This window comes from Peromyscus leucopus, chromosome 1, assembly GCF_004664715.2.
Source record: "Peromyscus leucopus breed LL Stock chromosome 1, UCI_PerLeu_2.1, whole genome shotgun sequence".
In the NCBI taxonomy this organism is placed as follows: Eukaryota; Metazoa; Chordata; class Mammalia; order Rodentia; family Cricetidae; genus Peromyscus; species Peromyscus leucopus.
The window spans coordinates 183,417,137-183,489,225 of NC_051063.1; the positions used below are offsets into that span (position 1 = coordinate 183,417,137).

Consider the following 72,089-nt stretch of genomic DNA (forward strand, 5'->3'; position numbering starts at 1 on the left):
TTTCTTTTGAACAGGGAAAGGTAATTTATTTCCATTGTTTTTCTTCATTAATGTACGTTATGAAACGCTGCGCTGGCGCATCATCTCTCAAGCCTTGGGATCACAGCGCCACGTTCTCCTGCACACGGACAGTCTTGTAGCTTCTCCTTTAGAGGATCTAGACCCCTGGGGGGAGCGGGAAGTGTAACAGGAGTGGGGGTGCAGGATTCACTGTAGAGGAGGGGATGGAGGAACGGGTCTGGTTACCAGGCAACGCTCGCTCAGTATCCCGGAGTTGAATCACTGAGAAGGAGAGTGAGCCAGGAGGTGGGTGGGGGAGGGGGTTCGCCTCAGGCCCTCGCAGCTGCACGATTACGGATAGCGGTGTGCACGTCCCTTGGTTTAATCAACAGCCGCTCATTTGTATATTCACTTGGCTTAGGTTGACAATTTCATGCCTATTATTTGCATAAGTTAGGCCAGTAATTCGCAAGGCTTAGCTCATAGATCCCTGCGAGAAATCAAGACCTTTTCAGAAACCAACACATTCCAACACTTTTTTTTTCCTTCTCAGAACACTTTTTTCTTTTCTTTCTTCTTTTTTTTGGGGTGGGGGTCATTTCCTATTCAGCTTTCCACATGATGTCATAATGCATGTGTTTAATTTAGGAAGTAGATATGAGACAGAACAATGACATGGCTGGGAGGTGGGGCATGGGTGATTACAACCCAGCCTGTTGACCTCTGTTTGAGTCGAGGAACCCACATGGTGGAGGGAGAGAACTGACTTCTGGGAGTTGCCCTCCCACCTCCGTGGGCACGAATGACATGTGCAGCATTCCTCCCAAAATGAATAAATACTAAAAAGTAGATATGAGAATTCAACTGCCCTTAACTGCAGAAGGCATCAGTGGGATTTTCAAGATGAATAAACGCCACATTTATTATTAAGTATTGTTTTTGAGAAGTTAATTATCTGTTCAAAGCATATTGTGCTACTATATAATAGGCTTGTAATTTTTAAGTATGAAAGTTTCTCTGTTTCTGTTCATAATATGGAACGTAAACATAGATATAAATCAAATAAGGAATTGTTGAACATTCACAGTAATTTTGAGACAAATTAATGTGTTTGAGAATTTTTGCCCTAGGTGTAATTGGTAGAAGTAGTTTCCCTTTGTCAAAGAAAAGAAAATATTAACACTCATGTACTGAGTGTGTGTGTGTGTGTGTGTGCGCGCGCACGCGTAAGAGGAAGCCTCTGCACTGTGTGTGGAGGATTAATGACTTAAAACCTCAGGTGGGCTGGGAAGCTCTGGGTAGGAATCTTGACTTTACTGATGACACTTGTGGGCTGTCTTGTCCTGATCTGATTAAAAGAACAATTCTGCTTCTGGACATGTCTGTCCTCTTATATTTCCCCATTGCCTCCATCAATCCTGATCTAACAGTGTGGATCTCTTTCCGCCCTGTGGGGCCAAATCCAGGTCAGCAGTCTTGGTGGCAAGCTTTTTTAACCACTGAGCCATCTTGGTGGCCCAGAATGTAGCCATTTAAACATGTCTGGTAAATGATGTTAGCTGATTGAGAAGTTATGTGATCTTTAAAAATTTATTTTTATGTGCCTTGGTGTTTTGCCTACATGGATGTCTGTGAGCGAGGGTGTTGGGTTCCCTGGAGCTGGAGCTACAGACAGTTGTGAACCGCCATGTGGGTGCTGGGACTTGAACCCAGGTCCTCTGGAAGAGCATCCAGTGCTCTTAACCACTGAGTCATCCCTCCATCCTCATGTGATTGTTTTGATGGTTCTAAATGTTCACAGGAAATGTAATCTAGGTCTGACTTTTCTCTTCCCCCTTTTATTGAAAATAGATTTTTTTCTCATGTAATGTATCCTGACTACAGTTTTCCCTCCCTCTATTTTTACCAGTTCCTTCCCATCTCCCTTCCCTGGATCTGCCCACTTTCTGTCTCTAATTAAAAAGCCAACAGGCTTCTAAGGGATAATAATAAAATATAATAAAATAAAACAAAAACTAAGACATCAGAATTGGGCCAAAGAAACAGAAAGAAAAGGCCCCGAGAGAAGGCACAAGAAACAGAAATCCACTCATTTGCACATTCAGGAATCCTATAAAAAAACTAAAGTAGAATCCATAATATATTCACAAAGTACCTATGGGATAAAAAGAGAGAAGAAAAAATATAAATAAATTAATAAGATATTTTTTTTTTTGAGACAGGGTTTCTCTGTGTAGCTTTGCGCCTTTCCTGGAACTCACTCTGTAGACCAGGCTGGCCTCGAACTCACAGAGATCCGCCTGGCTCTGCCTCCTGAGTGCTGGGATTAAAGATGTGCACCACCACTGCCCTGCAAGATAAAACTTTTTAAAAAAGGAAAAGCCCTGAAATATTATGAAACAAGGAACCTCTAAAGAGGCCATTGAGTTCATTTTTCGTTGGCCTGAGGACAATATCTACACAACTGACTGAACATGGAGAAGTCGAGCTGACATGTACACAGAGCCTTCACCCCTGTGTTCAAATGTCTCTGGGACGGGAAGCGCTCTGCACACTGTAGGAGAAACGTAAACAAGTCAGACACAAACCCTTTGATCTCCAATGGGGTCCAGCCTGTAAAATATGCTAGGGCAATGGTGGCATAAAGCTTGTGGGGTTACCCAACCAACTGATTGGACTTAAAGGCCCACTCTGTGAGATGGAACCCTACCCAACACTGCTTGCGTGACCAAGAACCTGAGACTAGATGGCCCAGGGACCTAGGGCAAAACCAAATACGCTTATTAAAAAAAAAAAAAAAAAAAAAAAAAAGAAAAGATATCATTAAAGTGACTCCTAAGGGGTGGGGGCTGGAGAGATGGCTCAATGGTTAAGAGCACTCACTGACTGCTCTTTCAAAGGACCTGGGTTCAATTCCCAGCACCCACATGACAGCTCACAACCGTCTGTCTGTAATTCCAGTTCCAGGGGACCTGACACGCATAGTAAAGCATCAATGCACATAAAATAAAATAAATAAAAAAAAGTGATGGCATTATGGTATGCTCATAGATCAGTGCTTTGCTCAGCCAACATCAGAGAAGCTTCCTCCTGCAGTAGATGGGAACAATTATGGAGAGCCACAGCCAGACAACATACACAGAGAGAGACCCCTTGAAACACTCAGTCCTAAGTAGGATGTCTCTATCAAATCCCTCCCCTCAAGGCTCAGGGAACCTTGTGGAAGGGGAGGAGGAAGGAGTGTAAGAGCCAGAAGGGATGGAGGACACCAAGAAAACAAGATCCCCTAAATCAACGAGACTAATGCACCTATGAACTCCCGGAGACTGTGGCCGCATGCACGCCTAGCGCTGAAAGGAGAAGTGGACAGAAGCCCCATTCCTAACCCAGGGGCAATCTCCAATTGATAACCACTGCAAATGAAAATTTAGTTTCCCCCAGGGGAGTCTCGGTGGGGAAACAAACTACTCTTAATGGTAGGCTGAACGATGGTCTGAGTTTTATTAACTTTCCAGTCAGCCTGTGAGGCTAAACACAGTGAATGTTTCTGTGCATGGTGTGTTCCTGGTCCCGTTACTTTGTCTTACCGAGTGTCTTCCCTGGACCAGTAAGTTTAGAGATGTCAAAAGAAGGTTGAAGTAGATTCTTGCATTTGTACATGTCAGCACCCCAGTGGCTGTTATGTGGGTGCTGTAATCAAGACATAGGGCCCCTCCCAAGCTACTTTCTTCAGCCTAGGGCATGGGTAAGAACTTGAGGTTTTCTTTTCTTTTCACTTTAACAATAAGCAGGAAACGCATTGTTAATTTGATGCTGTGATTCAATGGGATCTGAAAAGACAGGAAGCCACATTCTTCGTGATTATCCTCAACCACCATGCCCACAGTGTACAAATAATTCTTTCCTCAATCTTGTCAGAGCCATGAGCCAGATCTCTTTATCCCCAGCTCTCCTAATTATAACAGCTAGTCTTTTCCCCCATCAGACCATGAACTCTTTGGGATTTGTCTGCTTATTCGAGATAATACCTGTCTTAGTTAGTGTTCTATTGCTGTGAAGAGACACCGTGACCAAGGCAACTCATAAAGAAGGCATAAACTGGGAGCTTGCTTACAGTTCCAGAGGGTTCAGACAGGCATGGTGCTGGAGCAGTAGGTGAGAGCTTTACATCTCAATCTACAGGTAGCAGGCAGAGGGGATGGATGGATGGAGGGAGAGAGAGAGAGAGAGAGAGAGAGAGAGAGAGAGAGAGAGAGAGAGAGAGAGAGACTGGGCTTGGTATTGGCTTTTGAAACCTCAAAGCTCACCTCCAATGACACACCTCCTTCAATAAGGCCACACCTCCTAATTCTTCCCAAACAGTTCTACTCCTTGGTGACTAAGCACATTCAAATGCATGAGCCTATGGCACTATTCTCATTCAAGCTACTACAATGCCTTATGTAGCCCAGGTTGGCCCCCAATTCACTATGTATCCAAGGATGACCTCCAGCTCCTTATCTTTCTTCTTGCACCTCCCCAGGGCTGAGATTCCCGCCTCACTCTCTGAGACATTTCTGTGTGTCACTATTACGAATATCCCTATCAGTCTTTTTGCTCTTTGTGGTGGTAGGGTTGGAACCCAGGGCCTTGAATGATCAGTGACCTTTCCAACACTGAGTTTCACCCCCAGCCCTGGCACCACTCACTTCCAAAGCAGGTCGATGTTACCCTGGACAACCCTTCATTTAATGATCAGGACAGCCGCTTCATAGCCCAACACAATCTATTGACAAGAATTACTGAGACTGTGGCTTTATTGACAAGTCAGGGAGTTGGCTGGTCCCCACTGATTTGTGCAAAGGTGACCTCAAGATGTACTCTAGGGGAGTGGTAAGGTGGCCCAGTAGGTACAGGTGCTTTTGGCAAGCCTGAGGATCTGAGTTGGATTCCTGAAACTCACATGGTTTAAAGAGAGAAGTGACTCCCCCAAGTTGTCCTCTGACTTCCACATGTGCACCTTGACACACACGTGTAACGTGCTCACACATACCATTATTCAATTTTCACATGTTAGTGACAGTGCTGGAGACAGAAAAAGGACCAAAATGTATATACGAATGCCATATTTTTTAAAAAAGGGTATGTTGAGCCAATGACTTTTTCAAACACTCTAGGGTTACTATTACATTGCATCACTGTTTCCCCAATGGTAGAAAGCAGTGTCTGCAAAAATGTTTGTTGACTGTTTGAAAAAAAAAATTTGTGTCATAGGGGCTGTGGAGAACTTTCTGATGATCTCCAAAAAGACATTGAAAGATGGAAGAGAAAGGAAGAAATGAAGAGAAATCTAATGATCTTTTGTTGTTAGTATATATAGGTGTTTGCCTGTATGTGTTGTACATGCATGCAGTGCCCAAGGAGACCAACAGAGGGCATCGGATCCCGGGACTGTGGTTATGTTGTGCACTGTCATGTAGGTGCTAAGAATTGAACACAGGCCTTCTGGAAGAGCAGTTAGAGCTCTTAACTGCTGAGCCATCTCTCCAGACTTAAGATACAATGTTGAAATGGAGCTGCCAGAGCTAGTAGTTAATGTGGAGGCAGATGTGAGCACAGCTGTGCGTGCCTGTGCTCTGGGGCCAGCGAGACCGATCGGTGGGCAAAGGTGCTTGCAAGCAAGACTAAAGGCCTGAGTTCAGTTCCCAGGACCAACATGGTGGAAGGAGAGACTGGACCCTCTCAAGCTGTCCTCTGACCTCTATGGCCATGGCATGCAACTGTACACCCCCACCCCTCCACAAATAAATAATTGTAAGATATAATTTTAAAAAGTTGAATGGTCAGCTGGGCAGTGGTGGCACATGCCTTTAATTGAGGCCAGCCTGGTCTACAGAGTGAGCTCCAGGACAGGGTCCACAGCTACACAGAGAAACCCTGTCTCGAACCCCCCCCCTCCCAAATGTTCGGGTCTCCAGCATGCACCTGTGGCTGTGAGGATGGAATGCTTGCTGATGCAGTACTTGATGCAGGGGAGAGAAAGGAGGAGTTGGTCTGGTTGCCTAGCAACACTTAAAAGCCCAGAGATGAAGATGAGTCACCAGGAATGGGACCGAGCAGAGGCCGTGGGGGAGGGGCAGCGCCCTCCCATCCATCCCCGTGTGGCTGCCTGGACTAGGGGAAGCCTGCAGGGTCTTCATTTTTATTTTCTAGTGCTCACCGTTCATCGTTTCACATCTGTGGTTTGCATAAATGAGGTCGTTAGTTCCCAAAGTGTACTTCAATGATCCCTGGCTTTGTGGGGATGGGATGGGGATCATTCAGGGACTTTTCAGGGGTCCACACATTCAAAATGAGTTTCCTGGGACGTTTATTAGGTATCCTAGCTTCTCTCCCTCCCGCCTTCTCTCCTCTTCTCCTTCCTTCCCTCTCTCCCTCCTTCTTTCCTTCACTCGTTCCTCCTTTTGATTGAAGGCAGACACACTACTGCTCAGGAATGTCCTGGGGGAAGTCACTAACAGGCTTTTGGACCGAGAAGGGCTTCTAAGATCAAGCCAGTCAGTATGCCACACAGATGGGGGAAGGGCTTTGCCAGATGATGGCTGCTGGAGGAGGAAGAATCAGTTTCCTTCAAGGGTGTGGCTGCTGGTAGGCTGCCTGTGTCCCACTCACATGTGGGCAGCACTAATTGGACTCAGTGTTTGTTTTTTTAAAAAAAGGGAGAGAGGCATAAAGTTGGGGAGCAGGCGCAGTGGGGGATGGCCTGGGATGAGTTGTCTGGGGCAGAGAGGATGAAGCCAAAGTACATTGTATACAAATGTGAAATTCTCCAAGAATAAATAAAAATATATTTTGAAATAATGTCTTACATTCATTTTCTAAATATGCCTTTTTTTTTTTTTCTGGGTGAATTGCATACCTGTAAGGTTTCTAGTATTTGATTCCAAGTTCCTATGATCATTTGTTATTCTTTCCCTGACTCTAAAGTCGCATGGGAAATGCAATGAATGTCCTTTTCTAACAGGCCAGGCAGAAACACAGATATTTTGAGAGACAACTGTCTTTGGGCTGTTTTTGCTCCTGTAAATGACCCAGCTCACCCCCAGGCACCCCCCCCCAAAAAAAAATCTCATTGTTTCATCAGCTTGAACTTCAGTGGTGTCCTTACTTTGGTCTATCCTTAGTTCCCTACCTGGGATGAATAGATGTCTGTTCATGCCTCCCCAGAAACAGCGACCCACAAGAGAGGGTTAGTTTTAATTGTCAACTCAATGCAAGGCGAGTCACCTAGGAAGAGAGTTTCAATGAGGCATTGTCTACATTGGGTTGGCCTGTGGGCATGCCTATAGCGGATTATCTTAAATGAAATCAGAGTTATGAAGGAAGATCCAGCTCACTGTGAGTGGCATCATTCCTAGGCAGGGTGTCCTGAATTATACAATAGTGGACACACTGAACTTCAGCAACAAGCAAGCCAGTGAGTATGTCATTCTGCTCTTGATCTTGGATGTCATGTGACCAGCTCTTTGAAGTTCCTGCCTTGACTTCCCCACCATGATGGGCTATGACTTGGAATTGTAAGCTAAAATAACCGCTCTGCCCCCAAGTTGCTGTTTGTCAGGTTATTTTATTGCCACAGCAGAAATGAAACTAAGACTCCAAGTAAGCACTCTACGACTGGGTTATGTTCCCAGTCCTGGTTACCCACCTTAAGTACACAACTCAGCGGCGTCAACTACATTCATATTGTTCTCCAGTGAATAATAACTTTTATCCCCAACACTGTTCATGTTACAAAACCGAGACTCAGCATCTACCGAAGTCTCACATTCTCTCTCCCTCCCCAGCCTCTGGCAACCTGCACCCTAGTTTCTCTCTCTCTCTCTCTCTCTCTCTCTCTCTCTCTCTCTCTCTCTCTCTCTCTGAATGAAAGCCAGATACACAGCTTGTGGAAGTGGAATCAGGCAGTCATCACTTACTGTTGTGAGTTCTTTTTCTCACTCAACCTGACATCCTCAGTGCTCATCCCTGCACAGCATAGGTCAAAATTTGCTTCTTTGTGCGCTAAATATTCAGTTGTCAGTGAGTGCCATGCGGTTTTCATTATTACTCATCTTTTGACGGACACAGGTTGCTCCACCTTTGTCTGGAATACCGCTGCTGTGACCACGAGCTCCACACATGGTTGCAAAGGCCTGCTTTCTATACTTTGGTTGCTCTGGTTTCGTTTCTGTTACTGTGATAAAAATATCCCAACCAAGAGGCAATATAAGGAAGGAAAGGGTTCATCTGGCTTGCGATTCCATGTTGCAGTTCATTTTCATGGGGGAAGTCAAGGTAGGCATTTACACCATCACACTGGCAGCTGAGAGCAGAAGAATAAACACAGATCCTTGTTTAAATGCTGGCTCACAGTTGGTTTTCTCTTCTCTCATACTGTTCATGACTGCTATGCCTAAGGAATGGTGCCACTCACGATGGGCTGGCTCTTTCCACATCAGTTAAAAATGAAGACAGACTCCCACAGACATGCCCCCAGGCCAACGTATCTGGGCAAGTCCTCGTTAATACTCTTCTCCCAGGTTGTTCTAGGTTGTAGTTGACAATTACGATGAACCAGCACAGTGTTGTAAATCCAGTGCAGAATTGCTGGATCATGAGGAAATTCTGTGATTTACTTATTTCAGATCCTGTCAAAATTAATGTTCTGCAATGTATAAAGTCACAGTCTACCCACAATGAAGAAAGGGTCCAGTTTCTCCAAGACATACCAGCATTGTTTTTTTCTGTCTGATGGACACTGTGATGGCTAATTTTTGTCAACTTGACATAAGCTAGAGCCATCTGGGAAGAGGGATCTTCAACAGAGAAAATGCCATCATATCCACCTATGGGTAAATGAGGGGGGCATTTTCTTGATTAATGATTGACATAAGAAGGCATCCCTCATTATGGATGGTGCCACCCCCACCACTGGGCAGGTGGTCCTGGGTTGTTGAAGAAAAAGCAGGCTGAACAAGCCATGAAAGGCAATCCTGTGAGCAGTGTTCCTCCATGGCCTTTGCTTCCAGGTGTCTGCTGTTTGAGTTCTTGCCCTGACTTCCCTCAGTGTGGACTGTGTGATTTGATTGTTTAAGCCAGATAAGTCCTTTTCTGCCCAAGTTGGTTTTGGTCATGGTCTTAATCACAGCAATAGAAAGCAAGCTGGGACAGACACTTGACCGTGTTAGGGTGGATGTGGTTTCTTCATTCCTTTTGTGTGTATGTGTGTGAGTGAGTGTGTGGGTGCTCGTGCCCGTGGGCACACAGAGGCCAGGGGCCATGTTGAGTATTCTACTCTATCGTTCTCCGTTTTATTCCTTTAAGACAGGGTCTCTCAGTGAGACTGGACCTAAGCTGGTGGCCAGCAATCCTCAACAATCCTCAGGTGCTTGTCCTTGTAAAGCTGTAGTGATACAGTTTTATGAACCCTCTCCTGACCCCTCACGCATGCTTGTCTAAGAAACCCCATTGAAACTCATGGGACTTTGGTGGCAATTCTTACTTTGGTCTCTTATTGGTTCCCTATCTGGGGTGAGAAGACATTTGCTCATGTCTCTCCAGGAAGAGTGTCATGCAACAAGGTTTCTTGTGGGTATTAACAGCCACTGTACTTCATGTTTGAAGTGGCCAGAGGGACTCCAACCCAGAGGGAATAGCGATGTTACCTCTTGACATGGAATTGCTGGTTCGTGTGGAAATTTTGCTCTCAATATTGTGAGAAACAGCCACGTTGTTTACCACAGCTGCTGTGTCTTTTGCATTACTTCCAGCAATGAGGGAGTGATGGATCTATAACTGTCCTTGGAACTTCAGACTAAAATGAGCAAGATGCTAGCATGTCATATGAGTCCTGCGACAACAGAAGCGGAGGAAGTACTGATGCGTGCTACAGTGAGGATTCCCCTTGAGAACACACGAAGGGGAAAGGTGCCACCACTCAGTCAACCGTGGAGCAGAAAGATGAGGGGCTGGGGGATGGCTCAGTTAGGAAGGTGGTTGCTTTGCAAGCATGAGGACCTGAATCTGAGCTCTGAGAATCCATGAGATGGCTCAGTGGTTAAATTGTTTGCCACACAAGTGTGAGGACCAGAGTTCAGACCCCAGAACCCATACAAATGTCATGTGGGCATGTTATTCCAGCCTTGGAAGGCAGAGACAGGGGATTCACCACAACAATCTGCCTACAGAGAATAGGCATATGGGTGAGCCCTGGCTTTGATTGACAGATTCTTCCTCAATGAACAAGGTGGGAAAACAACTGAGGGTGATTCCTTACATCAACCTTGGGCCTCTGTATGCACATGCATATATGTGCATTCCCACACATGTGTCCATATACATGCAAACAGGAACAAACACACACACACACACACACACACACACACGTATATATACTGAAATGGAAAAAAGAAACAAGAAGAGTGAAACATTCCCATGTTCCAGCTTGCCCCAAGTGTGGAATGGCATGCTGAGAGCATGGACTCATTCACAAATCAGGAAGGCAGGTGATGGTGACTCATAGGTTACAGCCATGGCCTTAAATCACACTCATGCAATGGACTGAGATCAAGCTTCTTAGTTTCCTAAACAAAGAGGGAGGCTGCCTACCACCCCACAGAAAGACTCCTTACATGTAATTCCACCACCCACAATCACTTAGTTTATAGTATGTGTTATGTACGGTGATGGATACATGGGACACTGAGCAGAGACAAAGAAAATGAGATCCCTCTATTCAAAATGGTCTACAGTCCCTTGGGTTTTCTGAAGGGACAAAGCTGAACACAGAAAGGTTTGAATTCTTGATTCTCCAAGGGTCTAGGACAGGACTCGTGTATAAAATGTGTTGATTACTGTAGAAGTGGGCTTTTGGGAGCCGTGAAACCATAAGATGGAGAAGAAAAAAGAAAGATTGGGCTGGGGCTGGAGAGATGATGCAACAATTAAAAGAAGAAATTGCTTTTGCAGAGAACCAGAGTTGGGTTCCCAACACCCGTGCAGCTCCAGGGCATCTGGCACTGTCTCTGGCTTTTGAAGACACCACACTCATGTGCACATAGTCTTCCACCCCTGCAACACATGTAAATAAAACTAAAATGTGAAAGAGAGAGCTATGAGGGGAGAGGGAAGATCAGGGTTGAGAAACAGGGAGAGTGGGATATTCAGACAGAATAGGACTCTAGAAAAGAGAGAAGGGAGGTGGTGGCGCACGCCTTTAATCCCAGCACTCGCGAGGCAGAGGCAGGCAGATCTGAGTTCAAGGTCAACCTGGTCTACAGAGCAAGTTCTGGGACAGCCAGAGCTACACAGAGAAACGGTGCCTCAAAAAACAGACAAACAAACAAGATTCTAGAAGAGAAACAGAAAAACAGAAAGTTGAACAGACAGAGTAAAAGAAACTCAGAGAGATGCAAAGACTGAGCAAGTCAGAGACGAAGAGAGAGGAAACCAAGGAAGGGACAGGACTATGGTGGCAGGGAGACCAGCAGACATTTGAAAGGAAGAACTACAGCAGATGTGGTGTGTGTGTGTGTGTGTGTGTGTGTGTGTGTGTGTGTGTGTGTGTGTGTGTGTGTGTGTATTAGGTGAGAGAAGCCAGAGACCCAGAAATAAGTGAGGAGAGAAATTAGAGCATTGTGGAGAGGGATAGGTTGAGGGATGCTCACAGATCCAAGAAGACAGAAGATAAAGGAAGTAGGAACATCAGGGCGCCTCTGACGACCAGAGTTCCCAGGACCCATACAGTGGAAGGAAAGAACTGACTCTTAAAAGCTGTCCTCTGACCCCTACCCCCTCAATAGATAAGGAAACAAACAACTAATGTGAAAACAAAGGAGAAGAAGCAGAAGAGCGGTGGAGAAAATGATGGGACACTGAGATTCACCTGGCTTTCCTCCCAGGGTGACTTCCAGCCTCACATCTGGAAAGGGTAGATAGGGGCCCATGGGGCTCTGGGGCCAAGATCAACCCACCAAAGCCTCATTACCAATGGCCAATAACGGGCCCTTGTGGGAGCCAAGTATGGTCCCAATGTCCTGAGCCAGGGAGAAATCAAAGTGGGGATTCTTGTAATTGCTCCCCCAGTCCCTCTGTGTCAGAGCTCTCCACGGATCTGGGTAGAGGGCTTAAACTCATCCTACACAGAACACAGCCTGGATAATTTGCTATTTCCCCTGCTGCTGAGCCCAGGAGCCTCATGCACACTGTGCACCCTTGGTGGTGGGAAGACTCTAGCTACTCCATGATGAGGATGTGGAGCCATGGAGTCGCTATGCGGTAAAGGAGGAAGTGAGGAGTTTCTGTGAGGTGAGTCTGTTGAGGTTTCAGATTCTTGAGGGAGACCCACAGGAAGTCAGTGAGATGTTCTGTGATTCAGAGAACCTGCTGTACAAAGTGATTTGTGTGTATAAAGGGCAGAAAGGTTTCTGGGAGTCCCATCTCTCTCCATCTCTCTTCCATTGCAGTCTTGACCCAATATTCACAGGACAGGCATGTACGAATGTCTCATGATTGACTTCCTTCCATGTACCTGTGGCTTCAGTGGGTTTGTGACTACTGGAAGACTCAGGTATTTGCGAATCTCAGGTCCAGCCATGGTCTCTCCTCTAAGTCCTGGGCTTATCTACTCAAGTGATTGGTAGATGATACTAGTGTAGAGATCACACAATGGCCTAAGAAATGGAATACTTAAGAGGTATTGCATACCTCTATTTCTTGCACTTGGCAGGCTGATGCAGTAGGAAAACAAGTTTGGGTCTATCCTGGGATACAGCAAGGCCATACATGAAGATTGTTGAAAAGATGAGAAAAGAGTGGTCTCCAAAAGTCAAAGAGGAGAAAAAGGAGTAAATTCTCTCTTCTTTAAAGTGAGTGTGAGTTTGTGGTCAAGGGCAAGGGGAATTTTGAGAGTTGCTTATACAACGGTGCATGTGGTACTTCCCTAGAACCAAGGTCCATATTCCCATTGAGAGTAGAATCCAGAAGTCTTCTAAGATGTCCCAGTCAATCAGAATGTGTCACCCTGTGATTGACATATATAATGGCCTTCCAGTTCCACTTAGCAGGGCTTTGGCTAGAGCCACATGCTCATCCTTTCTTTCACTCATCACACCCTGGCCATTGTCTACCTCAGCCCAGCTATGCTCATGCCCACCATGTGGCCTAGACTCTCACTTATTCTGAGGGTCTATGGGCTCCTGCCTCCAACACTGTCTCCGCAGTCTTGACAGACACCTCCCTAATGGCTCCATGTGTATTAACACACTCTCCAAACAAGCTTGAATGTGATGTTGTGATGTGCAGAGACTGTCTGCATCTTATAAATGAGGAAATAGAAGGTTTTTTTTTTTTTTTTTTTGGACAGGGGCAGAATCAGCACAGAGCAAAGTGATTGTAGAGATTTAGAGATTGCCCATCTCAGCCACTCCTTTCCCATCCTTTCAACAAACGGCCTTTGGATACTTCATTACAAGACTTTGAGGTCATCCTAGGATGAACCTGAGAAGGAGTTCTGGAGGGTGGGAGACTGGTGTGGTCTCCTTGAGACCAGGAGAGGACCAGGCCAGATTTTTCCCATGAGCACTTGGCTGTCCTAATATCCGTTTAATCTGGGCTGTGCAGCAGAGAGAGGTAGAGCTGAGCCAGAGGTTTGGTGCACAGCTGTCTCATAACATGGACTGACCCTGGCCACCAGTACTGAAGAGAGAGAATGAGGATTATGAAAAGGAGAGGAAATGGAGGATGGTGAGAGAGGAAGAGTTGAGGAGAGCAGGAAGAAGGGGGGGGGAGGAGTGAAGGAGCAGATGAGGGGAGACAGAAGAAGAGGCCTTTAGAGGCAGGGACACTGATGGGGACAGCGAGTCACAGACCTGTAAGGGAGCAGATGAGTGGGAGAGAGGGAGGAACAGGATAGGAAGAGAGAAGACAAAAGGCAGAGAGACAGGGAAACTTAGAAAGAAGAGAGGAAAGGGGGTGTGCCTGAAGGAAGGAAGGAGAGAAGGAAGGGAGGGGAGGGAGGGGGAATGGAAGATAGGAATGGGGTGGGCAGGGTTTGTGATAAGTAGAGTGGAAAGGAAACGTGAGGGACCGAAGTGACAGGAAAGATGATCTGCAGGCGCTGTGAGAAGCCAGGGGGACATGTCAGTGGAGGAGGGAAAGGCAACTCTGTGAGAGGGGAAAGGAGAGGAGAGGAGAGGAGAGACGGGCAGGCGCAGGCACAGAGAGAAGGGGGGAGGGGGGAGGAGGTGTACCTCTGACCTGCCTGTGTCCTGGAACCTTTGTATAACATCGTCTCTTTCCAGCAAAACAGAGCAGGGCCTCTGGAGACATAGTCTTGGATCCCAGGCGCAACCTTGGATCTTAACCATGATTGGTACAGAGTGGGAGGCGAGCTGGTGATTTCAGAAGCCGGGAAGAGGAAAGAGAAAAAGGGCAGCAAAAGGCAAGGCCAGACGTCCCGGTGTGTGAACCACCCTGGGGTTACGTTTGGGTGTGGGGTCCCTGGTCCGCAGAGCTGGCTCAGTCAGGGGGCACCCTCCACTATGTGAGATATTTGGGGCTGAAGGACTGAATGACAAATGGTGAGGAGTTGGAGTTAGGGTTAGAATTAGAGGGTTAGGCTTAGAGATGGGGTGGGCGGAGTCCCAGGTCTTGAATATTATTAAGGACCAGTCTTAATAATCTTCTTCCTAAGGGCCCAGAAGAGCAACTATGAACGGCAAGAATTATTTTTGGGAAAAGAATCTAAGTACACCGAGCTCTTCATCTGTCTACTTTACCCCTCTGGGATAACATTCTGTCTACACAGCTACTGTTGTCTCATGCTTAACTCCTTTCTTGTCTGCTTTCTCTCTATCTGCTGTCCCCTCTGAGTTCTATCTTAATTCTCTCATCTTAGTTCTGCCCCATCTTGGTTTTTCTCATCTCGTTCTTCCCCATCTGGCTCTTCCTCATCTTCCATCTCATTCTTCTAGTGCTCCAGTGAAATTCCTCTCCAGTCAAAATCCTCTCTCTGTCTCTGAGGTTTACAGTTTTATAAACCCATGCAATAGCAGTGCTCTAGCTAAAGCAAGGTCACAGGCTTGAATTCTTGCAGGGTCATGAAGGCAGACAAGAGATTTCCTCAGGCAGTGACCGTCAGGCTTTCTTTCACAACCCAAAAGGGGAGTGGTAAAGGAGGAGGTCAACTAAGAGCTAAAGTTGGTTAATATATCAGAAAAAGGGAATTTATGTGCTCAAACTACATTCCTAGGGATGGTTAGGGAAATGCTAGGAGTCTATAATGTTGGTATAAATCCCACTAAGGCTGTATAAGAAAAGAGGGTCTGAGCTTAATTTACCTTCAGGAGATCATTTGGCTTTGGATGCTTGATAGGTATTTCAGATAAAATACACTGTTAGGAGTTCTTGGAAGCATATATAGCATAAGGGAAATCACTGCAGGAATCGGCTGATACACACACACACACACACACACACACACACACACACAAAAGCTAAAATATTGCCAAGACTTCTTAAGCCATGGCTTGACCTTCAGAAAAGTCCTTGACTTTTCCAAGTAGTAGCTTTTGTGATAGTGGTTGAACTCCATTACCTTTTCCTGTGGCTTGCAGCACCCAGGCCTTATGAGGACTTAGACAAAACCAGCCTGAACGGACCTGGACATGAATTACAGTGCCAGATGGTGGTGTAGAACTATGGAGATCTGGAGAGAAAATGGAAGGGGATGGGTAGGAAAGCAGGGGGGGGGGATGACAGGGAGAGGAAGAGGAAGAGGGAGGGTGAAGAAGAGGAGGAGAGAGGATAAAGAAAGAGAAGTGGAGGACAGAGATTGGAGGGAGTGAGAGAGGGAGAGCGGGGGAAATGGAGGATGGAGTGAGGGAGGGAGAGAGAGAAAGGGATAAGGAGGAGAGAGAAGGAAGAGAGAGGTAGATGAAGAGGGAAGGGGTATGAGAGGAGGGAGGAGGGAGACAGGGGAGGGAGGGAAGAGGGGAGAAGGCTGGGGATGGAGAAAGGGGAAGAAATGAGGGACTGAGGGGGAGAGAGAGGAGAGGGAGATTCTTTTACAAAATGATATACAAAAATGTTTTAATTAATTACTTTATCGCCACGATCTTCAGTGTGTGTGTGTGTGTGTGTGTGTGTGTGTGTGTGTGTGTGTTTCAGGCTCAGGAAAAAAATTCAGATTCAAAAACTTCCTCCAATACAACATAGTTTGCGAGCGGCAGAGATAGAAAACAAGTTATTGTAAAAGGAAAGGGGGGGGTTAAACAAGACATAACTTAGATTTGGGGGTGCACAAAGGGAGAGTGAGGAAGAGGAGGGAGGAGCTGGGTTCCGTCCCCATCCCTGATGCTCCTAGCCCAGAGGGGCTGCAGTGATCCTGCCATTGTCTCTGTCTCCAGGATGGGCCCAGGAACCCTCAATGATTCAGGAACCCCGGAGTTCCTCCTGCTGGGACTATGGGCCCCACCTTCCCTGCGTCCCCTGCTGTGGGCCTCACTTCTGCTGGCCTACTTCACCACCGTGTTGGGTAATGGTACCCTCGTGGGATTGATAGCTCTGGACAGACGACTGCACCGGCCCATGTACCGCCTGCTGACCCACCTGGCCCTGCTGGATACGGCCTATGTGAGCACCACGCTGCCGCAGGCGCTGGCACACATGACCATGCACCGTGCCCGCCTCTCGCTGGCGCGTTGCGGGGCGCAGCTGTACGTGGGCATCTCCCTGGGTAGCTGCGAGGCCATCCTCTTGGCTGCGATGGCCCTGGACCGCTGCCTGGCCGTGTGCAGACCCCTGCATTATTCGACCCTGGTGACCGCGCCCCGCTGTGCCGCGCTGGCTGGAGCGTCCTGGACACTGGGCTTTGTTCTGTCTGTGCCCAATGCGGTGGCCACGCTGCGCCTGCCCTTCTGTCCCGGGAGGCCTGCGGTGGACCACTTCTTCTGTGAGCTGCCCGCGGTGCTGAGGACAGCGTGTGCAGACACCACGGCCAACTACAGGCTGGTCTACGGCCTGGGCGTGCCCATCCTCCTGGTACCCTTGGCCTTCATCCTAGCCTCCTATGCCTGGATTCTGGCGGCGGTGCGCAAGTTGCCTTCGGCTGGGAGTCGCCGAAAGGCCCTGTCTACCTGCAGCTCACACTTGGCGGTGGTAGGGCTCTTCTATGGCACGGTGAGTGCCATGTACCTGAGGCCCCGCGCCTCTAGCGCCCTCCCCGCCAGACATCATAAGCTGGTGGCTGTTTTCTATCTGGTGGTCACACCTGTCCTCAATCCACTCATTTACAGCCTTAGAAACCGTGAGGTCCACATGGCAGCCCTCTATGCCCTGGCCCGGCTTCGGGGGATTCGCACTGTGTTGCACTAAACCTCTTGTGCCGGGAACAGAACTCTCTCTCAGTTCTGGTCCCTTCAAATTCTGTGGGGACATCTTTCTTTTTATTTTACCTTTTTTTTTTGTTGTTGTTGTTTGTTTTGGTTTTTCGAGACAGGGTTTCTCTGTGTAGTTTTGCGCCTTTCCTGGAATTCACTTTGTAGACCAGGCTGGCCTCAAACTAGAGAAATCTGCCTGCCTCTGCCTCCCTGAGTGCTGGGATTAAAGGTGTGTGCCACCACCGCCCGGCTTATTTTACTTTTTTGAGAGAGGGTCTCAGTAGGTAACCCTAGCTGGCCTGGAACTCATTAGGTAGAGCAGACTGGCCTCGAACTCACAGAGATCTACTTGCTTTTGTCCCCTGAGCGCTGGGACTAAATGGGTGTGCTCCTACACAGGGCTTTTTTTTCTTTTTAATTTTAATGTGATATTTTTTATTGAGCTTTTGATAATTTATCAGACTGTATTTTGATCACATCCATCTTCCACTCCTCCCCTAACTCCTCCCAGATGCACCCCCACCCTCTCCCAACTTAAAAAAAAAAGCAAGCTCCCATCCGAGTTCAGTTTGCCTTCTCCAGATACTCATGGGTGTGGGGCCATTTAATGGAGCATGCTCGACCTAGCAGGGCTCTGTGCATATGGGGAAAGTTCTGTACCGCCGGCACTTTCAAAGAAAGAAGCAGATGACAAATATTTTCAGAGTTACTGCGGCTTCTTCGTTTGTGTTACCGTAAAGAGAGAGAGAAACTATAGATAAAGCCAGAAAGGAACTTGGCGCTGCATCCAGAGAACGATTAGTGGACACTGTTGCCTGGCTACTCCATAATATCCGTGTATCACAAAATCTGGAAGGAGGGTACTGGGAGGGGCTGGAGGGAGGAGAGGGAACGGGGCAAGCAATGTAATTTTTATTTTAAGTAAAAATCCATAAAAAATTGAAAAGTTAAATAAAAGTATTTATTTTATACATATGTGTGTGTGTGCGCGCGTGCCTGAGCGTATGTATGTGCGCCGTGTGCATGCAATGCCCAAGGAAGCCAAAAGGTGCTGGATCCCCTGGAACTGAAGTTACAGGTGGTTGTGAGCACCATGTGGGTGTGGGGATTCAAACCTGGGTTCTTTGCAAGAGCAGCCAATGGTCTTAATTGTTGAGTCATCTTTCCAGCCCCTTACTTTTTTTTTTTTTTTTTTTAAGATAAAGTTTCTCTGTGTAGCTCCGGCTGTTCTGAAACTCACTCTGTAGAACAGGCTAGCCTCAGCCGGGCAGTGGTGGCGCATGCCTTTAATCCCAACACTCGGGGAGGCAGAGGCAGGCAGATCTTTGTGAGTTCGAGGCCAGCCTGGTCTACAGAGAGAGATCCAGGAAAGGTGCAAAGCTACACAGAGAAACCCTGTCTCGAAAACAACAACAACAACAACAACAACAACAACAACACAAAAAAACCCCAAAAAAAACCAAAACCAAAAAAAAATCAAAACAAAAAAACAAAAAACAGGCTAGCCCCAAACTCAGAGCTCCACCTGCTTTTTGCCTTCCACTCCAATGCTGGGATTAAAGGCATGCACCATCACTGCCTGGCTTCCTTTACTTTTTTAATTACTTGAAAATGTAAAATAATCAGCCCTGACATCAGGCAAAATATAAGTGCAACAATCTCATTTTCAGAAACCCAAAAGTGGTGGACCAGGCCTGTTATCCCAGCACTAGCGAGGCAGAGGCAGGAGGGGTTGAAAATTCATTCTTCACCATGACAGCTTTCACACATATGTTCTCATTCAACTGCATCCTATACTTTGACCATAGTCTCCACCAAAACCTCCTCTTTCTGCCCCTCCCAGTCTTTTGGTCCTCTGTATTTCTCTGTCCTTAGAACAAGACTAGAAACGCCTTGAGTTTTTTTTCTCCACTTAATATGTTATAGATCTTTTAGTGTCTTGACACATCTTCTTTCTATTCTGAGTTTTTCCAGGAGTTGTATCATAAATGAATGCTGATTAAAAATATTTTATTTTTTAGTTATGTCTATGTGTGTCTGTGTGTGGGTTTGTGCACATGAGCGCTGGTGTTTGCAGAACACAGAGGAGAGCATATCTCCTGGAACTGGAGTTAGAGGCTTTTGTGGGCTGCCAGATGTGCTGAGAACTGAATTTAGGTCCTCTGTAAGAGCTGTACATGGTCTTAACTACTGAGCCGTCTCTCTAGACACCGATTTTACTTTTGTAGAAAAGCAAATAAACTTCTTGTGCCTGTCGCTGTTAGGCTTCTGTTCTCACTCTTCCGGGTCTAACGTCTTACATCATCGAAGTACCCGCTGCATGGTCTTGCAATCTCCGCCTTAAAAAGCCACGCATGGACCCCCATGCTCTCTCTCTGCGCTCCTCTTTCTGTTTCCTCTCTGCTCTGCTCCCGCCCTCTTTCTGCCTCCTCCAGGCCTGGCTCTCTCTCCCCTCCTTTTTCCCTCCAATAAAGCTCTAAAAACTAATATTGGGTTCTGCTGTGGCCGTGACTCTTCATCGACCCACCAGCACCGTTTCATCCTTTCAGTCACAGCCTTAGGTTTTTGATCTTGTGCTTCAGTTTCTGTAGATCTAAACTCCACATCACTATTGCCTAGATGTTTATGGGGTAAGCCAGCAGAAACAGATCACAAATCAAAGGGGTTAATAAACCTGGGCAAGTACTCTCTGTTTTGGCCAACTTTCCACGGTTGTAACAAATACCCAAGACAATCAGATTATAGTGAGAAAAGGCTACTTTGTTTCAGGTCGCTATTGCAGAGGCTCCATCATCCTCTCACACCAAGACAATTAGATTATCATGAGAAAAGGTTACTTTATTTCAGCTCACTGTTGGAGAGGCTTCATTATATTGGGTGAGGAAGCGCATCACAGCAGGAATGTGTTCTATCATTCTACAGGTACACCAGGGGTGCTCCCAAAATGAGGTATAGGTTCTGAGACTATGCTCTTTAGATAGAAAGTAACAGGGGACATTTTTGATGATCTATGGACAACAGGGATATTGTAAAGATTATGTCCTTAATTACGTCACCAGCCTGTGATGGCATCCAAGCCTAAAAAGTGGGTGTGCCCTCTCTTTCCACACTCTCTCCTTCCATATTCTCTTCCTTCCACGCAGTCTCTCTCTGTCTCTGTCTCTCTCTCTCCCTCTCTCTCCCAATAAAGCTCTAGAAAGGTAACCATGGCTTGTGATTCTTCCACCACCACAGCATCCAGTAGTCACGGTGGCCAACCACGATGCTTAACCCACAGATAATCAGCAAGGCTTATTTTGATCACCATACACAGGACAAAGAAGTTGGCAATTGTTTCATATTCAGTTTAGAGCAGAAAAACACCGTGTTGGGTAGTTCAGAGGGTTTTTTTTTCTAATTTTTTAAAATTATGTGTATGTTTGTGTATGTAAGTGCATGCACATGTGCATGCTGGTAGCTAAGGATTCTGGAAGAGGGCATCAGATATCCTGGAGTTGGAGTTACAGGCATTTGCAGCATATCCCTGTAGGTGCTGGGAACTGAACTTAGTTCTTCTGCAAGAATAGTATTCTCTATTCACTACTGAGCCATCTCTTTGGGCCCCTTATTCTCTTAATTTTTTTCAAATTACATATTTATTTATTTATAATTAACTAATTAATTGTGTGTGAGGATTTCAGAAGGACAACTTGTGAGAGTTGGTTCTCTCCTTGTACCACCGAGTCCTGAAGAGCATACTGTATCATCCAGCTTGGCTGTTGGTGCCTTTACATACAGAGCCACATTATTGGTCCCTTCTGTTCTTAATACAAACAGAAATCAGTGGATATTTACAGAGGACTTTATTTTAGAATTTTAATTTGAGTGCTGTATTCAAAAACCACATGACCAGAGGTTGTGATTTTGGGGTTCTTTTGTCAATAAGATATGAAAGCTTAGAGAGGATGAAAGGGTTGGAGAGAGGGTGGCATGACCTTCAAGAGCATGGTTTTTTTTTTTTTTTTTTTTTGGTTTTTTCAAGACAGGGTTTCTCTGTGTAGCTTTGCGCCTTTCCTGGGACTCACTTGGTAGCCCAGGCTGGCCTTGAACTCACAGAGATCCTCCTGGCTCTGCCTCCCGAGTGCTGGGATTAAAGGCGTGCGCCTCCACCGCCCGGCAAGAGCATGGGTTTTAAAGATGTGTCTACAGTACACATGGTTTTCGAATTTCTCCCATCTTTAATTCTCCCTCATTAAACAGGAATATAGAAACACAAGGAAGATCAAATGAAATCAAAGCAACATTACATTTACATACTGCTTATCACAATACCATTTAAAAATATTTAAAATGTATTTTCTTTGACAATTTCATGCATATATACAAAGTATCTTGATTATAGCCACCTTCAACTCCTGCCCTCCCCCCACTTCCTCCAGGTATCCCCCCAACACATCCCTCTCCTACTTGCATGCCTTGTCATAAAAAAAAAAGTTTCCTGTAACTCATGGAGTCCCGTTAGTGCTGCTTGCCGGAGTGTTGCTTGATCATGTGCAGGTGACCGCAGCTGAGGTGGGTCATGGGATATTTGTTTAACTAGGCAAAGATGTGGTCCCTTTGCTTATGCTACATTTGTTTAACTATGTAAAGATGTGTTGCATTTGTGTTAAATAAAATGAATCTGGGCTTAGAGAGGTGGGGTTAGCAAGTAGTTGACAGGAAGCAATATTTATTTATTTATTTATTTATTTATTTATTTATTTATTTTTTATTTTTAAATTGTGGTGGTGTGGAAAGAGAGAGGGTTCTGGGATGCCAGCTAACAGAGAAAGTTAGACAGCTGCTTCTCTAACTCTCTGAGTTTGCAGGTTTTCACCCTAGCCTTTGAATTTCGAGTTTTCTTAGAACAATAGAGATTTAGTAAAGCTACCTTTGTGGGCAGCAACAGAGCCATTGTCTGGGGGAACAGATTTCCCCCCAGGCTATTACCTGAGCAGCCTGGCTGCTAGTAGTTTCAAGAGCAGTCACTGTGAGGAAGGTAAAAAGCAGCTCTGAGTTCATGAGTGAAGCCAGAGACCATGCCATGTTCTGAAGAGAGAAGTTCATGTACACCACTCCAAGGCCTCAACTTCTGCATCTTACAGTCTTTCTGGCTTTTCTTTTCCCTTCCTTCCTTCCTTCCTTCCTTCCTTCCTTCCTTCCTTCCTTCCTTCCTTCCTTCCTTCCTTCCTTCCTTCCTCCCTCCCTCCCTCCCTCCCTCCCTTCCTTCCCTTTTACATTACTTTCTTTTTAACTACAACACAAAGGAATGCACACTTAGTTTGGTTGCTTGCCTTCTGTTTCTGTTCTGTCTCCCTGTTCCCGCTTGTCCCTTCCACCTCCAGTCTCCCCCACTTCCACTTTCATGTCACATGAAAGTGGAAGTGAGGGAGCCATCTCAGTCTCTTGTTAGTAAATTAAAATAAATTTTGTTTTTTTAACAAATTAAAAAAATAGTATCTATTAAAATGAAAGGAAAACAAACAAATGTCAAATGAATCTGCATGCACATGCAGATGACAGAGTGAGGCATTAGGTGTCTCACTCTATTCTCACCTGCCCTGTAGTCTTGAGACAGGGTCTCTCATTGATCAGTAAGCTTGCCTCTTTGGTTAGACTTGCCAGCTGGTCAACCAGCTTAAGAAGGGATCCACCTATCTCCGCACCCTCAATGCCAGAGTTATAGGCACACACATCCATGCCTTCTCCTGCAATGCTGATGTTAATGGCATTCACATCTATGTTTTCCTTTTTATATTGGTGCTGGGTATTTGAAATCAAGTCCTCATGCTTGCTCAGCAAGGGCTCTTCCCTACTGAGCCATCTCAGTCTCTTGTTACTAAATTAAAATAAATTTTGTTTCCTCACAAATTAAAAAATTAGTATTTATTAAAATGAAAGGAAAACAAACAAATGCCAAATGAATCTGATTGTGGCATCCATATCCACTATAGTTGATGGCTAATATTTTTGTTTTCTACAATTAGGCCATTTAAAAGGTTATTTTGACCAGATAGAAGTATTATATGCACACACGAATAGGCATAGAACTCAGTAAATTAGTACAAGCTGCACGAAGACATGAAGACATGAGCTGAGCTAAGGGGGCATGTGAGAGACCTCGCTGAACTTCTCAATGTGTCCTTCTACACAACTAACCATCTCTCCAAAGCCAAGTACTCTCCTTATGTGATTGTGATTGGTTTTGAGCTTTCTCAAAATCTCTTTTAAGCTTTATTGTGTGTGTGTGTGTGTGTGTGTGTGTGTGTGTACAGTGTGGAGATCAGAAGACAGCCTGAAGGAGCAAGTCTGTTCTCTTCCACTGTGTGGGTCCTGGAGACCCAGGCTGTCCCTCTCAGCAGCATTGCTTTGACTCACTGAGCTCTGTCTCCAGCTGGGCTTGGGGCTTTGTAATGAAAGAAGACCCGGAGATGAACAGGCACTCTCTAGGCATGGTGGTAAGTGCCTGTAATCTCAGCACTCAGGAAACTGAGGCAGGAGGCTCGTGAGTTCCTAGTTCACATAATGAATTCATGGCCAGTCTGGTGTAGTATAGTGAGACTTTGCCTCAAATAATTGATGACTGTTCACTGAAATACCATGCAAGAAGAGTGAGAAATGCAGTGACTAGTGAATGGTTGAGGGTATTGGCCAAATGTAGAACCAAGGCTAGTCATCAAAATATGTAAAACTATGCCCAAAGGGTAAAGACACAGAAAATCCAGTAACTGTTTGGCAAGGGACTCCATCAGGCATTTAATAAGTATTTATTGATCAATGGCTCTGTCCCAGGAAGTGTCTTGCAACTGGAATACATCAGAGAAAAAGACACACTCAATGCCATCCAGCTCATCCTTCCAGTGAGCCAATAGTCAGTGAGCAATAAGTTTCATCAGTGGGAGTGTTTCCATCATTGAGTCTTTTATGCTCAGGGTGGACCAGTACTCCAAAAATTGTAGGGATATGCTTTACAATTATTGTTTGAAGAATGAACAAATGCACAATAAGATTGTCAATCTGATAGCTTCTTAGAATGTTAAGCACAGAGAGGTGTCATATAATCCAGTTTCCACCCTTGGTAGACACCAAAGACAGAAAAGCATAAGCCTACACAAGAACCTGTGTATGATATTTACATCAGTGTTACAACAGCTCCAGTCATATGGAAAAAAACTCAGAAGTCACTCACCTGGGCTGTGGTCAAAACTCACTGAATAGGCTGAGGAGAGGTATGGCTCAAATACCTCTATGCAGTGCTTGCCTCAAACACTCCACTGACTGATGGGAGGTACTTATCAGTGGCAGACCACCTGCCTAGAATCCATCAATGAGGTGCTGGGAATATTGCTTAGTGACAGATCATTTACCTAGAAGGCACCTGCGAGAGGCATGGAGCACAGCTCATTGGTGCAATGTTTGCTGATCATCCACCAGTGAGTGCCCGAGTGTGTGGTTCAATGATGAAGCACCCATCTAGAATCCCCCTTTGGAGTGCTGGGGCACAGTTCAGCATTAACACAAAGCAAGACAAAAAGAATGCTCGCTTCGCATGCACAGTAGTCTGGGTTCAATCTCTGGCACCACCTGAAGAACAGAGAAGCAACACAGGCACGCTTGTGCAAGCACTCACACACACATACACACACACACACACACACACACACACACACAACGGAATGCTAGCATCAATATTAAAATGAAAGAAATGAAAGGTTGGCAAGTGTTACAACACAGATGATCCTTGAAAATATTTTGCTAAGGGGCAAAAGGGGCTGCAATCTGTGAACCAATTTACGTGAAATACCCCCAACTGTCATATCCTTGAAGACTGAAAACAAGTTAGTAATTATAAGAGGTTTGGGGAACACCTGCTCAATGGTCACAAGGTCTCTTTAGGGAGTGATGAGATTTTTATGATGGATCCACAGCTTTGTGAATGTACTAAAGAACAATTTTTTTTATGGTGCTGCCAGGAGCAGATGTATCTCACTGTCAAGAAAAGTTGAAGTTCTTAAAGCATTTTTTAAAAAAATTTTATAATTTAATTTATTTTTACATATCAGCCACGGATTCCCCTGTCTCCCTCCTCCTGCTCCCCCACCTTCCCCCAATCCACCCCCCATTCCCATCTCCTCTAGGGCAAGGACTCCCCTGGGGACTCAGCTCAGCCTGGAGATTCAGTTGAGGCAGGTCCAGTCCCCTCCTCCCTTCACCCAGGCTGAGCAAAGTGTCCCAGCATAGGCCCCAGGCTCCAAAAAGCCAGCTCATGCACTAAGGACAGGTCCCAGTCCCACTGTCTGGGGTCCTCCCAAACAGTTCAAGCTAATCAAACTGTCTCACTTATCCAGAGGGACTGATCCAGTTCCATGGGGGGTCCTCAGCTGTTGTTAGAACATCAAAATTTTTATTTTAAATTGGGTGAGTTGCATAGTATATGGATTGTCTCAAAGAACCTGCTAAAATTAGTGATACTGATTACACAGTGAACAGAGTGATTACCGTGCTCCATCTTGTCAAGGTACTACTTTAAATAAGCACTTTCAAATGGTTGGCTAGAAGCTGGAGTGATGGCTCAGTGCTTAGGAATGTGTACTGCTCTTCCAGAAGATCTGAATTTGAGTTCCAGAATCCATACCAGGCCCCTCACAGCAGCTATAATTCCACTTTCAGGAGATGCAATACCTCTAGCCTCTGTAGGCATCCACACCCTCCAAGATTAAAAATAGAATAAACCATTCAAAATGATTAACCAATTGCATACATTCTCTAGCCCTGTAAAATCTATGCTACATGAATCTCATTTCATAGGACAACAGAAGTTTTACTTATCAGGTCCAACCCAGACAGGTTCTATTGTTTTACTCTGTGATTGGTTGGTTTCACGTTAGTTTCAGGGCAGGATAGTCTGATTTGAGCCAAATGTTTCTTTCACTGGTTTTCGACCATTTTTAGTTCTGGGTCAGGGCGGTTTTTTAGCCAGCACCTTTCTATTTCTTTTTTGTTTAGTAATAAGCAACTGGGGTTGGAAAGGGGGTAAAGTTATCATTAGACTGCTTCCTGCTGAATTGGGGTGTCAAGGTTCTTGGGACAATCTTAATCTCCCTCCTCAGGATGTGACCAGGTTCTGCAGATCTCTGGCTTTGTCAATAGAGGCTGGTAGTCCTGTAATATTAACTGGTTCAGAGTCTGGTTAGAAATATTTTGCATCTGTTGCTGAAGAAATCTAGCCAAGAGTTTTATGAGGCAGGGTGCAATTAGTAGGGCTAGGAAAAGGAAGAAAAGAGGGGATTAGAAGGGTAGCATCCATTTCCATATATGGCTATTAGTAATCCACTGTCTAGAGGATTAATGTTTCTGAGTTTGAAGATCCATTTGGAGTTGTTGGATCTTATCTTTCAACTTTAGCAGTATCATAAGGCAAGAGAACGGTGGCACCAGTATCCAAAGCCACATGGATTTGCTGCCACATGGATTTATCCCTCTTAAACTCTGGGCTTTGTGCCCACAGGTAAGTCTCTTCCAGAATGAAGGGCTGTGTTTGCTTGCCCATTGGGAAGTCTGTGCAAATCTTAATAATTTATCTTTTTTTTTTCTTTTTGGTTTTTCGAGACAGGGTTTCTCTGTGTAGCTTTGCGCCTCTCCTGGAACTCACTTGGTAGCCCAGGCTGGCCTCGAACTCACAGAGATCTGCCTGGCTCTGCCTCCCAAGTGCTGGGATTAAAGGCGTGCACCACCACCGCCTGCCTAATTTATCTTCTTTATTCACTCACCAGCTGAAGTAGAACTGTGGACCATGGTCTTCTCATACCCAAAACTTAATCCCTTCTCAGTTTCCCTGCCATAACTAGGAGCCATTGGGATATAGAGAGTTGTGCCATGACATGGTAAGACATGAAGATGCATGGATAGGCAGGAGAAATCTTTAGGGACATTACAGGCCAGCGAGGGGAGTGTAGATTTCTTGTGTAGCTAAAGGCAAACATAGTGCAGTAGGTCAGAAGGGAAAACCAGGAAGAGAGAAGTATGGCAAGGACAATGGTCTCTGGGGGAAGCAGGGGCTCCAGACTCTCCACCTCCCTCTGTCTTCATATGGGGCACAGGGACATGTAATGAGCACAAGTCTCCAAGGGGTTAGTCTTCAGGGCTCTCATTTTCCATCCAGAGCCAAAACTGAAAGCTTTGTTTTCCTGAATCCCAGTCAGCCCCAGGAGCTCCTGGATCCAGGGAGTAGCTTTGTCACAACTTAGTTCCCGGCAAAGAAGGAAAAGGTAAGCGGGTTCTCCATGAAGGGCAAGGGATCAAGCTGCAGGGAAGAATGAACATGGTCTCTGTCTGACTGACAGATGCTGTAATGATGACTGGGAGCAGAACATCATTGTTCTCTTTTTCATTCTTTGATGGTGATCCTGACGGAGGTGTTAATCATGATGATGAAGATTAAGATTATCTTGGTATGGTGATGCTGCTGTTGCTGTGACTGGTGGTTGTGGTAGTGGTGATAATGATGGTGAGATGATGGTGAGATGATGGTGATGATGATGATGATTGCTGCAAGCCACAATAATATGAAGTAGGATTTCAGCTGATTATGACAAGCTAATACCCGGAAGAAGTCAAGGGCCTTCCAGAGGTCAAGCTGAGGCTCAAGAAGTCTTGGTGATATTGGCTTTTGATTATTAGCTGTTTCCTGCTATGAATTTCTCATGTGATATTGTAGCTTTTCCATCATTCACTGGGCACAATTTCCCCTCTAATAATGGAATATTTAGATAACCTTCTGTGCAGTAATGCCGCCAGGATCCATAATTTCAGGCCTTTCTGTAATTATCATCATTAGCAGCATCTGGCCAGGATCATCTCTGGATGGACAAAAGTATCTTATCTGAGACACCTCACAGATTCTCTATGAACAGACTTAATTATCCAGACTCTCTGTTTGAGAAGGCCTGGCAGATGTGCTAATTAAGCTCAACTTTGTCCTTTTCAAAGTCTTATCTCTAGTTTTAGATCCACCCTTAATAATTAACTCAGAACTAAAGGGTTCCTACTTACAGGTACATCTAGCTGTGAAGGAAATTGCCTATTTGAGTTGCCTATCCACCAACCACACTCCCTTCACCCTGCCAGAAACTGTGAGAGCAGAGATAGCATGGAGAGATAAGGGCCGAAGGGATAAAAGAGTCAGTTTTATTTTGGAAAAAAAAGGACAAAGAAGAAAAAAGAGAATGGAAGAACTAGATGGGTTGTTGTGCCTACGTCGCAAGACCCCTGAGCAAGACCACCACAGAGCCAATGTCCAATGCAAAACACACAGGGGTTAACTGATAATAAGCCAACCTAGGCTTGGTCCATGTCCAACAATCGACACAGCGGGTGAAGGAGGACGGCCCTGAGCTCTCAGGGTGAGGGGTTTTTAAGGGAAAAATGGCAAGCAGGGTGGTACAAGCCTGGGCATCATATGGTTGGGTGAGGGTGTGTGACCTTTGAATTTACTGGTTGGGGGTTATAGTTATCATTTTGGGGCAGGCCTGGACAAGTCCCAGGCTTTGTCCTTGAGCTGCCATGGAGGCTGGCCTTGCATGTTCACATTGACCCTACATGTAGTTCTAAGTTGGTGAGGGGTCCCAGAGAGTCAATAACTGGCTGAACCTTGAACAGTCAGAGTATGTGCAGAAAAAGAGCTCCTGCAAGGACTATGTCATAGCCCTTCCAGAAACTGCTTGTTTAAGTCTCAGGAAACTGAAATTGAGGCCTGATCTCTGAGAGAAGACTGAGCAGCCTGTTATGGCATCTGCTTGATCCTTTCAGGGTAAGAACTGAAGGGGAATGAACTGAGATGGGGAAGAACTAGATTGATAAAGAACTAGAAGAATGAGATGGAAGAAGAGAAAGAGCCAGGTGGGAAAGACAAGATGAAAAAGGAGATGGGAGGGAAGCTAAGATGGGAAAGAACTAGATGGATGAGAACCTAGATGGGGGCAGAACTAGATGAAGGAATTAAGATAGCACTTAGAGGGAACAGCAGAGAGATGCAGAGAGAATCAGGCAAGAAAGGAGCTAAATAAGAGAGGAGAATAGAAGCTCTGTAGAGAGAGAACTGACTCAGATGAACAATGTGAATGGACTAAAGAGTTTCATCTATGTAGACTTATTAGAGAATCCCTCAGATTAATCCACTGCTGGTATCATCTCTTCTGGAACTCTGGGTGAAGGCTATCTAGGGGATGGACCCCAATAGCTTTCATTAATGATGATGATTAAGATTGTAATGATTTAGTGATGATATGATGATGGTGGTGATAAGTAAGATTATAATGATATGGTGATAATGGTGGTAATGATGATGATGAAGAGGTGGTGGTGATAAAATGATTCAGATGATCATGTTGATGGTGACAATGACTATGGCAGCGATTTTGAGGTCTTAGTAACAATGATAAAGATAACAGTGATGATCGTGATTGTGATGATGGGGTGATATTGTTTGTGATGTAGGAGTATGCTGAGAGTCCTGGTGATAATGAAGATGATCATGATGGCTGGTTGTAATGGAAGTTTTTGAATCTCAGGACTTTGAATCTCAATACAGCCTCAGTTAGTCCTCACTGACATTTTAGGAGCAGATCCCACTGTTTTCATAAATTTCCAAAAGAGGGACAGAGAAGTTAAGCCATTCTCACAATTACTAAATGATAGAGTTTGGATTCAAGTTTCTATTCCACTCTTGGAAACACTTGTGGCACTTACTGAGTGACAAATCTTTCTCTTCCCTCTTTCCCCGAGCCCCAGGTATATTAAGGCCTTCCCTTCACAGGTGGATCGAGGAGCACTCATCAAGGTAGAGATCACACATTGAAGCCCTTGCTTGATTTGGGTTGTGCAGATCCCAATATTGGATTGTGACTTCCACCTCTCATTCCAGCTTCCTGTAGGAGGCGCTGAGTCTTTGCTGAGAATTAGCTATCAAGGCACAGCTTTTTTCCCATTGAGAGGTGGGCATCCTGGATGCTATTGGAGCTGTGTGGCAGGAAGTTCTGGGTCCTGAAAAGTGCTGGTGACTCAGGCATGTAATCCCAGACACTGAGAGCCTGAGTCAGGGGGATCTCCATGAGTTGGAGGCTCATCTGAACTATGTTGTGAGTTCCAGACCAACCTTAGCTATATAGTGAGACACAATCTTAAGAAGAAAAAAAAAAAGATGTTGGGTTTTTTTGTATGCACATCCTAAGACAGGGTGGGATTCAGAGGAATGTTAGAAACGGTTCTCATCCTTGGTCTATGCCATGATCATATTTTAAAGTGCTCTAATTCATTAGAAGAATACTGCTTTGGTCTGCTAAATATATTTCCTGGCTCAGGAGTGGACCAGAAACTTGATCACAGGAGATTCTGATTTGAGACACAGAAAGGATCTGTTTTTCCTCTTTGGGTGATGGAGAATTAAAAGGAGTGAGAGATCATAGCTCTGATTTCAGTTGAATGATTCTATTTGAAAAACAAAAACAAAAACAAAATACCCCACAATGAATAAAATCCATTCCATACCTACATGCTGAGTCTGGGATGGCCCAGTATTTAAGTTCTCCAGGACCCTATGCCCAGTCCATAAAGAGTGTGGATGGAATGAGCCTTGGTACTTTTTGTCTTCACAGTAATATCATTCCATTTTTCTTTTATTGAAGATAGGTATCTTTTTTTTTTATAGAGTTTCCCCTCCTCAACTCCTCCCAGGCCCTAATCCACACCTTTTCTGCCTCTCCTTAAAAACAAACAGATATTAAAGAGTAATCATAAAATAAAATAAGATAATGAAAACACAAACAGATGAAGAGCCAAAGAAAGAGTACAAGAAGCACATGTAGACACAGAGACCCAAATGTTTGTACACACAGGAATGCTATAAACAGAAAACTGGATGTTGTAATATATACACAAAAGACATGTAAGTTAAAAATAATGAATAAACAAATAAAACCCTGACAAAAATCATGACATGATGAGCCCCCAAAGATGCCATTGAGTTCATTTTGTGTTGGCCATCTACTGCCCTTAAGAGTGGTTTGTTTACAGCAATTCTTTTTAATGCAACATAAATTTTAAAATTACATTTGTTTATGTGTGTATGTGTTTGAGGTGTATGTATGTGTGTATGTGTGTGTGTGTGTGTGTGTGTGTGTGTGTGTGTTTATGGTAAGTGTGTGATGTGTGTCTGCATGTCACCATGCAGTGTGGCAGTCAGAGGACAACTTTCAGGTCCTGTCTTTTCACCATGTGGATTCCAGAGATCCAACTCAAATTGTCAGGGTTAGCAGCAAGCGCCTTTAAACACTGAGCCATTTTGCCAATTTACAAGTTGAAACGACCAAATCTAAAATTCCCTGGCTATTTCTTGCAACTAGGATCCTCATCTTTGAGAGGAATCTCTATCATTGTTTTAGGGTGTATCCTTTCCTACATTTAGTACATTTCTCGCTGTATATGTGGAGCTGAAAGAAAAACAAGGCAACTTTGTGGTGTGTTTGCATCATACCGTCTGTGCAGGATGGTTTTATGTCAACTTGATACAAGCTAAAGTCCTCTGAGAGAAGGGAGCATCAGTTACGAAAATGCCTCTAGCCAGGCAGTGGTGGCACATGCCTTAAATCCCAGCACTCGGGAGACAGAGCCGGGCAGATCTCTGTGAGTTCAAGGCCAGGCTGGTCTACAGAGCAAGAACCAGAACAGGCACAAAACTACACAGACAAGCCCTGTCTCGAAAAAAATACCAAAAAAAAGAAAGTGTTGTGGTCAAGCCTGTAGGGCATTTTCTTAGTCAGTTATTGATGAGGGAGGCCCAAACCCATTGTGGATGGTGCTATCCCTGGGCTGGTGGTCCTGGGTTCTATAAGAAAGCAGGGTGAGCAAGCCATGTGAAGCAAGCCAGTAAGTAGCACCCCTCCATGGCCTCTGCATCAGATCCTACCTCCAGGTTCTAGCCCTGTTTGAGTCCCCATCTTGACTTCCTTCAATGATGGACTACAATGTAAAAATATAAGTCAAATAAACCCTTTCTTCCCCAAGGTGCTTTGGTCCTGGGGTTTCATCACAGCAATAGTAGCCCAAAATAAGGCAACACCCTATTCTTCTTTTTTTACAACTTGTGTTTTGGGGCACAATACTTCCTTAATATCTTCCATGTCATTGTACTGTGACTCCCCTCCTCTCCTCTCCCATCCCATTCCACACGTTATATTTTGAGACACAGTCTCACATAGTCCAGGCTGGCCTGGAACTCACTATGTAGTTGGGGAGGGCCTTGAATTTCTGATATTTCTGCTTACATCTCCATAGTGCTAGAATATTAGCATGCACTGCAATGGTCAGTAGGCTGTATCTTTCTGTCTCTGTCTGGCTCTATTTCTCTGTCTCTCTGTCTCTCTCCCACACAGGTATGTATCTGTGGAGGCCAGGGGCCATTTTTCTGGTGTCTTCCTGTATCACTTCCCTTATATTTCAACACAGGGTCTCTCCAACACAGGGTCTCTCACTGAACTTGGAACTCACCATTTCAGCTAGACTAGACGGCTGATGGTCCTCCCACCTTTGCCCCTCCATCCAGTGCTGAGGTTACAGCACCTGCTGCCATGACTGGTTGGTCAGAACTTAGAGTCTCAGGTTTGTGCTGCAGGGTTTTATCAGACATTATCTCCTCAGCCTTCTGACCTCCTTAAAGATTGCCATGGCTGTGTTGGATTTTTAAGCACAGCACTAACTACTCCAATAAGTACTACTGTGCCATGCAGCCCTCCAAGTGAAATCCTGTTTTCACAATGTCACAGGTAAGACAGGCAGCTTTGAGGAGGCTGTCCTGCTCATATGTGACAGGGATTTTCCCATCACTCTAAGACACCCATTATTAACCAGACCCTCTCCTTTCTCATGTTATTAATTTACTGGGTGAGCCTTCCCCTCCTGCTGGTGTTTTTTTTTTTTTTCAAGTTGCAGCTCATGACCCATTAGTGGATCCTAAAGTCAGTTGTGTTGAGAGCTTTACAGCCTACATTCTACTGGCAATGGAACAGACTCAATCTGCATTGGTGGTGGGTATGTCAACCCTCACTTCAGGGAGTCTTAGCAGAGTCCTTATCTTTATTCCCTGGGCATGTTTTTATTTTTTCTTTTGGTCTAGTGTCTTCTTGGAAATATTAATTCTTTAACATAACAAATTCTGCCGGGTGGTGGTGGGGATGGTGGTGGTGGTGGTGGTGGTGGTGGCGGCGGTGATGGTGGTGATGGTGGTGGTGGTGGTGGTGCACGCCTTTCATCTCAGCACTTGGGAGGCAGAGTAATCTTTTTGAGTTTGAGGCCAGCCTGGTCTACACTGTGGGTTTCAGGGCAGTCAACCAACCAACCAAACCAAAACAAACAAACAAACAAACAAAAAAAACCCAATAAAACAAAACCCAAACAAATTCCATTAATTTTTTGATGAATATTTCCCCTAATTTAATTTGTTTTGGGTCCATTTCATATATATGAAATATATATAATATGTAGAAAATTCTGATGGCTGTCACCTCACTCTCTCCCATTTTCAACCCACTCCTCTTACCGATTCCCCACAAACCCATTTCCCACATTTACATCGTTTCCTTCTGCTTTGGTTTTGTGACACACTAAGTTTCACCAGGGCCGCCTGTGGGACAAGGGTCGTGAAGTGAGAAGGAAATATCAGGGAACACAGACGCAAAGGTTCTGGAAAGCAAGCCTAGTGAGCTGAAAGTGCAGAAGGGGATGAGGATGGAGAGCTAGACAAGAACCATCTCACAGGTGTGATGGTGCATGCTGGAGGCAGGAGAATCTCTGTGAGTTCCAGGACAGCCTAGTCTACATAATGAGTTCAAGAGAGCCAGGGCTATTTAGAGAGATGCCAGTTAATAACAACAAAACAAAATAACACCGACAATAAAACAATTTACAAAGGCCTTTGTAAAAACTGAAACTATGGTACAACCAACCAGGGAAAGGGGAGTCGGAAGAGAGAAGACCTTAAGGGCAAAGACAGGCTAGACTAGCGGGTGAGGTAATTTTACTTCATTCTACATTCACTGGGGATTTGAAGAAGGGCTCTGTTCACCGTAAGGCATTGGACTTGATTTACTATTGAATAAGTGCCCCCTTGGGAATGGGAAGGATGGGACTCACAAGCTACAATTCTCACTTCATCGTCTCTTCCTTCTGGTACTCCATAGGGTTCCTCTCAGGTCCGTAGTGCAGTGCCCTTGAGTCCTGAACCCATGCCACCCTCCTGGGCATCACCTCCCTGGACCAATCAGAGCCGCTCACATGAGCTGGAGTTTGTGCTGCTGGGCTTCTCACACATGCCCTCCCTGCGCCCAATGCTTGCAGTGCTCTTCCTGGCGGCCTTCCTGCTCACGTTGCTAGGCAACACACTCATCGTCATGCTGACTAGCCTGGACCCAGGCCTGCGTGCACCCATGTACTTCTTCCTGCGCCATCTGGCACTGGTGGAGATCTGCTTCTCGCTGGACGTGGCTCCCCGTCTGCTGGTGACCCTGCTGCGGCCTGGACGTGGGATGTTCCCCATAAGCTGTGCCCTGCAGCTGCTTCTAGTGCTGTCCTTAGTCACATCCGAGTGTTTCCTCCTCACGGTCATGGCCTGGGACCGCTTCTTGGCCATTTGTAGGCCTCTGCGATATGGTACCATCATGAGCTTGAGGCTGTGCCACCTGCTGGCTGCCACCTGCTGGCTCGCAGGGTTACCAATAGCTGTGGCCCTCACCATCTGGCTCTTTAACTTTCCCTTCTGTGGGCCACGGGGCATCAGGCACTTCTTATGTGACATACCACCTCTGCTGAGCCTGGTGTGTGCAGACACCAGAGTCTTTGAGGCTAGTATGTTCGTTATCACAGTGTTAGTTATCATGGTTCCCTTTAGTCTTATAGCTACGTCCTACATCATGATTTTGGCTGCTGTCCTTCGGATGCCATCAGCCTCTGGGCGCCACAAGGCCCTGTCCACCTGTGCCTCCCACCTCATCGTGGTGATTCTGTTTTATGGCACAACTGGGGTCATCCATTTGCGCCCCAAGGCCGGCTACTCTCCAGAGAGCAAGCAAGTGGTGTCCCTGTCATACACCATTGTGACCCCAATGCTCAACCCTCTCATCTACAGCCTGAGGAACAAGGAGGTCAAGGCTGCCTTTGGGCGTGTCTTCATTCAGAGACGAGGAACCTTTATCCCTTGACCTCTATAGACTTCATTTACCCAATCATTTGGAGATCATCTCTACCCAAGTGGTCTTGAGGACCTCCGTGCATGAGTAAGTTAAACCATTTCTTATAATTTTGGTTGTGAGCCTAGCCTTTAATGGCTGACCCATCTCTCCAGCCAAGGATCAAGGATATGGCTCCTTTTTTTCCCTTTTTTCTCCCTCTCGACTTTAGAGACAAGGTTTCTTTGTGTGTTTGTACCAACTCACTCTGTAACCCTCTCATCTACAGCCTGTGGAGGTCAAGGCTGGCCTGGAACTCACAGAGATCCGCCTTCCTCGGCCTCCTGAGTGCTGGGATTAAAGGCGTGTCCACCACAGCCCAGCTAAACCCTTTCTAAAAGATTTTATTACCAGGATGGCCCTGCTGAATATGTAGATGACGTCACAACTATCTAATGGCCCCTTGAATAACACCTAAATTTCGACTTGGTCCATGTATTGAGTGGGTAGCATCCTGTTTCTCCACTGCAATAGAAACTGGATTGGAGTTCAAAAGCATGGTGATTGCATCTTTCCTGGGCAAGTAGAATTGCCCACTGCAGCAAAGAAAAACATTATAGCAAAGAAAAAAAAAAGTTTAATCTTCTATAAATCAACTCATTTAGGGTGTGTTGTGATTTGAGTATGAAATTTGCCCACATGCTCACGTGTTTAAACACTTGGGTCCCCAATGGTGGTGCTCTTTTAGAATTAGTGGAGCCTATAGGAAGTGGAGCCAGGCGAAAGGAAGTGGGTCACTAAGTGTCATACCAGACCCCACTTCCTGTTTACTTCTTGACTGCTGATGCAATGTTTCATAATCCTGCCACCCCCTTATGTGGCCACAAGGAACTGAACCTCAAATGGTGAGCCAATTGGCCATTAAGAGCACTCGTTACTCTTACAGAGGCCTGGGGTTCAATTCTCAGCACCCACCTCAGTGAATTCACTGCCTGTAACTCCAGTTCCAGGGGAATCTTACGCCCTCTTCTGGCCTCCCTGGGCACTGCACACACATGGTGAACATACATAATGTCCCACAGATGTAAAATGCAAATAATAAATATTTTAAAACAACAAAACTGTGAGCCAAAATACACTCTTCCTCCTTAAGTGACTTTTTGTCAGGTATTAGACATAGTGACAAAAAAGGTAACTAATACATGGCATGAGGCTATCCCATCAGAAGTTAAAAATATTCAAACACAAATATTACATTTATGATTTTATTTGTCAATAAAATAGAATAAAATCAGGTTCTAAAAGATTAAAATAAACTATAGTTATGTATTTAATGTAAGACACATCACATTAAGAGACGAGGTGCTGTGGCACACAACTTTAATCCCAGCACACAGGAGGCAGATGCAGCTCAGTAATTTGAGGCAAGCCTGATCTATATAGGAGTTGCAGGCCACTTAGGGTTATAGTGAGACCCTGTGTATAAAAACAAAACAAAATAAAACAAAACAAAATGCAAGGCTGTTAAGATTAGAAAAGGCATCACAGTGTGGGTGGTTTTATAGCTGGTCTTTGACATGGGATCAGTAAGCTGTTTGGAGGAACATGGGGTTCACATTCATCTTACTAGGTGACTCTGCCTCTTTTGATTTTTGGTGAAATTTCCTTAAAAAATAATTATTGCATCTCTCTGTCTAACTCTCTGTCTCTGTCTGCATCTCTGTCTCTGTCTCTCTGTGTACACATGGTGCACATGTGGGGGCAGAGGATAACTTAGGGAGTCAGTTCTCTCCTCCCACCATCTGCATCCTTGGGATTCCAACTGAGGTCGTCAGGTTTGGTGGCAAACACCTTTCTCCACTGCGCCATCTCATCTTCTCACAGAATTCTCTTTAAATTGGTGTATACTAGTGAAAAAGATAACAGGTTTCATGAAGATCTGTATACAAACACACACACACACACACACACACACACACACACACATATTCACACCCCTTTATTCTCTCTTCTAACTCCTTCCCTAGACCCTGGTCCCCTTCCTCCTTTCCAAATACTTCCCCTTTTAATTAAACATCTTAAAAAATCTCCATTTGACAAATAAGAGAAAACATGTAATATTTGTCTTTCTGATTCTGACTTATTTTCACAATGATCTTCAGTTCTGCCCATTTTCCTGAAAATGACATAATCTTGTTTTTTTTTTTTAAACTATTATTATTTGCACACAAATATCAGAACCACCAAAGTCAGAGCCATTGAGAATCCCCTGGAGCTGGAGTTAGAGACCGTTTTGAGGTGCCTGATGTGGGTACTGGGAACTGAACTCAGGTCCTCTGGAGGAGCTACAGGGGTCATGTTGTTAAACTTCTTTTTAAATATTCATGTTTACACCCATACATTTGTCAAGGAACCTTAGGTAAAGGAGCTGCTTGTAGTAGTAGTTAGTGGTTAATGAAGATACTCATTTTTGCTTGTCATGTTGGGAACAAGTGACTGGGTGCTCGGCTGCATGTGGCATATCTTATCAACTCACTTACAAGGCTCAAGATACATCTCTAAGAGGAGGAAGAAAGACTGGAAGAGCTGGAGGATGGGGTGGAGTGCTGTGAAATGCTGTCCTCTAGAGGTGACATGACCTGCTGCCCACATGAACTCAAGCAGCTGTGACCACCCATGCAAGACCAAGCCAGTTAGACATGCCAGGATGAGGAGGGCAGGGCTCATGGAGCTCTACCCTGAGCTGAGAAGTGGGAGGGAGAATCCCTTTTCTTCTTTTTAAAATATTTATTTTCTTTCATTTTATGTGCATTGATTTCTTTTTTTTGCCATGGGTGTTGGGTCCCCTGGAACCAGAGTTACAGAGAGTTGTGAGCTGCCATGTGGATATTGGGAACTGATCCCGAGTCCTCTGGAAGAGCAGTCAGTGCTCTTAACTGCTGAGCCATCTCTCCATCCCTGAGAGTCCCCTGTCTTTAGTGTGGCCACTGGAAGGTTGTCTAGGCCCCTTGGATGATCTCAGGCTTATGAACATATGGGCAGCATTGACTAGATTCAGTGGATTATAAAATAAATATTATAGGAGAAGACGGGATTGGAAAGAAGATGTTACTGGGACCCAAGAGGAATTGAAATGAGAGGTGAATGTGTTTAAGACACATTGTTTATATGTACAAAAAAATCTCAAAGAATAAATAAAATTTAAAACAAAAAATCCAATCTGCATTGAGCACATACAGACTTGTCTTTCTTATATTTTGCAAGCAATACATCCTAAGCAATATTATGTAGCCTTTATCTTATATTTGTTATGCAAGAATCAGAGTGATCCATAGAATATACTATCTGATAATAATATAATAGGCTATAGTATCCTAGTAGGCTATCTGCTAATACTGCCCCAACTGGTGGCAGATTTCTAGAAGTTTGCAGATTTGGGATTCGGGGTATTGGGCCTTGAGATTTGAAGGCCCGATTTACTTCCTGTCTGCTTTTTCCTGACTGCACATGCATTGTGATCAGCTATTTCACGCTCTTGGTGCCATGCCTTCATCACTGTGATGCACAGCCACTCTTCTTAAGCTGTCAGTTGTATCTTGTCAATTATTTACTCAAAACAAGAAAGTAAATCCACTCCCTCACATCTTGCAGATGAACCATCCCAATCTTCTTTGAATAAGATATGCCTCAGATTTTCAGAGTATCATGTCCCCTTCCCATCACTCAAACAATGTTTTGTTAATTTTTTAGAGAAAAGTCCTGCTGCAAAGCCTCATGCTGGCCTCAAACACATGCCCCTTCTACCTCAGTCTCCTAGGATTACAGGAACCTATCATCACACATGGCCACAACTGCAATTTCATTTACTCTTCTTAGTAAATTTGAATTGACCTTGAATAAAGTACTGCTTTATGGTTATCACTGAGTACCATGCCTAGTACTTACTAGACACTTAATAAATGCTTGCCAAGAGGATGAATGAGGAATGAGGGTCTGATGTTTTTGTTTTTCTGTTGTTGCCATAAAACACTGACCAAAAGGAACTTAGGAGAGAAAATGGTTTATCTGGCAGGTCATACATAGCTTATCACCGAAGGAAGTCAGGGCAGGAACCTGGAGGCAGAAACATGGGGGGAATGCTGTTTACTGACCCCTGCTCTTTGCTTTCATCTACAGCTCAGGCACATCGGCCTGGGTGATGCCAACCACACTGGGCTGGGACCACCCACATCAACCATCAATCAAGACAATTTCACAGAGTCATATCCTCAGGACAGTCTGATTTAGACAGTTCCCTAACATGTCCCCTCTTCCCAGGTGACTCTAGGTTTTGTCAATTGACAATAAATAAAAAGTAACTGGCACATGGCTATCCACATCTAATGATCAGAACCTTTTTTGTAGTTCTGAGGTCTCTTTCCAGATAGACAAGAAGGTAGTCAGTGATCTAGAGCAGTTAGACACTGGAGTTTAACAATAAACTCATTTGTGTGTTTGAATCAGTGTCATATTCTTGCTTCTACAATGCTTTCATCCTGTAAAATGGAAACTCTGTACTCACTCAACAATCCCTCCTTATTCTACTTCTTCACATTGCTAGCAGCCATAATTCTACTCCATGTGCCTAGAAATTTGACTCCTTTAGGTAACCCATACCAGAGGAACCACACAGTGTTCTTCTTTTGTGATCGCTCATTCTCTCACTCTGACATCAAAGTCCAACAATGTGGAACAATCCTTTTCTATATTATGAGTATGTATTATTCTCACTTGCTAATAAAAAGCTGATTGGCCAGTGTCTGGGCAGGAACTGATTGAGCATGAGCACCAGACTGAGAGTATTCTGGGAAGAGGAAGGGTGGAGTCAGAGTCACCATCAAACACATGGGAAGCTAGATGAGAATGCCATACTGATAGAAGGTTCCAAGCCACGTGGCTAAACATAGATAAGAATTATGGGTTAATTTAAGTGTAAGAGCTAGTTAGTAATAAGCCTGAGCTATTGGCTGAGCATTTATAATTAAGATAAGCCTCTGAGTGGTTATTTGATAAGCAGCTGCTGGATATTTGGGAACAGGTGGTTGTGACAGGAAAAATCTGAGTATAGTCCAGACTTGTGTAATAACATATATCAGAATTTCTTTCCTCTTAATGATTAAATAATAACATATTACATGGATTTACCACATTTTATTCATCCAATTTCTGCCAGGCTGAGCTCCAGGAATCCAACTGATGGGAGAGAGGAGGGAGACATCAAAATCATGATGGGAAAACATACAGAGATGACCAGCCACACTAGTGGAAACCCCTGAACTATGGACCAATAGCTGTGGAATGCCCATGGGACTGGACTAGGTCTTCTGGATATGTGAGACAGCTGTTTAGGTTGAACTGTTTTGGGGGGACCCCAGGCAGGTGTATCGGGATCTGTCCTTGGTGCATGGGTGGGCTTTTTGGAGGCTAGTACGTAAGGTTTGACACCTTGTGCAGCCTTGGTACAGGGGAACAGGTCTTGGACCTGCCTCAACTGAATGTACCAGGCTCTGCTGACACCCCGTGGGAGACCTTGAATTGGAGTAGCTGGGAATGGGGGGTGTGTTTAAGGGGAATGGTTTGGGGGTGGGAATAAAAAGAAGGGGGATCTGTGGTTGGTATGTAAAATGAATAGGAAATTTATTTAATAATACAAATACATTTTAAACAGGTCACAGCATTAGGAAGGTTAAGAACCGCTGGCCTAGAAGATGCTCATACCAGCTGAAGTGCTTCAGAGACACTCACCTGTCAAATTGTCTGCAAAGTTGTGGAGTGAGTTCCATTATTCCTGATCTCACACACCATCACCCATGCTTGGGTAGGCTTTTGTTGATATATAAGCTGTCTCTGAGTCATTTCTACCCCTGTAAGTAACCCCAGTATAACCCACTGGTTCACCAAGTTGGATTCTGGTAGTATCATTACCTTGGTCTGTCGTTGATTCCCTATCTGGGATGAATAGTCATTAAACATCTTCCCAGGATTAGCCACATACACACACACACACACACACACACACACACACACACACACACACACACTCACATACACTCACACACACATTCTCTGCTTGTCTGTCTGTCTGTCTCTCCTCATTTACTTCAGTGTATAATTGGTATTTCTCAGCCTGACATTTCAGGCCTCACAGTACATGAGCCCAGAAATACTTTCTGCCTCTTTGGCTGTGGTTCTGCACATCTCTGGATTTCCTGCCCAGTGTAGATGCCCTGATGTCCTCACTTCCGTACTTCACTATCATGCCTTGTCTGATGATTTTACCTAGAGCATCACCTCTGATCCCCTCCTGCTGGGAAATACAAGTCATCTCTGAGGCCTGGATTACTCACAGAGGCTATCGATAATGTTCTTTACTTCCATGCTCTCTCTAACTGGTAGCTTTAGTTTGTGCAGAGTGCATAACAAATGTCCTAGACTGAGTGGTTTAAACATCCATCTGTTCTCTTTTTCTGGAGGCTCCAAGTTGAAGGTCAAGGGCCTGGTAGATTGATTTTTTGCTCAAGAGTTGGTTCATGGTTTTCTGATAATGCTTTGCTGTGCTCTCCATTGACACAAAGATCCCTTGGGTCCTCCACACCCTTTTAAGGGTACTTATACCACTGAAAGCATTCCAAACTTATAATTTCATAATTTACCTCTGATCATCCCTCAACAGTTCACTTCCAAATATAATCACTTTGAAAATTATGAATTAATATATAGAATTAAATAGGATACACATTTTCAGCCTGTAAAGCAACATTTATTAAGAGTGCTTTTTAATCTCATTTGCTGTTGTATAGATGTAACCAACCGTCTTATTAAATAAGAAACACAGAAACAATGTAAAAGAGAAAGCCGAGAGGTCAGAGCTCAGAGCTAAAATCTCACCCTTCCTCCTGCTGTCCCAGCTTCGCGAAAGAGACCTACTTCCTGTCGGTTCGTTTTTTTATAGTATGTTGTTCTGCCTTCTCATTGGTTGTAAACCCAAACACATGACTGCCTCATCACTGTCTGAATGTACAGCCTCCTAGGTCTTAAAGCATATGTCTCCAATGCTGGCTATATCCCTGAACACACAGAGATCTTATGGGATTAAAGGCGTGTGCCACCACCGCCACACTCTTGCTATGGCTCTAATAGCTCTGACCCCCGGACAACTTTATTTATTAACATACAATCAAAATAATATTTCAGTACAATTAGATTACCACCACATTTCCCCTTTTCTATTTTAATAAAAAGAAAAAAAGCAAAAGGTTATAACTAACAAAAGGAAAAACTATATACAAAAGTACAATAACTATATACAATATTTACAAGTAATAAATACCTAAACAGGTATTTGACAAATCAGAGAAAATAATTCCATTATCTATCCTATTTTGGTAAATCCAAGATGTATCTAATGCACTTTCTATCCTAATTAATTTTCAACTATAACTAACTAATCTTCAACCATAACTAACTAATCTTCAACTCCCTCAGAGACCCAAGAAGGGAATAATATTAGCTAACAAAAATAAAAACAGGAAGTGCATGCAAGCAACTTCCAAAAAATTTTGTGAGTTGACAGAAACAGCCAGCTGCCTGAGCAGTCACCTGAGGTTTCTCTGCAGTGTTGGGCATCATCTTCAGCCTATAGGCTTAGTGTATCTGACAGACTCATTTGTGAAGTAGGATGTACACAAGGTCAACAGTTCATCCTCACATTGGGTGAGAGCAGTCCACGTACCAGAAACACCTGAATTCCACTAGTGTCCTGTCATGATTCAGGATTTTAAATTCTGGAAATTGTTGACAGTTTTTAAATTCAGCTGTCCATTCTTCTTGGCTGTGTATATATGGCTTCATCTCAGCATCCCCTTCTTCTCCACATTCCTCTATTAAATGCCAGTCTACTTTTGAGAGGCATGAGCTTTCAGCTGCTGTTCCATTGTACAACAGAATCCATCGGCCCTCTGCCTGTTAAGCTGCCTTCGAAGAAAAGGGCACTGTACCTTTTCCGGATGCGAAGGCCACTTCAGGGATGGGGCCATATTGTCCTGGCCTCAGAAGATGCCTTTTGATAAAGCCATAACCACACTTGTTTTGGCAAGAATCAGTAGTCCCTTGTTTCGTGATCTATCTGTCCATTTTGTCCTGTTGATTCGAGGATACTTTGTTGTCCAGTGGCTAACTTTTGCCAGAATGAAAGTTGACTCCATATGCAGTTTCTTCAATGCCCATATTTTCTCTAAAGTAGATTGGTACTGCCAGGAGCCGACATGTCTCAAAAAAGAAAAATTTTCTAAGTTATTAAAAACATTTTAAATGCCATATTCTGTAGATCTCTGAAGGGTTTGAAGATGACCTGTCTAAAACATCTCTGCTCAATTTTTAAAACATATCTAATATGACTACAAGTTCTATGATAATGTCTAACTACTAGCTTTCATTTCTTTATATCCTAATAGTTGATAATAATAACATTCAAGGATCAGAAATTTGCATTACATTGTTAAATGGATGGAATAAATACAATTAGAAATATACATATAGCATTTTCTAACAATAACTATTGTATACAATATAAAACAATTCAATCCAATGTAAAGTATTTAAAACTAGTAATTGTCTTTTTCTTTTCTTTCTTTCTTTTTTTCTTTTCTTTTCTTTTTTTTTTAAACAAGAACCTTAAATCTAATCTCCTTTGCTTAGCCTTTTTCCTAACCCTTGACAATAACTTGTAACCAACCCCCCTCTATACTGAAAATTATCCCAGACCCAAAACCCATTAAAAAGACCAAAAAGCCACCCGCCCCACACCACCTCTTTGGGAATGTGGGCGTCGTATTCTTAAAATTGTTTCCTGCTGGGTATGGGCGAAGTTTTCTTTATCCTGAAAGAAAAATTTTAGGTTAATTGTCAAATTCTAGGAGAGGTAACTATATCCTTCATTATCCAGTCTGTGTATAATGCCAAAGTTCAGGGTTTATCTCAAGTCCTTATTCAAGTAGTCTTTGAGACTGGATCATCTCAGCTAGTCATCTCAAAATTGCTCTGAGCACCTTATAGTTCAAAGCTGATCTATGGATGATGTTTGTCAGCTTAATGATATTATTATTGTCCACGTGGAATTGTTGTTGTTGTGGGGCCCCATCTTCTTTCTGGAGACTTCAGTTGATGTTAGGCCTGGCCATGATTTCCTGCAGAAAACTGATAAGAGACTCGAACACAAAAACATATATATGCAGCTAGCCTTTTTTCTAGAATTAGTTAGTACTCTATATGACCATTCATATCTTAACAAAGTTTAAAATGTATATATATATATTAATCTTGTAAATTTTGATATAAAATTTATACTTTAAGAAAAGTTTAAAGAATCAGAATAGAATCAAAGATTAGTAATAGAATAGTCCCTTAATTAATTTTGCTTTTGTCCTGTACCATAGCAGAAGATGGCTCTTATTCTGGCATGATACAGGGAGTTTGCATTTTCCTTTTAACAACATGCTTGAGTTTAAAGAAGGAGAGAGCCATTCTCCAACTCCAAAGTCTGCTTTAAATTTTAATTGAACTGGGACTGTTAGAAGACCAATAGTGTTAAATCTTTAGAAAAAAGCAGAAACAAACATTTAGGAAGACATAAAATTTTTTTAGATAATATATACCCATACACCGTTTCACTCTGTTTCTTGGATAGATGATTTGTCACTTTTCTTCAGTTGTCTCATTTGTCCAGTGTTCTTCAGATTCCTTAACCTTCATTCTCCTAAAAGACAAAAACAAAAACCTTTCCCAAGACTAATTTTGAGGATGTTTCCTTTTGACAAGTTATTATCTGATTAAATGAAAAGGCATGTGTTATTGATACAAGTTAGTTTAAATTGGATGTTCATGCTGGTTGATGAACTATCACCTCCTCAATTAAGAGGTCTCTCTTGTTCAAATCGAACCTTTATCAATTTTGATGGTACCCACAGCTTATCTTCTCCTGTAGAAACAAAAGCAAAACCTTGTCCCAATGTAATACATACCCTGGTTTCCATTCTGAGGTCAGCATGTCCTTAAAGTATATAGGCTGATTTAATTCTGTAGTTTTTTCTATTATCCAATGTCTCTCTGCAGCTGTTTGTTCTTTTCTCATTGGCATTCAGAAAATTCAAAGTTAGAAGAGCATTATGCAGTCTATTTCTGGGGTTTTTGTTACCCATTTCTGTTTATTTAGCATATCCTTTAGAGTTCTGTTTGATCTTTCTATAACTGCTTGACCTGTAGGATTATGTGGTATGCTTGTAATATGCTTTATATTGTAATAAGCAAAAAACTGTTTCATTTTAACAGAGACATATGATGGAGCATTGTCAGTTTTGATCTGTGCAGGTATACCCATGATGGCCATAACTTCTAGCAAATGAGTGATTACAGAATCAGCCTTTTCAGAACTCAAAGCAGTTGCCCATTGAAATCCTGAAAAAGTATCAATGGTGTGGTGTACATATTTCAATTTTCCAAATTCTGCAAAGTGAAACACGTCCATCTGCCGGATTTCATTTCTCTGAATACCCTTTGGGTTACATCCTGCTGGTAATGGTGTTTGATTGTAGACAGAACAAGTAGGACATTTCTTTACTATTTCTTTGGCTTGTTGCCAGGTTATGGAAAAATCCTTTTTTAAACCTTTACTATTGACGTGATATTTTTTATGAAATTCTGAGGCTTCCAGCACATTTCCTATCAATAATTTATCAATCTCATCATTGCCTTGTGCTAGAGGGCCTGGCAGACCAGTATGGGATCAAATGTGAGTTATATATAAAGGATGATTCCTTTTCCTGATTGTATCTTGTAATTGAATAAATAGTGAAGTTAATTCTGAAGCATCAGGGATAAATTCTGCAGTCTCAATATGTAACACCACTCTTTCAGCATACTGAGAAGCAGTTACTATGTTGAGAGGTTCTGAAAAATCCATTAATACCAACAGAATAGCATACAATTCTGATTTTTGAACTGAATTATACGGACTTTGAACCACTTTACTTAAATTTTCTGATTTGTAACCTGCCTTTCCTTCTTTGTTGGCATCTGTATAAAATGTACGAACTCCAGATATGGGTTTTTGCCGTACAATTTGAGGCAAGATCCATTCAGCTCTCTTTATAAGATCAATTCTATTGCTTTTGGGATATTTGCTGTTAATTTCTCCCAAAAAATTACTGCAAGCTCTTTGCCAAGGTTCACTTTCTGTCCATAATTTTTCAATGTCTCCTTAGTTAATGGTATGACAATTTCTGCTGGGTCTATGCCTGCTAATTGACGAAGTCTCAGTTTTCCTTTGTAAATCAAGTCAGAGATTTTTTCCACATAAGTTTTTAATTTTTTATTTGGTTTATTTGGTAAAAATATCCATTCCAATATAATATCTTCCCTCTGCATTAATATTCCAGTAGGAGAACGCCTAGAAGGTAAAATAACCAAAATGCAATCCAGCTTTGGATCAATACAAATACGTGTCCTTCATGCACTTTCTTTTCTACCAAGGCCAATTCTTTCTCAGCTTCAGGTGATAATTCTCTTGGACTATTTAAGTCCTTGTCACCTTCTAAGGTTCTGAACAAATTAGTCAGTTCATCATTTTTTACCCCAACAATAGTTTGTAGATGAGAAATATCTCCAAATAATCTTTGAAAGTCATTAAGAGTCTGTAGTCTATCTCTCCGAATTTGCACCTTTTGGGGTCTAATTTTTTGTAGCTCTATTTTATATCCTAAATAATTAATAGAATCTCCTCTTTGTATCTTTTCAGGAGCAATTTGTAATCCCAGCAAGGCAAAATTTTCTTTACTTCTTCAAATATTATTTCTAAAGTATCTGCATTTGAGTCAGCTAGTAAAATATCATCCATATAATTATAAATTATAGATTTAGGAAATTTTTTACGTATCACTTCCAATGGCTGTTGTACAAAATATTGGCACAGAGTTGGGCTATTCAACATTCCCTGTGGGAGGACCCTCCATTGAAATCTTTTAACCGGTTGAGAATTATTATAAGTAGGCACTGTAAAAGCAAATCTTTCTTTGTCTTTTTCTTGTAAGGGTATTGAAAAGAAACAGTCTTTTAAATCAATAACTATGAGAGGCCATCCTTTTGGTAACAGAGTAGGCAAAGGCATCCCAGATTGTAGAGAGCCCATTGGCTGAATTATTTTGTTAATTGCTCTAAGGTCTGTTACCATTCTCCATTTACCAGATTTCTTTTTAATAACAAATACAGGAGAATTCCAGGGGCTGGTTGATTCTTCAATATGCTGAGCATTTAACTGTTCTTCTACCAGCTCTTCTAAAGCCTGGAGTTTCTCTGTTGTTAAAGGCCATTGTTGGACCCATACAGGCTATTCTGTTAACCATTTTAAAGGTAGAGCTGTTGGTGTCTTTGGAAGATCATCAGTTATTGTGCCCTGTTCTTGTATAATATGGATGGCTGGTGACCACTCATTAGAACAATATCTTCTAATATTTCTCTCAGTAACATGTGCTAGTTTATGATTTGTTTCTGAGATTGGAGGGATGTTAATCTGAGTATTCCATTGTTGCAACAAGTCTCGGCCCCACAGGTTCATAGTTATGTTAGCCACATATGGTTTTAATTTTCCTCTCTGTCCTTCTGGACCTATACATTCGAGCCATCTTGCACTCTGTTTCACCTGAGATAATGTCCCAATTCCTAACAGTTGAACGTTTACCTCCTGAAGAGGCCAAGTTGGATGCCACAATTCTGGTGCAATTATGGTAACATCCACACCTGTGTCTACCAGACCAGACAACAAAACACCATTTATTTTTATTGTTAATTTTGGTCTTTGTTCATTAATAGAAGTTTGCCAAAAAATTTTCTTTATGTTTTCTCCTTTATTTTCTATTCTCTCTGTTTCATCATCCTGACCAGCATGATTTATTCCAATAGGCATTTGGTTATTTAATCGCTCTCCAGAGCAGGCATTTCCTCTATGGCTGCAGGAAAGGTTTGAACTAGATTTGCACTGGGGGCCTGCCTGAGGCCCTCTGGGAGTTTCCCGAAGACTGAGGCAAAGGATTACCCTGTCTGTCCTTTGTTGATCTACATTCGTTGGTCCAGTGTTTTCCCTTACCACACTTTCTGCATACTCCAGAAGGAAGGGGCATTCTGTTGCCATTGTTCCTTGAAGAAACATTGTTTCTGGGAATGACCTGTCTACAGTCCCTTTTCAAATGTCCTTGCTTTCCACATCCAAAACATCTAACACTCCTCAAACCTTTTGAAATTACTTCTCCTACCCATGTATCATCATGCTCATCAGCTTCAACATTAATTGTTTCTCTAATCCAATCTTCCATAGGTGCAGATCTTGCCCTTAATGGCCTGATTATTCTTTTACATGCTGCATTCACATTCTCAAAGGCCAAGGATTCAATTATTGCCTTACTAGCTTCTGAATCCGAGACCATTCTCTTTACTGCTGAAGCCAGTCTTTGTAAAAAATCTGTAAAAGACTCTTTTGGGCCTTGCGTCACCTTTGTAAATGACTCAGATTTTTTTCCTGGTTCCTCAACTCTGTCCCATGCATTCAAGGCTGCCGTTCGACATAAAATTAGGGTTTGGACATCATATAAACATTTTGTTTGTGCTGAAGCATATTGGCCTTCGCCCATAAGCTGATCCTGGCAAACTTGTATTCCTTTATCCCTCCATTGTTTTTTTATGTTTTTAGCCTCCTCCTTAAACCAAGTCAGAAATTGAAGTCTCTGGCTGGGTTCCAGAACACCTTGTGCAAGGTCCCGCCAGTCCTGTGGTACTATCCTATTATATGTTGACCAAGAGTTTAACATTTGCTTTACATATGGGGAATGCATGCCATAAGATACTATTGCCTTCTTAAGCCTTTTTAAATCCAACATTTCAATTGGAGCCTGCTGTGGGACGGTCTATATGCCAAATTGCTCTGATTGGTCAATAAATAAAACACTGGTTGGCCAGTGGCCAGGCAGGAAGTAGGTGGGACAAGGAGAGAGGAGAATTCTGGGAAGCAGAAGGCTGAGGCAGAGAGACACTGCAGCCGCCGCCATGACCAGCAGCATATGAGGATGCCGGTAAGCCACCAGCCACCACGTGGCAAGGTATAGATTTATGGAAATGGATTAATTTAAGCTATAAGAACAGTTAGCAAGAAGCCTGCCACGGCCATACAGTTTGTATGCAATATAAGTCTCTGTGTTTACTTGGTTGGGTCTGAGTGGCTGTGGGACTGGCGGGTGACAAAGATTTGTCCTGACTGTGGGCAAGGCAGGAAAACTCTAGCTACAAATGGCGCCCAACATGGGGCAAGAGTTTCCACCTAAAACCTGAGAAAAGATTCTAAAATGGAGCTAAAAACAGCTTCCTAATTGTCTCTCTCAAATGAGCAGCAGCTGCCGGTTTGAGCTACTGGCGGGTTCCTAGCGTGTGAGCTCGGTCTGCAGTATGGCGGGAATGAGGCCTCTGCAAGTGGCACATTAAGCTGCATGGTGGATTTAGCCTTTGCTAGTAGAAAACAAAAAGAGGTTTCTGGCTACACGCTGCTTTGATAAGAAGCATAGACCCACTATTTCTGAGAGTTGATGGCTCCCAGAGCTGGCGGAAAACGTACCACCGCCATGTTGGGAAGCTGAAGTGGGCGGAGCCAGCAGCCACAGTGCTAAGAAGGCTGCAGTTTAAAGCAATAGGCTCAAGGTAATATAAAACATAAGCCACATAAAGATGGCTACCACACAGAGAATCTGGATTATGTTCTCTTTGATATTTGTAACTGAAGAAAAACATTTGATTACAAAAGCTGTTGAGTTATGCCAAAATGTATATTTTAAAGGTACCTTGACTTCAAAATGTGGATGTAAGGATATGTTGCTTTGGAAAGGAGGCTCTGCTTTTGTTTCTACAGAAAGCCAGAGGCTATGGATTTGTTCCAGATTAAGATACATCAGGTTTGACCAGCCAAGACCACCTGAAAGGTCTCCGATGACACCATGGCCCAGATGATCCAACATCCAGAATCGTTTCAAGTCACGGACTACTCCATGATCTTAAAATTTTCTTTGTGTCCTGTAAGATACAGCGCCCCCCTCCAGCAGGAAGTAGTAAGAGAAGCTACGCCCAAATTCCCAAATATACCAAGCTGACTTTGGAGATGTGTAAAAGTTAAAACCTTCCTTTTAAAAAAAAAAGAAAGGGGAAGTGCTGTGGGATGGTCTATATGTCAAATTGCTCTGATTGGTCAATAAATAAAACACTGGTTGGCCAGTGGCCAGGCAGGAAGTAGGTGGGACAAGGAGAGAGGAGAATTCTGGGAAGCAGAAGGCTGAGGCAGAGAGACACTGCAGCCGCCGCCATGACCAGCAGCATATGAGGATGCCGGTAAGCCACCAGCCACGTGGCAAGGTATAGATTTATGGAAATGGATTAATTTAAGCTATAAGAACAGTTAGCAAGAAGCCTGCCACGGCCATACAGTTTGTATGCAATATAAGTCTCTGTGTTTACTTGGTTGGGTCTGAGCGGCTGTGGGACTGGCGGGTGACAAAGATTTGTCCTGACTGTGGGCAAGGCAGGAAAACTCTAGCTACAGGAGCCCAATTATTTTGTGTAGCCATTTGATCAGGCATCTGCTGTACGGTTACAGGATAAATTAAGGGTGACTGTGTGAAAACAGGCTTTCTTTCTGCAACCTTATGAACCCGACTTGAAACAACTTCACTGTTAATTTCTTCTGTCTGAATTTTTACAGGTTTAACAAGTTCTTCTAAAGCTGTTATCCTGGGACTTAAATTGACTATCTTTTTAAATATTAAAATGTGGATTATTATAGTGATAAGGTGCATAATTCCACCAATACTAATATTATATAGTTGTTCCATTGTCAGACTGCCTAAAATTTCGAACAAAAACCAATTTTCTTCCAATGTACACATAAAACCCATTTGTTTTTTAATGTGGAAAAAATTCTCTTTTAGATAGTTTCCTTTAAAATATCTGATATGTTATGACTTACCAAATCTGAGTAGAACAGTAGAAATCCGAGGGGATTTTCAAAGCAGCCACCTAGTGTCCCAGGTGTAAATCCAAAGAGAAAGAGAGAAAGAAAGAGAGAGAGAGAGAGAGAGAGAGAGAGAGAACAAGAAAGCGTAGCTGGCTAAAGTTTAAATGCAGCCACGTGTTCCCTCTTGTGCCAAGTCAAGGCTTGGGTCTGGCTTCCTTAAGCTCCGACCACGTGCGTTGGCTTTACAGGCAGGGCCCTGTTCGGCAGGGCAACTCTGAGTTGTTTGTAGCACCGGCTTTAAGCAAGCAGGATTTAAGCAAGCAGTTCACCGATAGTCCAGCCTGAGGTCAAGCAGAACTAGACCCAGGCTAAGAAGCCGCTGCTCAGACTAAGAAGCCGATTGCCGCCGGCCGCCGCGTGCCGCCGCCACCGCGGGCCGCCTGCCGCCCTTGCGGGAAAGCGGACCTGCCGCCAAGCCAAGCAGTTTTTAATGGATTCTTGTCACGTTGGGCGCCAGATATAGATGTAACCAACCGTCTTATTAAATAAGAAACACAGAAACAATGTAAAAGAGAAAGCCGAGAGGTCAGAGCTCAGAGCTAAAATCTCACCCTTCCTCCTGCTGTCCCAGCTTCGCGAAAGAGACCTACTTCCTGTCGGTTCGTTTTTTTATAGTATGTTGTTCTGCCTTCTCATTGGTTGTAAACCCAAACACATGACTGCCTCGTCACTGTCTGAATGTACAGCCCCTAGGTCTTAAAGGCATATGTCTCCAATGCTGGCTATATCCTGAACACACAGAGATCTTATGGGATTAAAGGCGTGTGCCACCACCGCCACACTCTTGCTATGGCTCTAATAGCTCTGACCCCCGGACAACTTTATTTATTAACATACAATCAAAATAATATTTCAGTACAATTAGATTACCACCACACTGTTGTTAGAGGGATACATCAGAAAACACTTATGTTCAGTAACAATAACAAACAATAAAGCAGAGAGTGATAGAGAAATACATCTGACATTGATCTCTAAACTCCAAACATGCATGGGCACAGGGACCTTCACACAGGTACACACACACACACACACACACACACACACACACACACACACACACAGGCAAATGTTTGTTTTAAAATTGAAATAATTAAAAAGAAGCTAGATATCATAGTACATATTTGTAATCCTAACATTCAGGAGGAACAAGCAGGAGGAGTGTGGTTTGAAGGCCAGCTTGGACTACCTTGTGAATTCTAGGATAACCTTAGTTATATGATAAAACCCTGCCTTAAGAAAATATAAACAGATCAGTTAAAACTCCCATCAACAAATTTGATAGCTTACTTATTTTTGAGAGAGGGTCTCACTGTATGGATTAGGATCAAGTTCAAACTCACAGATATCCTCCTGTCTCAGCTTTCCATGTGTTGGAATTAAAGGCACATGGCATCACACCCTGTCAATAGCATTTATTTTTAGATGAGTACAAAAATCACATAAAACCCTTAACTAGTATGGTGGTTTGAATAAGAATGTCTCCCCTAGCTAGGCAGTGGTGGTGTGTGCCTTTAAACCCAGGACTAGGGAGGCAGAAGCAGGAGGGTCTCTATGAGTTTGAGGTTAGTCTAGTCTATAAAGTGAGTTTCAGAATAGCCAGGACTACACAGAGAAATCTAGTCTCAAGAAGGAGAAGGACATGGAGAAAGAGGAGGAGAAGAAGAAAAAGAAGAAGAAGAAGAGGAGGAGGAGGAGGAGGAGGAGGAGGAGGAGGAGGAGGAAGAAGAAGAAGAAGAAGAAGAAGAAGAAGAAGAAGAAGAAGAAGAAGAAGAAGAAAGAAGAAAAGAAGAAAAAGAAAAAGAAGAGAAGAAGGTGGTGGTGGTCCCCGATAAGCTCAGATATTTGAATCCTTAGTCATCAGGGAATGACAATATTTGAAAGGATTAGAAGGATTATGAGGTGTGGTCTTGTAGGAACTGTGTCTCTGGAGGTGGGCTTTGAGGCTGCAAATTTTCATACCAGGCCTAAGTTCCCCCCTCTCTCTGTCCCTTTGTTTCTGTCTCTCTCTATCTCTGTCTCTCTCTCTATTTCTCTGTCTCTGTCTCTCTTCTTGCTATTTCACTCTTGGCCTCTGGATCAGAATGTAGCTCTCAATTACTGTTCAAGTGCCATGAGGGCCACCATGTTTCCACTGTGTTTCCCACCATCATGATAATAGACTAAACCTCTGAAACTATAAGCTAGTCCTTAATTAAATGTCTTCTTTAATTGGAGTTGCCTTTGTCATGGTGTGTCTTCACAGCAATAGAACAGTGACTAAGACAACTAGTAAAGCAGTAAGAATTCAATTAATTTTAATACTAAGGGAACATTTATAGGATAAATATTTTCATAAACTAATATTGATGTAAGCAGGATTATTTGTTATCTTGAGAACAGGGTCTTGTGTAGCCCAGGTTGGCTTTGAACTTTACATGTAGCTGAGAATGACCTTGAACTCCTGATACTCCAGCCTCCATCTCCCATGTACCAGGATTAGAAACATACAACACCAGAATATTAGCCTTGTAGCAAGGATTTTAACCTAAGTCTCTCTCTCCAACCCCTCTCTCTGAGGTTAGTTAATGTATCTGAAGTTTGTCTTACAATGATGCATTACTTTGATCCATACTCAGTTTGGTAAGCTGAGTCATTCTGGACAGAAACAGTCATGATAATTCCTGTCACCAGATAGGTACTGAGAGATGGTCTCTCATATATAGATTTAGAGACAACCCTACTGACTTGTAATGTAAATGCATCTAAAAGCAGAGTCCCACACAGCATTGACCAAAAAGAGAGCTAAGTCACAAAAGAATTCAAATTGGGGGACCAAAAAGACAATTGTGTATCCATATCATTTTAATAATCATCTATTGAAAGAAATTGAATGAAGAAAATGTGGCAAATTCATGTAATGTGTTCTTATTTAACCATTAAGAGGAAAGAAATTCTGATATATGTTATTACACATGGCTGGATTGTAAGTAGATTTTTCTTGTCCCAACCACCTGTTCCAAAATATCCAGCAGGTGCTTCCCAAATAACCACACAGAGGCTTATATTAATTATAAATGCTCAGCCAATAGCTCAGGCTTATTACTAACTAGCTCTTACACTTAAATTAACCCATAATTCTTATCTATGTTTAGCTACGTGGCTTGGAACCTTTTCTCAGTATGGCATTCTCATCTTAGTTCTCTGTTTGATGGTGACTCTGACTCCACCCTTCCTCTTTCCAGAATACTCTCAGTCTGGCGCTCATGCTCGATCAGTTCCTGCCCAGACACTGGCCAATCAGCTTTTTATTAGCAAATGAGAATATAGAAAAGGATTGTTCTACATTGTTGGACTTTGATGTCAGAGTGAGAGAATGAGCGATCACAAAAGAAGAACACTGTGTGGTTCCTCTGGTATGGGTTACCCAAAGGAGTCAAATTTCTAGGCACATGGAGTAGAATTATGGCTGCTAGCAGTGTGAAGAAGTAGAATAAGGAGGGACTGTTGAGTGAGTACAGAGTTTCCATTTTACAGGATGAAAGCATTGTAGAAGCAAGAATATGACACTGATTCAAACACACAAATGAGTTTATTGTTAAACTCCAGTGTCTAACTGCTCTAGATCATTGACTACCTTCTTGTCTATCTGGAAAGAGACCTCAGAGCTACAAAAAAGGTTCTGATCATTAAATGTGGATAGCCATGTGCCAGTTACTTTTTATTTATTGTCAATTGACAAAACCTAGAGTCACCTGGGAAGAGGGGACATGTTAAGGAACTGTCTAAATCAGACTGTCCTGAGGATATGACTCTGTGAAATTGTCTTGATTGATGGTTGATGTGGGTGGTCCCAGCCCACTATGGGTGGCATCACCCAGGCCGATGTGCCTGAGCTGTAGATGAAAGCAAAGAGCAGGGGTCAGTAAACAGCATTCCCCCCATGTTTCTGCCTCCAGGTTCCTGCCTTGAGTTCCTGCCCTGACTTCCTTCAGTGATAGACTATGTATGACCTGCCAGATAAACCATTTTCTCTCCTAAGTTCCTTTTGGTCAGTGTTTTATGGCAGCAACAGAAAAATAAAAACATCAGTCACTCATTCCTCAATCATCCTCTTGGCAAGCATTTATTAAGTGTCTAGTAAGTACTAGGCATGGTACTGGATGACAACTATAAAGCAGTACTTTATTCAAGGTCAATTCAAATTTATTAAGAAGAGCAGTTGAAATTGCAGTTGTGTCCTGGTATGAGGGTACATGCCTGTAATCCTAGGAGACAGAGGTAGGAGTGACATGAGTTTGAGGCCAGCATGAGGCTTTGCAGCAGGACTTTTCTCTAAAAATGTAACAAAACATTGTAGTTGTTTGAGTGATGGGAAGAGAACACAATACTCTTTAAATTTGAGACATATCTTACTCAAAGAAAATTGGAATGTATTAGCAGATATTACATTATGCTGTCGTAGCCTATTATACTATTAGCAGATAGTATATACATCCAATAAAAGATAGATCTGCATATTATAACATATGATGTATTGCTTGCAAAATATAAGAAAAACAAGTGTATTTGTTCAATGCAGATGGGATTTGTGGCTTTAATTTTTACTTATTTTTTGAGATTTTTGTACATGTATATAATGTAATAATATAACATTCACCCCTTATTCCAACTTCTCCTGGGGTGCCAATAACACCTCCTTTTCAGTCCCATCTTTTCCTATGATATTTATATTATATTCCACTGAATCTAGTCAATGCTGCTCATATGACCATGGGCATGAGACCATCAATGGGCCTAGACAAACTTCCAGTGGCCACACTAAAGAAGGGCACACTCAGGGGATGGAGAGATGGCTCAACAGTTAAGATCACTGACTGCTCTTCCAGAGGACTTGGGTTCAATTCCCAATACCCACATGGCAGCTCACAACTCTCTGTAACTCTGGTTCCAGGGGACCCAACACCCATGGCAAAACATCAATGCACATAAATAAAAGTAAATAAATTCTTTAAAAAGCAGAAAAGGGATTCTCTGTCTCCCTTCTCAACTCGGGGTAGAGCTCCATGAGCCCTGCCCTCCTCATCCTGGCATGTCTAACTGGCTTGGTCTTGCATGGGTGGTCACAGCTGCCTGAGTTCATGTGGGCAGTAGGTCATGTCACCTCTAGAGGACAGCATTTCACAGCACTCCACCCCATCCTCCAGCTCTTCCATTCTTTCTTCCTCCTCTTCAAGATGTATCTTGAGCCTTGTAAGTGAGTTGATAAGATATGCCATGTGCAGCCAAGCACCCAGTCACTTGTTCCCAACATGACAAGCAAGAATGAGTATCTCCATTACCACTAACCACTACTACAAGCAGCTCCTTCCTTTACCTAAGGTTCCTTGACAAACGTATGGATGTAAACATGAATATTTAAAAAGAAGTTTAACAACATGGCCATTGTAGCTCCTCCAGAGGACCTGAGTTCAGTTCCCAGTACCCACATCAGGCACCTCAAAACGGTCTCTAACTCCAGCTCCAGAGGATTCTCAATGGCTCTGACCTTGGTGGTTCTGATACTTGTGTGTAAATAATAATAGTTTTTAAAAAAATAACAAGATTATGTCATTTTCAGGAAAATGGACAGAACTGAAGATCATTGTGAAAATAAGTCAGAATCGAAAAGACAAATATTACATGTTTTCTCTTATTTGTTGAATGGAGTTGTTTTTAAGGTGTTGAATTTTAAAAAGGAGAAGTATTTGGAAAGGAGGAAGGGGACCAGGGTCTAGGGAATGGGGCACAAGAGAGGATAAAGGGGTGTGAATATATATATATCTTCACGAAACCTGTTATCTTTTTCACTAATATGCACCAATTTATTTTTTTTAATATATACTTATTTATTATGTATACAGTGTTCTATTTGCATGTATTCCTGCTGGCCAGAAGAGGGCGTAAGATTCCCCTGGAACTGGAGTTACAGGCAGGGAATTCACTGAGGTGGGTGCTGGGAATAGAACCCCAGGCCTCTGTAAGAGTAACGAGTGCTCTTAATGGCCAATTGGCTCACCATTTGAGGTTCAGATCCTTGTGACCACATAAGGGGCTGGCAGGATTATGAAACATTGCATCAGCATTCAGGAAGCAAGCAGGAAGTGGGGTCTGAATATGTCACATGGAGGTTCACTCTTAGTGACCCACTTCCTTTCCCCAGGCTCCACTTCCTATAGTTTCCACTACTTCTAAAACAGCACTGCCATTGGGGACACTGCCATTGTGGACACGTGAGCATGTGGGCAAATTTTATACTCAAATCACAACATACGCTAAATCAGTTGATTTATAGGAGATTAAATTTTAACTGTTTTTTTTTTCTTTGCTAAAATGTGTTTTTCTTTGCTGCAGTGGGCAATTCTACTTGCCCAGGAAAGATGCCATCACCATGCTTTTGAACTCCAGTCCAGTTTCTTTGCCAGTGGAGAAGCAAAATGCTACCCACTCAATACATGGACCAAGTCGAAATTTAGGCTGTGTTCAAGAGGCCATTAGATAGTTGTGACGTCATCCACATTTACTAGCAGGGGCAATCCTGACAATAAAATCTTTCAGAAAGGGTTCAACTTACTCGTGCATCGAGGTCCTCAAGTCCACTAGGGCAGAGATGATCCCCAAAGGACAGGGTAAATGAAGTCTATAGAGGTCAGGGGATAAAGGTTCCTCGTCTCTGAATGAAGACACGCCCGAAGGCGGCCTTGACCTCCTTGTTCCTCAGGCTGTAGATGAGAGGGTTGAGCATGGGGGTCACAATGGTGTATGACAGGGACACCACTTGCTTGCTCTCAGGAGAGTAGCTGGCCTTGGGGCGCAAGTGGATGACCCCAGTTGTGCCATAAAACAGAATCACCACGATGAGGTGGGAGGTACAGGTGGACAGGGCCTTGTGGCGCCCAGAGGCAGATGGCATCCGAAGGACAGCAGCCAGAATCCTGGTATAGGACATGACTATGAGACAGACAGGAACGATCATAATTAACACTGTGGCCACAAACACACTGGCCTCGAAGACTCTGGTGTCTGCACACACCAGGCTGAGCAGAGGTGCTATGTCACATAAGTAGTGCCTGATGCCCCGAGGCCCACAGAAGGGCAAGTTAAAGAGCCAGATGGTGAAGACCATTGACACTGGGGCTCCTGCAAGCCAGCAGGTGGCGGCCAGCAGGTGGCACAGCCTCAAGCTCATGATGGCACCATATCGCAGAGGCCTACAAATGGCCAAGAAGCGGTCCCAGGCCATGACTGTGAGGAGCAAGCACTCGGATGTGACACAGGACAACACGAGAAGCAGCTGCAGGGCACAGCTGGTTGGGGACACCCCTCGTCCAGGCCGCAGCAGGGTCACCAGCAGACGGGGCGCCACGTCCAGTGAGAAGCAGATCTCCACCAGCGCCAGCTGGCGCAGGAAGAAGTACATGGGTGCACGCAGGCCTGGGTCCAGGCTGGTGAGAATGAAGATGAGCGTGTTGCCTAGCAACGTGAGCAGGAAAGCGGCCAGGAAGAGCACTGCAAGCATTGGGCGCAGGGAGGGCACGTGTGAGAAGCCCAGCAGCACGAACTCCAGCTCACGTGAGCGGCTCTGATTGGTCCAGGGAGGTGATGCCCAGGAGGGTGGCATGGACTCAGGACTCAAGGACACTGTGCTAAGGATCTAGGAGAAACCTTTTGGAGTAGCAGAGGGAGGAGAAGATGAAGTGAGAATTGTAGCTTGTGAGTCCCATCATTTCCATTCCCACGGGGCGCTTATCCAATCGTAAATCATGTCCAATGCCTTACCGTTGGACCGGGCCCTTCTTCAACCCCTCAGTGAGTGTAGGATGAAGCCAATGACCTCACCCGCTGCTCTAGCCTGTCTTTGCCCTTAGGGTCCTCTGTCTTCTGACTCCCCTTTCCCTGGTTGTGAAGAGTCCAGGAATATAGACATATACAATTATAAGCTTAAGAGATAAAAACTGACAGTCATCAGATCTAAAGGTTAACTGCTCACAATGTCTGCTTTATAGCAAACTCCTCTGTCAACAGCCAGGGGTTAACTTTTAACCCCCTTGTCCCTTATAGCCTACAACTTCCTGGACCAAAGCTAACTCTTAATAGTTTCTACATGACGTCCAGCACGCATCCCATACCTGGTCTTTCTATGTGACTCCTAGCAAGCACCCTATGCCTGACGCTATAAAAGGGGGCCAGTACTCACCTCCATTGCCACAGCCTCACAATTCCAACATCACTGTGGTCTCGGTTAGCTGAAAAGCTTTTGTGCCCTAGGTTTTTCATGTAATAAATTTCAACATTTACTTTTCTGAAATAAAGTTTGCTTCTCATTTAATAGACTTTGGTGGTCTGTCCCCATTTTAGAGAGACCCCAGGTCCAACAACTAGTGAGTAGTAGTAGTAGTAGTAGTAGTAGTAGTAGTAGTAGTAGTAGTAGTTGTTGTTAACTGGCATCTCTCTAAATAGCCTTGGCTGTTTTGAACTCATTATGTTGACCAGGCTGTCCTGGAACTCACAGAGATCCTCCTGCCTCCGGCATGCACCATCACGCCTGTGAGATGGTTCTTGTCTAGCTCTCCATCCTCATCCCCTTCTGCACTTGTAGCTCACTAGGCTTGCTTTCCAGAACCTTTGCATCTGTGATCCCTGATATTTCCTTCTCACTTCACGACCCTTGTCCCACAGGCCGCCCTGGTGAAACTTAGTGTGTCACAAACCCAAAGCAGAAGGGAATGATGTAAATGTGGGAAATGGGTTTGTGGGGGAGTCCGTAAGAAGGGTGGGATGAAAATGGGAGAGAGTGAGACAGTAATCAGAATTTTCTATGTATTATATACATTTCATATATATGAAATTGCCAAGGAAAAATTAAAACTGGGGAAAAAATCATCAGAAGAATAATGGAATGTGGTTGGGTTTGTTTTATTGTTTGGTTTTAGTTTTTTGTTTATTTGTTTTTTGTTTTGTTTTTTTTCAAGACAGCCCTGGATGTCTTGGAACCCACATTGTAGACCAGACTGGCCTCAGACTTGCAGAGATCCACGAGTCTCTGCCTGCTATTTTTGGGATGAAAGACATGCACCACCACTACCCTGTGGAATTTGTTTTCTTAGAGTTAAAATTTCTAAGACAACACCAGACCAAAGTAAAACTTTAAAAAGATGCCCAGGGAATAAAGATAAGGACTCTGCTAAGACTCCCTGAAGTGAGCGATGACACACACACCACCAAGGCAGACTGAGTCTGTTCTGTTGCCAGTAGAGTGTAGGCTGTAAAACTCTCAACACAACTGACTTTAGGATCCACTAATGGGTCATGAGCTGCAACTTGAAAAAAAAAAAACACCAGCAGAAGGGGAAGGCTCACCTAGTAAATTAATAACATGAGAAAGGAGAGGGTCTGGTTAATAATGGATGTCTTAGAGTGATGGGAAAATCCCTTCCACATATGAGCAGGACAGCCTCCTCAAAGGCCTGCTTTGGAGGGCTTACCTGTGAAGTTGTGATAACAGGATTTCATTTGGAGGCTGCATGTCACAGTACTACTTATTGGGGTACTTAGCATCATTCTTAAAAATCCAACACAGCCATGGCAATCTTTAAGGAGGTCAGAAGGCTGAGGAGATAATGTCTGATAAAACCCTGCTGCACCAACATGAGGCCCTAAGTTCTGACCCCTAGCCAGACATGGCAGCAGGTGCTGTAACCTCAGCACTGGATGGAGGGGCAAAGGTGGGAGGACCATCAGCCATCTAGTCTAGCTGAAATGGTGAGTTCCAAGTTCAGTGAGAGACCCTGTGTTGGAGAGACCCTGTGTTGAAACATAAGGGAAATGATACAGAAAGACACCAAAAATGACCATGGCCTCCACTAGTGCATATCCGTGTATACACACACACACACACACACACACACACACACACACACACACACAGAGAGAGAGAGAGAGAGAGAGAGAGAGAGAGAGACAGACAGACAGACAGACACAGACAAAGACAGAGAGACAGAGACAGAGACAGAGAGATAGAGAAGACAGAGAGAAAGAGGAGACAGAGAGATGCAGCCTATTAGCCATGGTAGTATATGATGATATTCTAGCACTATGGAGAGAGAGGCAGGAATATCAGGAATTTAAGGCCCTCTCCAATTACATAATGAGTCCAAGGCCAGCCTTGACTATGTGAGACTGTTTCTCAAAATATAAAATATTGAATGGGATGGGAGAGGAGAGGAATGGAGTCACAATACAATGACATGGAAGATATTCAGGCAATATTGTGCCTCAAAACTCAAGTTGTGGAATAAGAAGAACAAGGTGGTGTCTTAGATTGGATTACTATTGCTGTGATGAAACCCCATGACCAAAGTACCTTGGGAAGGAAAGGGTTTATTTGACTTATTTTTCTACTTTGTAGTTCATCACTGAAGGAAGTCAGGACAGGGACTCAAACTGGGCTAGAACCTGGAGGCAGGAGCTGATGCAGAAGCCATGGAGGGATGCTGCTTCCTAGCTTGCTCCACATGGCTTGGTCAAACTACTTTCTTATAGAACCCAGGACCACCAGCCCAGGCATAGTACCATCCATAGTGGGCTTGGCCCTCCCCCATCAAGCGCTGACTAAGAAAATGCCCTACGTCTTGCCTACAACTCTGTCTTAGGGAAGCATTTTTTTTTTAAATTGAGGCTCCCATCTCTCAGAGGATTTTAGCTCATGCCAAGTTGACATAAAACTATCCTGCACAGACAGTATGATGCAAACACACCACAGAGTTACCTTGTTTATCTTTCCGGTCCACATGTACAGGGAGAAATATACCATAAATGTAGGAAAGGATACACTCTAAAGAATGATGGAGATTCCTCTCAAAGATGAGAATCCTATTTGGAAGTTAACCAGGGAATTTTAGATTTGGTCTTTTCAAACTGTGGGCCGACTGCCAAGATGTCTCAGTGGGTAAAGGTGCTTGGTGCCAAGCCTGACAATTTTAGTTTGATCTTTGGAATCCAGTTGATCAAAAGAGAGAACTTGCAAGTTGTCCTCTGACTGCCACACTGCATGGTGGCATGCAGACACACACTACACACTTACTACACACACACACACACACACACACACACACACACACACACACACACACTTCAAGCACATACACAACATAAATAAATGTAACTTTTAAATATAAGTTGCATTAGAAGCATTAATGTAAACAAACCACTCTTAAGGAGAGTAGATGGCCAACACAAAATGGCATCTTTGGGCACTCATTATCTCTTGATTTTTGTCAGGGTCTTACTTGTTTATTCATTATTTTTAACTTACATGTCTTTTGTATATATGATAACTTCCAGCTTTCTGTTTTTATAGCATTCCTGTGTGTACAAACATTTGGGTCTCTGTATCTGTATGTGCTTCTTGTACTCTTTCTTTGGCTCTTCATCTGTTTTATGATTATCATATTTTTATTTTATGATTATTATTTAATACCTGTTTGTTTTCTAAGGAGAGGCAGAAAGGGTGTGGATTAGGGCCTGGGAGGAGTTGAGGAGGGGAAAAATCTATTAAAAAAATACCTATTTTCAATTAAAGAAAATGTGTTAAAATTACTGTGAAGACAAAAAGTACCAAAGCTCATTCCATTCCCACTCTTTATGGACAGGGCATAGGGTCCTGGAGAGCTTATATAGTGGGCCATCTCAGCCTCAGCATGTAGGTATGGAATGGATTTTATTCATTGTGGGGTATTTTGTCTTGTTTTCTTGTTTTTGTTTTGTTTTTCAAATAGAATCATTTAACTGGAATTAGAGCTATGATCTCTCACTCCTTTTAATTCTCCATCACCCAAAGAGGAAAAACAGATCCTTTCTGTGTCTCAAATCAGAATCTCCTGTGATCAAGTTTCTGGTCCACTCCTGAGCCAGGAAATAAATTTAGAAGCACCTAGTAGTGTTTTTCTAATGAATTAGAGCAGTTTAAAATATGATCATGGCATAGACCAAGGATGAGAACCATTTCTAACATCCCTCTGAACCCCACCCTATCTTAGGATGTGCAAACAAAGAATACGACATCCTCTTTTATTTTATTTTTTGTAAGACATGTCTCACTATGTAACTAAGGTTGGTCTGGAACTCACAACATAGCTCAGACTGGCCTCAGACCCATGGAGATCTCCCTGACTCAGGCTCTCAATGTCTGGGATTACATGCCTGAGTCACCAGCACTTTTCAGGACCCAGAACTTCCTGCCACACAGTTCCAATAGCATCCAGGATGCCCACCTCTCAATGGGAAAAAAGCTGTGCCTTGATAGCTAATTCTCAGCAAAGACTCAGTGCCTCCTACAGGAAGCTGGAATGAGAGGTGGGGGGTGAAATCCAGTATTGGAATTTGCACAACCCAAAGCAAGCAAAGGCTTTGATGTGTGATCTCTACCTTGATGAGTGCTCCTCCATCCTCCTGTGAAGGGAAGGTCTTAATATACCTGGGGCTCGGGGAAAGAGGGAAGAGAAAGATTTGTCACTCAGTAAGTGCCACAAGTGTTTCCAAGAGTGGAATAGAAACTTGAATTCAAACTCTACCATTTAGTAGTTGTGAGAATGGCTTAAATTCTCTGCCCATTATCTGGAAAGGCCTGATAATAGTAGGATCTGCTCCTAAAATGTCAGTGAGGATTAACTGAGGCTGTATTGAGATTCAAGGTCTTGAGATTCAAAAACTTCCATGGCAATCAGCCATCATCATCTTCATTATCACCAGGACTCTCAGCATACTCCTCCATCACAAACAATATCACCCCATTATCACCATATCATTATAATGTTACGTATCACCACCATAATCATATAATCACTAAATCATTATTATCTTAATCATCATCATCATCATTGTCCTCGTCATCATCATCATCATTACCTCCATCATCCCACCATCATCACCACCACCAACCACCACAACCACCGACAGCAGCAACAGCAGAATCACCACACTGATATAATCGTAATCTTCATCATCATGATTAACATCTCCATCAGAATACCATCAAAGAATGGAAAAAGAATGCAGATGTTCTGCTCCCAGTGATCATTACAGCACCTGTCAGTCAGAGACCGTGTTCATTCTTCCCTGCAGCTTGATCCCTTGTCCTTCATGGAGAACTCACTCACCTTCTGCTTCTCTTCTGCCTGGAACTAAGTTGTGACAAAGCTACTCCCTTGATCCAGGAGCTTCAGGGGCTGACTGGGATTCAGGAAACCAAAGCTTTCAGTCTTTAGCTCTGGACAGAAAATGAGAGCCCTGAAGACTAATCCCTTGGAGACTTGTGCTCATTACATGTCCCTGTGCCCCATGTGAAGACAGAAGGAGGTGGAGAGTCTGGAGCCCCACTTGCCCCAGAGACCGTTGTCCTTGTCATACTTCTCTCTTCTTGGTTTTCCCCTCTGACCTACTGCATTGTGTTTGCCTTTAGCTACAAACAAGAAATCTGCGTTCCCCTCCCTGGCCTGTAATGTCCCTAAAGATTTCTCCTGCCCACCCCTTCAACTTCATGTCTTACCATGTCATGGCACAACTCTATATGCCAATGGCTCCTAGCTATGGGAGGGTAAATGAGAAGGGATTAAGTTTTGGGTATGAGAAGCCCATGGTCCACAGTTCTACTTCAGCTGGTAAGTGAATAAAGAAGATAAATTAGGAAGGTTTGCACAGACTTCTCAATGGACAAGCAAACACAGCCCTTCATTCTGGCAAGCTTACTGATCAATGAGAGACCCTTTCTCAAGACCACATGGCAGATGAGAATAGAGTGACACCTAATGTCTCACTATGTCGTCTGCATGTGCATGCACAGGCATGCACACTCTCACATTCATGTGCATGCATGCATTAAAACAGCATGTTGATCCCAGTTTCTAATTGGTATGCATGTGTATTTAGGTGGAAGTGAATGTGTACAGAGGCCAAGACACTAGAAATGAGCCCCTAAGAAGGAAGGGGCAGTTAGAGGGAGATGGGGGAGGGTAATAGAACACTTGTGACATGAAAGTGGAAGCAGGGGAGCCTGGGGGTGGAAGAGACAAGTGGGGACAGGGAGACGGAGAACAGAAATAGAAGGCAAGCAACCAAAGTAAGATACCTTCCTTTGTGCTGAGGTTACAAAGAAAGTAATGTAAAAGGGAAGGAAGGAAGGGAGGAATGACGGAAGGAGGGAGGAAGGGAGAAAGGAAATGAAAAGAAAAAACCAGAATATATATAAGATGCAGAAGTTGAGGCCTTGGAGTGGTGTACATAAACTTCTCTCTTCAGAACATGGCATAGTCGCTGGCTGCACTCATGAACTCAGAGCTGCTTTTTACCTTCCTCACAGTGACTGCTCTTGAAACTACTAGCAACCAGACTGTTCAGGTAATAGCCTGGGGGGAATTCTGTTCCCCCAGACAATGGCTCTGTTGCTGCCCACAAATACGGTGATATTTTTTTTGTACTAAAATGTGATTTTATTTGTATGTTAATAAATAAAGTTGCCTGGGGTCAGAGCTAATTGCAAGCCATAGCAGAAGCCAGGCAGTGGTGGCGCACACCTTTAATCCCGATCCCATGACAGACAGATCTCTGTGTGTTCAAGGATACAGCCAGCATGGAGACCCACACCTTTATACCAACCATAGAAGACCTGGATGTCTGTATAGACAGGCAGTGACAAGGAGGTCATGTGGTTGGGTTTACAACCAATGAGAAGGCAGAACAGGAAGTCAATAAAAAGACAGATACACTGGTGGTTGTGGTGCACACCTTTAATCCCAGCACTTGGGAGGCAGAGCCAGGCGGATCTCTGTGAGTTCGAGGCCAGCCTGGGCTACCAAGTGAGTTCCAGAAAAGGTACAAAGCTACACAGAGAAACCCTGTCTCGGAAAAAAAGAGATATACACAGGAAGTAGGTCTTTTTATGAGGGGAAAGACAACAGTGGCAGCAAAGGGTAAGAAAGGCGGTTTTAAGTCTCAGCTCTCAGCTACTGCTCTGACCTCTTGGGCTTTTAACTGTATTTGTCTCTGTGTTTCTTTTTTTTTTCTTTTAATTTCAGAAGAGGGTGCCAGATCTCATTACAGATGGTTGTGAGCCACCATGTGGTTACTGGGATTTGAACTCAGGACCTCTAGAAGAACAGTCAGTGCTCTTAACCTCTGAGCTATCTCTCCAGCCCCGTCTCTGTGTTTCTTATTCAATAAGACTGTTCATCTACACACAAGGGTAGCTTTGACTAAATCTCTATTGTTTAAGAAAACTTGAGATTCAAAGGCTAGGGTGAAAACCTGCAAGCTCAGAGAGTTAGAGTATCAACTGCCTAACTTTCTCTGTTAGCTGGCATCCCAGAACGCTTTCCCCTTCCAAACTGCCACAATGGAAAAAAAAAAAGAACAAACAAGAAGCCCCTGAGCTCACCCTACCCTGATGCTTCCTGTCAACTAGTTGCTAGTCCAACCTCTCTGTACCCAGGTTCATTTTATTTAATTAACACAAATGCAACACATCTTTACAAAGTTAAACAAATGTAGCACATGCAAAGGGAACAAATCTTTGCCTAGTTAAACAAATATTCCATGACCCACCTCAGCTGCGGTCACCTGCACACAATCGAGCAAAATTCCGGCAAGCAGAAAGAACTAACTGGACTCCATGAGTTACAGAAAATTTTTTAAATGACAAGATATGTAGGTAAGAGAGGGATGTGTTGGGGGATACCTGGAGGTAGTGTGTGTGTGTGTGTGTGTGTGTGTGTGTGTGTGTGTGTGTGTGTGTTGGGGGGAGTTGGAGGTGGCTATAATTAAGATACTTTGTATACACTTATGAATGAAATTGTCAAATAATACATTTTAAGTATTTTTTAAAATGGTGTTGTGATAAGAAGTATGTAAATGTAATGTTGCTTTGATTTCATTTGACCTTCCTTGTGTTTCTATATTCCTGTTTAATGAGAAAGAATTAAAGATGGGAAAAATTAGAAAAACCATGTGTACTGTACACATTTTTAAAACCCATGCTCTTGAAGATCATGCCACCCTCTCTCCAACCCTTTCATCCTCTCTAAGCTTTCATATCTTTTTGACAAAAGAACCTTAAAATTATAACCTCTGGTCATATGGTTTTGGGAGATAGCACTCAAATTAAAATTCTAAAATAAAGTCCTTTGTAAACATCCACTGATTTCTGTTTGTATTAAGAACAGAAGGGATCAATAATGTGGCTCTGTATGTAAAGGCACCAACAGCCAAGCTGGATGATACAGTATGCTCTTCAGGACTCGGGTGGTGCAAGGAGAGAACCAACTCCCAAAGTTGTTCTTCTGAACTCCTCACACACAATTAATTAGTTAATTGTAAATAAATAAATAAATAAATAAATAAATAAGTAAGTAAGTAAGTAATTTGAAATTTTTTTAAGAGAATAAGGGGCCCAAAGAGAAGGCTCAGAAGAGAGAATAGTATTTTTGCAGAAGACCTAAGTTCCATTTCCAGCACATTCTAGGGATATGCCTGTAATTCTGGCTGCAGGAGATCTGATGCCTTCTTCCAGCATCCTCAGCTACCAGCATGCACTGTTATACCCAGATCACAGGGACCCCCAAAAGACCACCACAGAGATGGAATCCCAAATGTAAAAGCAAATAGTCTTTATTATCTTCAAGCTCTGAGCTTGGTCTCTCTGTCTGTCCGACACAGTGGTGAGAGAAGAGAGCCCAGAGCCCAGGCAGGGTGCATTTTTTCTTTATCATAGTAGAGGTTGGAGTGAGGGGATTTCCAGGGTTCAGGACCCTGATTGTCTGACATTTGTCTAGGGGTCTAGGGAATGTTTGGAATGTCAGGTATTTCCTCTTAGATGCAAGCCCCACTGGGTGGAGTCTTCCAGAAGCTCCATCTGGGCCTCTAAGCTTGTCATGGCAACTATGTGGTCAAGGTATTTTGGGGCTCCTCTACATCCTCTTCTTCACAAGTACCAATTATAGGACTCAGTCATGAGTCCTACCTATCCAGAGGTTCAAGGGTATTGGGACCTAAGAACCATTAGCTAACAGATTTTTCTAGGGCAGTAACATCTGTAAGGCCCTGTAGTTCTGATCTTTGAGTAACACCAGATTATGATGCTATATAATACCTCTTTGGTTCTGCCCAAAGAAGGTCAAGTGTTTTATCTTATTGCAGAACCATTATAATTAATAAATGTATCAAATGAGAACTCTGAACCTATTTTCCTGGTATGTCAATGAGCATTATAGTTGGCTATCTTGCCTCTATGCCAGCGAGTTTCCTTTTGACACAGCATTTCAGCCTTATTCTGGACAGGTAACATGGGACAATGTATTCTCTTTTGGAACTGCTTCAAGCTGACTTTGGGGCATTGTTGTCAGGTCCCAAAAAAAAGGTTGAAAGGCTGGTCAAAGGCTGGATGTAGCTGAAAGTTTACCTGTCTCCCACCCAGTCCACAGGCACTCAGACCCAAGTAAACACACAGAGGCTAATATTAATTAAAACTGCTCAGTCATTAGCTCAGGCTTACTACTGACTAGCTCTTGCACTTAAACTCAGCCCATTTCTGTTAATCTATATGTCACCATGATTGCTGTGGCCTTACCTGTGTGTCATTACATGCTGCTCCCTGGATGATGGGCTAGTATCTCCTGCCTCAACCTTCCTCTTCCCAGAATTCTTCTTGCCTGATTATCCCACCTATACTTCCTGCCTGGCTACTGACCAATCAACATTTTATTAACCCAGTGTACAAAAGCATTATCCCACAGCATTTCACCTTTTCTGTTTAATTAAAAAGGAAAGTTTTAACTTTAACATAGTAAAATTTCATATAATAGAACAGTTAACAAGCAAGAATTAATTACAATATCTAGTCTATTTGTACATGGCAAAATTAAAGAAAATATTCTAGTTATCTTACATTTGTGAGTCTAAGGTTTCATATCTAACTTACTGCTTATCATAAACAAGGAAAACCATAATTAAAACTATTGAGCCTTCAACTACATCAAAGACCTCAGAAGGATACACTATTACCTAATTAAACAGAAAATGCATTGTAAGGAACTTCCAAAAATCTAGAATGACAGAGACAGCTGTCTGCCTGGATAGTCATCCAAAGTTCCTATGCAGCATTGGAGCATCCATCTTCCGCCCATAGGGCTAGTTTCTCAGTCAATTTTGTCTGTGTCCTGTAGAAAGTCTGGCAGTTTCTTCTGTGAAGCAGGAACCTGAAGGACCATTTTGCCTTGCAAAGTTCAGTGGTTACCTTTCTATGGGTTTTGAATGTCCAGTCAATACAACATTTTGTCAAGCAGTCCAATCAAGAACAGTTTCTTTCTCAAATGGCTATTTTTGCCAAGAAGAAGATAAACTCCACATGGAGTGTCTTTGACACCTATCTTTCTCTTTGAAGTAAATCAGTGCTCCCAGGAACAGATGTGTCTCATTGTCCAGAAAGTCTAAGTTTTTAAAACATTTTAAATGCCATATTCTGTAGGTCTTTGAAGTGTTTGAAGTTTACCTACTTAATTGAAATATATCTATGTTTATCTAAAAACTTAACATGACTATAAGTTTGACTATCATAGAAGAATAATTATTAACCTGTATTTCTTCATTATACACTACAATTTCAAATGAGATGAACAAAAGTACTTTAAACAAGAGTGGAAATATACATACAATATAACAAAATTAACTTTAAATTTGTATCAGTAAACTAAAATCCATAGCAATGTAAAACATTTTAAACAAGTTGCTCTTTAAAAGTAGGTTCAACAATCTTTCCTTTTATCCTATCATATCTATATTCTATCCCCTTACTATTTTTTTAGATAGATATTGACTATGACCAATAACAATTTGTTACCAACAACCTAAATAAAGACAAACACCCATAGTCCATTTTTTGGTAATGTGGACATAGTTTTCTAGGCCACTTCCTGCTGATAGGGGGCACTGGTAGTCTTATGGGGATCCTGAGAAAATTAAGAATTATGGTCAATTCCTGACTGGAGTAGTCTGTGAGGCTGCATTGTGTGAGCCAGTTGCCTTGAAGCCATTATGGGATGTTGGATCATCTGGGCCTCTCAGGGTGGGTCTTGGCTGGTCAAACCATATTAGCTGGAAGCAATCCACAGGTTTCCACCTTCTGTGGAAACAAAAGCAGAATCTCTTTTCCAAAGCAACATATTCTTACACATAAATTTTGAAGTCAAGATACCTTTAAAATATACACATTTGTTTAACTGAGCAGCCTTTACAATCAAATGTCTCTTTGCAGTTAAAAATCCCAAAGGCAATATAATCCAGACTCTCTGTGTAATATCCATCTTTATGTAGCTTATTTTTATTTTCCCTTTACTGTCTCTTTAAAGACTTTACTTTCTAAAACTATTTTTATCTAACTGTCTATATTCACTTTCTTCTCTCTTCCAAGCCCACATACATTTTTACACACATTGTAAACCATTTAAAGTCTTATTCCATCTGAATCTGCCTTATGGTGAAACTATAGCTTTAAACTGCAGTGGTTAGTACTGAAGCAGCAGCCTTAGCTGCTGACTCTGCCCATCTCACCTTTTCAACATGGTGGAGATAATTCACCGCCAGCTCTGGGAGCCATGCTGTCCACTGACTCTGGGAGGCAGTGGGTCTATGCTTCTATCAAAGCAGTGTGTAGCCCAGAAGTCTCTCTCTTTTTTTTCCATATGTACTAGCAAAATTGAAATCTGCCACACAGCATAAAATGTGCAGTTTGAAGATGCCTCTATGTACCACAGTGGGAATCTGCCATGCTGCAGGTCAAGCATGCATGCCACAAACTCGCCAAAAAGTAACTCAAGACCGCAGGCTACGGCTGGCCTGAGAGAGACAACTAAGAAGCTGTTTTTAGCTCTGTTTTTGAGAATCTTTTAAAAAAAGTTTTCTCAGGTTTTAGGTTCAAACTCTTGTCCCACATTTGGTGCCATTTGTAGCTGAAAGTTTTCCTGTGTCCCACCTGATCTGCAGCTGCTCAGACCCAAGTAAACACACAGAGTCTTATATTAATTAAAACTGCTCAGTCATTAGCTAAGATTTACTACCGACTAGCTCTTACACTTAAACTCAGCCCATTTCTGTTAATCTACATGTTACCACATTTTCCATGGCTTTACCTGTGTACCATTACATGCTGATCCCTGGATGATAGGAGCTTTCCTCTTCCCAGAATTCTCCTTGTCTGCTTATCCCACCTATACTTCCTGCCTGCCTACTGGGCAATCGGCATTTTTATTAAACCAGGGT

The 72,089-nt window shown here is 43.3% G+C and overlaps 3 protein-coding genes across 3 annotated transcripts; 2 read left to right on the forward strand and 1 right to left on the reverse strand.

The window, feature by feature from the left end:
- The first annotated feature begins 16,428 nt into the window (after positions 1–16,428).
- On the forward strand, positions 16,429–17,394 carry LOC114685774 (olfactory receptor 2A1/2A42-like). Its single transcript, XM_028860395.1, has one exon. It carries the CDS (start codon positions 16,429–16,431, stop codon positions 17,392–17,394), a length of 966 nt encoding a protein of 321 aa, XP_028716228.1.
- Positions 17,395–34,693: 17,299 nt separating this feature from the next.
- Positions 34,694–35,665, forward strand: LOC114685764 (olfactory receptor 10A7-like). The gene has a single exon (XM_028860389.1). It carries the CDS (start codon positions 34,694–34,696, stop codon positions 35,663–35,665), a length of 972 nt encoding a protein of 323 aa, XP_028716222.1.
- Positions 35,666–58,434: 22,769 nt separating this feature from the next.
- On the reverse strand, positions 58,435–59,422 carry LOC114685765 (olfactory receptor 10A7-like). Its single transcript, XM_028860390.2, has one exon. It carries the CDS (start codon positions 59,404–59,406, stop codon positions 58,435–58,437), a length of 972 nt encoding a protein of 323 aa, XP_028716223.1. The 5' UTR covers positions 59,407–59,422.
- Between the last annotated feature and the right edge of the window lie 12,667 nt (positions 59,423–72,089).

Coding starts and splice junctions, on each gene's coding strand:
- LOC114685774 (XM_028860395.1), top strand. CDS start 16,429: ATGGGCCCAGGAACCCTCAATGATTCAGGAACCCCGGAGTTCCTCCTG.
- LOC114685764 (XM_028860389.1), top strand. CDS start 34,694: ATGCCACCCTCCTGGGCATCACCTCCCTGGACCAATCAGAGCCGCTCA.
- LOC114685765 (XM_028860390.2), bottom strand. CDS start 59,406: ATGCCACCCTCCTGGGCATCACCTCCCTGGACCAATCAGAGCCGCTCA.